The 72089-nt window shown below is 39.6% G+C and overlaps 2 protein-coding genes across 3 annotated transcripts; one reads left to right on the top strand and one right to left on the bottom strand.

Annotated features, from left to right (window-relative positions):
• On the top strand, positions 31541-32684 carry LOC109835608 (protein PHYTOCHROME KINASE SUBSTRATE 4). The gene has a single exon (XM_020403580.1). The coding sequence runs from the start codon at positions 31614-31616 to the stop codon at positions 32682-32684; it is 1071 nt and encodes a 356-aa protein (XP_020259169.1). The 5' UTR covers positions 31541-31613.
• Positions 34673-69101, bottom strand: LOC109835764 (random slug protein 5-like). 2 transcript variants are annotated; one of them, XM_020403778.1, is made up of 6 exons: positions 68723-69101; positions 58280-58380; positions 57954-58130; positions 57359-57457; positions 56738-56980; positions 34673-35323 (listed from the first exon to the last, which is right to left on the bottom strand). In XM_020403778.1, the coding sequence occupies exons 2-6, from the start codon at positions 58346-58348 to the stop codon at positions 34925-34927; spliced, it is 987 nt and encodes a 328-aa protein (XP_020259367.1). In that variant the 5' UTR covers positions 58349-58380; positions 68723-69101; the 3' UTR covers positions 34673-34924. The 2 variants fall into 2 exon arrangements, with proteins under 2 accessions (XP_020259367.1, XP_020259368.1); XM_020403779.1 differs by lacking the exon at positions 68723-69101 and having other exon boundaries at positions 57954-58093; positions 58280-58382.

Genomic DNA, 72089 nt, shown 5'->3' with positions numbered 1-72089 from the left:
GGCGTATAAAACTGCTTATAGGTCCCTTAACACAGCTCGGCATGGTAATTCGACAAACCAACGAACCATCGGGCGACATATCCAAGCATGATCGTTAGACCACAACACCGAAGCCAAGTGACACGCGACGAAGCGGATTAACGAGGCGACGAGGTTAACGAACCGCACGCAAACAACGAAATACATCCAATCGCGTGCGCAATCAAGCTAACGGGTCGATGAATCAACGAGTCATCCAACTGTAGAGTCCACCACATCAAACAACGATCGGGAGCGGACTCGAACTCAAAGGCAGATTTACTGCCAAATCAGGATCCAGACTGCCAAAACAGAGTCCAGATCAACAATGAAGCTCGGATAAACCGCGAAACCACAAAACTGAAAAACGGACAAAACGGTACCACACCCGGAGGGCTCGGCCAAAGCCGAGCCACCTAGGTGGCTCGGCCAAAGCCGAGCCACCTAGGGGTGGCTCGGCCATGGCCGAGCCACCTCCTGGTGGCTCGGTGGCCGGGCCACCAAGGTGGCCGAGCCACCAAGGTGGCCGACCCAGATCTGTGCCAAGGCACAGATCTGAGTGCCTATAAATAGGAGAGGTTGGCTCATTTGTTAAAAGGTTAGAACTTTTGACGGGGCCCAGATCTGAGCCCAGATCCGTTTTTAGATGCCTATAAATAGAGAGGTAGGCTCATTGTTTTGGAGGTTGGAACTTTTTGAGGCGAAACTCTGCTGGATTGAGAGCTCAACTTTGGAGTTTTGAAGCTTTGAAGACTTGGACATTTTCAGATCTGGTTCTTGGCGATCATCTACGTCAAACAAGACAGGAGTTCGAGGGAGATCAGATCTGAGATCCACACGGTTATCCTCCGGATCAAAACTTGGTTTTTGATCCCGAGAAGAGTATCGATTTCGCTTGGTCGATTTCGATTACTAAAGGCTATTATTTCCTTAGCGAAATAGTACCCCCGGCTGTTATTTCCTTCGTGAAATAGCACCCGTCATACCGTGTAGATCCGACCGGATCAAGATCGCGCGGTGGTCCACGGATTAACCCCAGCGCAGGCGAAGAACCCACACAAGCAAGAGACCACAAAACAGGATCTTGTGATTTGTTCGAAAGAAGGAAAGTTGTAATTTTCTCTTTTTCTTTGATTTTGTTGTAACCGGATCTTATAAAAAGATCGGATCTTTTGTAACTGATAAACTGTTGCTGAAGAGAACAATGACTTCAATGAAAACAACTTTCACCGCGAACACTTAGAGTTGAAGGATTCTAGATGCATGTGCATCGAAAAATTTGGAGAGAAACTTAGAGTGGGATCTTCACTCCAAGAATCAATTTTGAGTCATGCTACATGGCGTTGACTCAGGCGTTGACTCAGAAAATTTAACTCACATGAGCAAAAGGTGGAATTTGGATAACCCTAAACTGTCTGAAGGTTTGATTATCTAATTGGAAATAGTTCTCTCATTCATGGAAAGAATCGAGAGAGATTCTATCATTGGTCCTAACTGTCTGAAGGTTTGACCAAATGAGAGTTCGATATGACCTCAATTGTCTGAAGGTTTGATCGTTCAATTTGAATAATCCTCTCGTTCATGGAACTAATCGAGAGGGGATTTTGGTGTTGGTCCTAACTATCTGAAGGTTTGATCGGGTGAGAGTTTGAAGATAGTAGAAATAACAAGAATAGTGTTGATTATCAAGGTCACTTTGTCAATAAGTACATAGTGGGAGTTTTGGTGTTAAGTTCTCGATGGTATTTTCTTGCGAAAACCAGACACAAGGGGTTTGCTAATTGCTATGGATTAGCAATTAATGCAATGTAAGATATCGAATATTATGTCAGGATTTCAATAGTGGGAATATTAAATGCTTTGATATAGTGGGGGATATATAGGTTTAACCATGAAAGAAGGAAATAATGTATTTTATTATCTTTCACTTTATGAAGGAGTTCTAGTTATCAGGAAATACTGATAACCAAGGAGTTTATTTCAAGATAGATTTGAAAGAATTCAAAAGATTTGTTCTAATTGGATTGAAGCCAATGGAATGTGCTTCATCTCTAAAGGAACTTAGAATCACAGTAGGAGAATTTTAATCATCTTAATAATGATTAAGAAAAAAACTATTCAGACGGTTAGTTTTCATCTTAAATAGTTAATTGATGTCGGGTTATCCTTAAGAATATTACGTGTAATATTCTCTAGGAACTTCCCATCTAAGTGCATTGCCGCCATCATTGATACAGAGTGATATATATGAATATGTACAATATGTACAATAATTCAAATTACGTACATCACATAGGTTATCCTGAAAATACTAAGGGTAGTACTTCTTTAGGAACTTTCCATTAATTGGCATCATGATCTTATCACCATCTTGGATGATTAAGTGATATGCTCCATTTGAGTAGACCGTATCTATTACAAATGGTCCTTCGCATTTGGATTGGAACTTGCATTTCTTCTTTGAGTTGAGTATCATTGATCGTCGAACGATAATTACCAAGTCTCCCTCTTTAAAGACCCGTTGCCGGAACCTTTTTGTCAAAGGATTTGGAGATTCTAGCTTGGTATAACTCAATTTATTGTTGAGCTTCCAAGCGTTTCTCATCTAACATCTCAAGTTCTTCGAGACATTTTTGATATTACTCTTCCTTCGTCATCCCTGTTACAAGAGCGATGCGAATGGATGGAATCTAAATTTCTAAGGGTAGAACAGCCTCACACCCATACACTAGAGAATATAGAGTTGCTCCGGTAGGTGTGTGGACTGTGGCACGATAGGGCCTGAGAGCCTCACCAAGTTTGTCATCCTAATCTTGCTTGTTTGTTTTTACTGGATACATCAAGATTTTAATGATGGTCTCGTTGAAGGCTTCAGCTAAACCATTTGCAGAGGGATTGTAAGCTATTGACGAGATGTCTTGAATTTTGAATTTTCCATAGAATTTGATGAATGCGTTGCTGATAAACTGAGGGCCGTTTTCATGCATAATTTGTTTTGGAATACCATATCGGTAGATGATATGGTGTTTGATAAACTTAATGACGTAGCTCGTATTGGAACACTGTTGTTATGCATTATCATGTACGATTCGTCTTTGATGTTATGATGCCAGCATCAACCAAGGCTTGGATTCTGTTTTTAAGAAAAAAAACAAGTCTTGGTAGGGTGACTCTCTTGTGATATGTATAGTACTTTGGGTCCAAAATCTTATTAGCTTCTTCCTGATTTATAATTGGTGGAAACTTGATTTTGTTGTTATCAAGAAGGTACTTAAAGATGTCTAGAACCTTGTCATCTTTGAAGGTGTATACCCTCTGAAAATTTGAATCTGGAGTCTTTTATTACCTTTGAGGTTGCAGTTGTGATGTTTGATGAGCATCAACAGCAGTTACCGGTGTTTTTCCTCTGCCACGAGAAGCAAAACTAAGCTTCAGAGAATTAACCGTTGGTTGGCCTCTCTCAATCTTCTTTTTTTGAGAAAGCATTCGACTTGTTCTCCGTGTAGCTTCCACTCCTTCCAATTTTTTGATGGTACCACCCCCATGGCCTCCAACATATCAAGGGAAAGGTTATATGATATGTTTGGAGTATGAACTCTTCTACGACTGGATCTCTGTAATTCATAGCCCAGTTTCGGAAGCGTTTGACGAAATTGTCAATTGATTCCCCATCTTTCTGCTTCTCATCCAAAAGAGTTCCGATCAACACTTCAGTGTCATCATTAAAGAAATTGCTGAGGAACAATTTTTCATGTCATCCCAGCAGTTAATGCTCCCTAGCTTAAGATGTCGATACCAATCGAAGGCGACCCCACGAAGGATGCCCACAAATGACCGAATCATCAATGGTTTATTTTTAGAGATTATACCCAAATGAGATTTTAAGTAAATCAGATGTTGGGTTGGCGAGCCTCTCCCATTAAATAGTGTAAAGTTAATTAGATTAAACTTCAACGGAAACAGAATTAATTCTCATTCCCTTGGGTATGGACACAGGATGCCGGTCTTCTTTAGCTCTTGAGCAGACATCAAGGCATTGAATTTCCTTTCAAGCTCTTTCATCATTTTCTTATCTTCGCCCGTATTTTTCTTTGGATGATGATGGAGAGGATCAACTGGATTACCCCCACTTGTAGCATTATTGTTATTGGGAGGTGTATCAGTAACAATGACTTCATCCACTTCTGAGTCGTTGTCATCTGTATTGATTTGAGTGGGTGTGATAGGTGTAGTACGACGACTAGACTTAGTCCACTGACTGGACTCAGTCCACTGACTAGACTCAGGTTTTGGTGGTCTTTGAGCGTGCAACTCTCTCATTTATTTCATAGCCAACTCCATCTCCGTCTTCATCTCAGCTCTAATCTCTTCTCGTTGTTTAGCTAGAGCTTCTTGAAGTATTTGAGTCATGTGCTCAAGAGTGATCGTGAACACTTCTCTAGCTTGCTCTATGCTGGACATTATATCATCAGAAGTAATTGCGAAGCAAGCATCTGAGAGTTTATCATCTGAAGACATTCCTTCATGCATTTTCCTATAGTCCCTGTGTTTGGCAGCTCTCAACTAGAGCCGAGATATTCTTTGGGAGATTCTTGGGTCGACTCTTCCTCCTGGGGTAAAGTCAAGATGAGAGTCAGTCGAATGTCGTTTAGACTTTCCTTTTCCCTTGCCAGCCATGTTAATGGTTACTTTAGGTAACTCATCATCTTGAAAGGTGAGACTTCTCTTTCGGAAGTGTCTTGGCTTAGGCTTTGACACTTCGGTTGATGGTGTGGAAAGTATTTGGAACACTGAGACCCTTTGTGGAATGACTTTTTGCTTGGAGCAATTATATTCTGAAAGCACTGCTTTAATAAGTCTCTCACACGAACAATGAGAACTTGCTTCTTGAATAGTCCTCTTTCAAGTTGTGTTCACACCCTCAGTCTGATAGTACAACTCATCAGTATGATGACCTGAGCACCCCATCATTTGTTAGTGTGATTCCTCACGGGTTTTCCTTCCATCCCCAAGTATAACGTCACCTTTATTTGATAGAAATGTCTTCTTTTGGGGACATTGACTTGGATATAACATCTTGTTGATATTCTTAGGACAACTTGTTGTTACCTTTGAAGGATCCAAGGTCACGTCATGAGTCACACGTTTAAAACTACCCCCTTGCGAGTGTGGAGTCTTAACAGGCTCCTTGGCTTTGACACGAACCCCAAGGTGGGAGGTGATAGGAATTCTCCCAGAAAGGGAGGCCTCCTTGCCTCTCTTGTGCACGGCACATGAACAGGTACATTGAGGTGTCCTAGTTTGTTTAGAGGTGGCGGGAGACTTTTACGCAGCAATTAGCTTGGTAGGAGTCCATGTATGACCCCCAATCTGAAGAGCTCCATGGGTTTTGATCACTTGACCCAAGCACTCTTTTATTAGTGATTTGCCTCGATCTTTGTGTCGAGGACTAAGATAGTTGGCTATTGTAATTTTGAACTTTGATTGGATAAGGCTGACCCAATGCTTCACTGAAGGCATGGTGGAAGGAGCCAAAGATGAACCTAGAACGGAACTTGGAATAGAAGCCAAAGGAGAAGAAGTGGTCACGGAAGACTACCTTTGGGTGAGACAGTGAAAACTTTCTCGGACAAAGGCCCTTTGGGTGGGACAGTGGCGACTGTCTCGGCCAAAGGGGCAATTTCTGGCTGTCTCCGGATTTTGATTTCATGCAAGTTCGGACTTTAGAATCCAAACTTTTACGAGATATTGATGGTTCTTTGGCCACCTCTTTGCTCTTCAACTATTGTGCCTTTCACACAAGAGCATGAGTGTGCGCGGCACATGCATGACGCTTATGGATGCGTGTGAGTGGGGGTGGGGGCCACAACGAAAATTTACACGTGATTAACAGGCCAGGCCCCCCCGATTCCCATCTCACAATATAAATAATAATGTGAGGTCTTCCTAGGGTTTGGTGTAAAGGAATTTGGCTATGGTTTCTTTGGCTGTGCGAGCAAAAGAAAAAAACGACAAATTTCTTTTTTTGACTGTAGCAAAGTACAGAGGTGGCGGCTATTCTTTGGGTTTTTGGCGGCTGTTCTTATGAGAAGAAGAATAGAGAGCCTTTTTCAGATCAAGAGAAGAGGAATTGTGAGGCTAGTGACGACAATTCAGATACGGATTCTTTGACTGCCCAAAGTTGAAGGACAAAGCCAGGAAGAATAAAGAAAAAGTTGTACAAAATTCGGAAGTGAATGTTGTCAAGGCTAGTGACGACAATTCAGTTATGGATTCTTCAGGTTTTTCATGCTTAGTATTACCATTAGTTTGTTACGTTGACTCTACGGAGTGGATGACGGATTCTGGTGCTACATACCATATTTGCCTAGGAGGGATTGGTTCTCCAGCTTTGAGGAGCTGGAAAGAGGGGATGTTGTGCTTATGGGTAATGACCACGTATGCCCTATTGGTGGTATTGGTATAGTTCGGATCCTCATGTGTGACGTGGTGACTCAAGAGCTGAAGGAAGTAATGTTCGTACTGCAGTTGACGAAGAACATTATTTCACTTGGAACTTTGGAGGCAGCTGACTATCGGGTGATCTTGGAGAATGCAACTTTAAAGGTCAAAAAGCGGTCCATGGTGGTGATGCGAAGTGTCAAAAAAAACAACCTATACTAACTTAAAGGGCAAAACAATTACAGGGGGTCTGGCAGCTTTTATCACTACAGAGAAGGACACTACCGGTTTATGGCATATGTGTTTAGGATACACTGGTGATAAGTTCCTACATGCATTGGCGAAACAGGGGCTCTTGAAAGGTGTGAAGACCTACAAGATAGAGCTGTGTGAGCATTGTGTACTTGGAAAGAAGACGAGAGTGAAGTTTGGCACTACTATTCATAATACCCATGGTATATTGGACTATATTCACACAGATGTTTGAGGCTCTTCCAAGCACACATCACTTGGTGGGGCCAACTGTTTTATCACTTTTATTGACGATTATTTCAGGAGAAATTGGGTATACCCTATGAAGCATAAACATGAGGTCCTGGATATTTTTGTGGAGTGAAAGAAGAAAGTGGGGCTGCAGACAGGTAGAAATGTAAAGACTCTTCGTTCGGACAATGGAGGAGAGTATAAGAGTGATCTGTTTCTATAGTTTTGTCGGGATCACGATATTAGGTGACACTTTACAATTCGAGAGACACTGTAATAGAACAGGATGGCTGAGAGATTGAACCGTACCTTACTGGAGAAGGTGCAATGTATGATGACACAGTGGATTGTCAAGATCCTTTTGGGCCAAGGCGTTGGTTTATACGAGCCATCTCGTGAATAAGTTTCTGTGCACTGGGATACAGGAGAAGACTCCTATGGAGCGTTGGTCTGGTGTAGTGACTAGTGACTATGAGTCGCTTTGGATATTTGGGTGTCTAGCTTATTACCATATCAGTGATGATAAATTGAATCCGAGGGCAAAGAAAGCAGTCTTTGTAGGTTTTAGAGAAGGAGTAAAAGGCTTCAAATTATAGGATCCACAAGACAAGAAGATAGTTATTAGCAGAGATGTTATATTCGACGAGGCGTACATGATGAGGCCTAAAGTCCCTCAGCAGGTGGAGGGAGACTAGACAAGAGGGATATCATAACAGGTGGAGGATGATATGACTCCACCCACTTCAGATAGTATTTTATCCATTGAGGCTCCTACAAAGGTAACACTGAAAGGAGATGAGATGACAGTCGGGCATTTAGAGGATACAGTAAATGGTGAGACTTAGGAGCTGGGTCATGTTCAAGAGTCCATTGTAACAAACAGGCCCAAAAGAGTGATTCGTCGGCCAACTAGATATAATGATGTCATGATTGCATATGTCTTATCAGCAGAGATCGTTGATGATTTGGTTCCTTCTACATTCAAGGAGGCGGAGTTTAGCTCTGATTCGATTAGGTGGAGGGAAGCTATGGAGGAGGAAATGCGCTCTCTTCAGAAGAACGACACTTGAGAACTTCCAAAGCTACCAAAGGGTAAGAAGGCTATTGGATGCAAGTGGGTGTATACAAAGAAAGAGGGATCTTCAATTGGGGATATTCGGTACAAAGCCAGATTAGTTACCAAGGGTTATGCACAACTTAAGGATGTTAATTATAACGAGGTATTCTCACATGTTGTAAAGCATTCGTCGATTAGGATTCTGTTGGCATTGGTAGCACAACTAGATTTGAATTAGGACCGGATGGATGTTAAGACAGCCTTTCTATATAAAGATTTAGAAGAGGAGATCTACATGACACAACATATAGGGTTCAAAGCTACAGGAAAGGAAGAATTGGTGTGCAAGCTGAAGAAGTCTCTTTATCGATTGAAGCAATCGTCGCGATAATGATATAAGAGATTCGACAGCTTTATGATTGGCTGAGGGTACACAAGAAGCTCATATGACCCATGTGTTTATATGCACAAGTTACAGGATGGTGAGTACATCTATTTGTTATTATATGTTGATGATATGCTGATTGCCTTCAGAAATTCTTCGGCTATTCAAAAATTAAAAAAAGAGCTGTCATCCGAGTTTGAGATGAAGGATCTTGGAGAGGCGAAGAAGATATTGGGTATGGAGATCAAGAGAGATAGGGCGAAAGGGAGATTGAAGCTAACACAGAGGAGTTATCTACAGAAGATGTTGAAGAAATTCAGCTTTGATGGTAATGCAAAGGCAGTGAGCACTCCATTAGCTCCCTACTTTAAGCTTTTAGTTAAGATATCGTCTGTTTTAGTTGAGAATAGAGAATATATGTCAAATGTTTCATATCCTAGTGCGGTGGGTAGTTTGATGTATGCTATGGTGTGTACGAGACCAGATTTATCACAGGCCGTGAGCATGGTATCTAGGTACATGCACGACCCCGGGAAGGGTCATTGGGAGGCCGTGAAGTGGATTCTACAGTATATCAAAGGTACCATAGATGTTGGTTTGATTTTTCAAAAGGATGTGAAGACAGGGTAGGATTGTATTGGTTACGTAGATTCAGATTATGCGAGAGATCTTGACAAGTGTCGGTCTACTTCAGGATATGATTTTACATTGGCATGAGCATAGGTATGTTAGAGATGTACACTTCAGTCTACAGTGGCTGTCTCTACTATAGAAGCAGAGTATATGGCGGTGACTGAAGCTATAAAGGAGGCTTTATGGTTGCATAGATTGTTAGAGGACTTGGGAATATCACAGGAGACCATTCAGGTATATTGTGATAGTATTTCAGCTATCTATTTGGTGAAGAGCCAGGTCTATCATACAAGCATTAAGCACATTGATGTCAGATTCCACTTCGTTCGTGATGTCTTGGATAATGGAGATGTCATATTGGAGAAGATCCACATAAAGGACAACCATGTGGATATGTCCATATGGATATGTTGACTAAAGTTGTTTTAGGTGTCAAGTTTGGTCATTGTTTGGAGCTTTTGAACATTCTTCGGTGTTGAGGTCTTTGGAGGCTATTTGGGTGAACTACGTGAGGCTTGATTCCTTGGACAAGAGAATACATAGGTAGTCTTTACAATACAGCTGGTTTGGATTAATTGATTTTGATAGGGGTGAGATTGTTTGGATTCTCATTCGGGTTCCCAACTTATTATGGATTGAGTCCGTTATCATGAATTAACTTCATGGTCTACTGGACACAACAAGTGAGATATTTGGATGCTTTGGTGTTGGCTTAGTTTTGAAAGAAACTTCACCGAGGTGAAGAATTGTGAGTGGGGGTGGGGGCCACAGCGGAAATTTGCGCGTGATTAACAGGTCAGGCCCACCTGATTCCTATCTCACAATATTAATAATAATGTGAGGTCTTCCTAGGGTTTGGTGCAAAGAAATTTGGCTGTGATTTCTTTGGCTGTGCGAGCAAAAGAAAAAAAAATAGCAGATTTCTTTTTTCGGCTGTGGTAAAGTACAGAGGTGGCAGCTGTTCTTTCGGTTTTTGGCGACTGTTCTTTTGAGAAGAAGAATAGAGAGCATTTTTCAGATCAAGAGAAGAGGAATTGTGAGAGATTTGTAAAATTGTTTGAGGGTTTTATTTGTGAGAATTTGTGTGATTGTAAACCCTATTTGTATTCTCTTTCTCTCTAGTAGTAGATCCCCCCCCTTCTTGCCCTGTGGACATAAGCAACTTACCGAACCACGTAAAATAGTTTGTATTGCTATGATTTGTAATAGTTTGTTATGTTCCCTCGACAAGTCAGTCCTAGAACTAAAGAGAGGAAGAGTGTATATCCCACTTTGTTGAGATATATTACTTTTGATTCTTATTTTCTTTATGAAACAGAGATTTAGTTGTGATCTTACTCTCTTGTTATGCACCAGAAATGCTGCCGAAATTTCCACTGCACATAACAATACGCTCCTTCTTGGTTGAATGAGTCCTTTTGACGAGAACTCATTCTTCGGTCAACGGCTTGGGGGAAGTGTCAGTGATGTGCTGTTAAAGTGACTCGGTTACTTGACGCTTCCTTGACTCTAAGTCCACGTAGTAGCGAACTCCATCCACCTGTTCTAATGCCTTGGAAAACTGACGAGTCTGGCGCTAGCGTTGTCTTTGACGAACCCTCTTCGTCAGAGTTGGCAAACTTTCATTTTCATTGAATGACTCCTTAATTGGGGAGAAGCCGTTATGAGCAGAGTCTCTGGTCTTGTTGGTTGCCAGGATAACATTATGAGGGGAAGCCTCAATAACTTTTGGGTGAGAGTCGTCACCCTGAGTCTTCATTAGGGTGGAAGACTAGAAAACCTTCTTCGATGATGAGATCATCCTGCACTTGTGGGAAGAAGAGGACCTTGATGAAGATGAGGAAAGACACTCCTCGAACTTAGCTTGGTCGAACTCGTATTTGACCATCGAAATGACTTGAACGTTGCTAGGCTGTGACACGACAGTCACGACGTCGGGACTGATGGCTCTCACTGTGGTCGTCAGCGTGTTAGCCTCGGGAAAAAATTCTTTGTAGATTCTATTAAATCATTCAACAAAAACAAAAGAATAAGCCTTATACGTGTAATTCTCTTCTTTACAAAGAAACAAAACTATATTTCCTAGAAACACACACAAAAACTCCTACGTAGTAGCTTCTACTTACGTGGGATCTTTGCCTATGTCAGGGATACGTTATCCGTGGACCATCGAGTAACATTTCCAAGTCGGATATGAAGAAGGATTGAAGTTAATGTTTCGACAGGGAAACAATAACAAAAGTAAGTGTCTTAGCGAGGTAAGACAAGAACTCTTCTCAAGATCAAATCTAACTTTGAACTCAAGGAAACACCAAAGGATTCTTGAGAATGCTTGAAAATAAATGAAGAACTCTCTCTTGCTCTCAAAGTTCACCAAATGTCATCCTCTCTCTGCTTGATCACGCCTTGGTCCGCCTTGGTCCTTTGCACAAGTGTGTAGAGAGGTACTTATAGCAATTGTGAGCCATAACCGTCGAGTAGGAGGCAAATCACTTGATGGTCACTATCTCATGTGGGCGAGACAATGTCCACTATCTTGGCCAAAGGAGACAGTTTCAGGGACTTTGTAATCACCGCCCACTACCTTAAAGTACGTTAAATACCATATATTTTATGGGTAGTGGGTGTATTTTCAGGATGTAACTATCCCTCCATGTTAATGCACGTTTCGAAGCAGTTATGGAGCCAAATAGACGCCACAAAACTCAACAAAACCGTTAGAAGGCATGGGAGACTATCTTGCAGTTGGCGAGATAGCCATCACTATCTCACATGGCCGAGATAGTCTACCTTATCTCGGCTATGCGAGACAGTGGAGACTGTCTCACCAACAGTGAGATAGATCCAAGTCTTTTGAGTCGTTTTACGTTCTCATTTTCTTCCTTTCACTTTGACTAGTCTTCTCTGACTTAGATGATGATGTTCTTCATCTTCTCTCTGTCTTGAGCTATCTTTGGGACATATAGGCAACTTTTGATGCCTATATTGCTCTAATCAACTTGGCGGCCAGAAGTAATCGGGGCCGACAACTCTGCCGACCTGATAAGACGATACCCCTCAGTGTTGACACAAAAGGCAGTGTATGTCGACATGAAAGGCGTTGTCTGTCGTCCCCCTTCTATTGAAGAAAACTCGCCACGAGCCCACTCGACTACTTGTCAGACGCCTTGTAAAGTCGACTCAAAAGGCATTACTTCTTGGTAAAGTTAAAGGACTGTTTTCGTCACGAGCCTCTCCCTCTATGACAACGTGTCAACATCATATTTAATGCTTAGCAGGTGCCATAATGACTCTAGCCCAGATAGTCTTTATTACTCATCAAACCACGAGAGCCCTACCATGCCGTCAGTCTCTTCCCATTTAATGTCGAAGCGACCTTCCCTCCACTCATTAGCCGACACCTGTAAAGCAAGTGTCAATGTAGCTGCCAGCCCATATTTTGCCACCGCCTTTCTGCTCTCTGCCATGGTGAACAATTTACCCTTGCCACCATAGTATAAATGCATGTACTATTCTAACATAAAAAAAGGTTTATAAATCTGATCTGTTAACACAAATACTGCATATTAACAAGAACACACAGTTCTTTTTTTTCACTCAAGTTCATCAGTTAACTTGATCGTTTGAGGTACAACGGAGGAACAAAACCCCATCCTCTTGTGTAGATTCTTCAGATACCTAACTCAAGAACTAGGCATAAAGTTAGAGAAGAAAGCGGCCCTTTTCAACACTGAATAAATCAATCCTATCCTGGATTTAACTAACTGTGTGATCATATAAACCATCAACAGTTTGACACCCATAGTGGGGCCTTCTTTTCTTTTTTTGAGAAAAAATGTCAGGTTCTAAGCAAGGGTCTGATCGGTCTTACCCTGTAGAATAGCACTAGAGCTACGTTACCCAAGCTCAACTTGAGGAAACAACTCACAAGCTCTTCCAATCTTTCAAAGAGCAATTTACTATCTTTATGGATGAACTCCTCTGCCGGCTTCCACATCCACAGCAAGCCACTTCACTTCCCCCACCTTCTGAAGACCAATGATTAGAGACTCATGCTCCTACTGGAGCCCAGCGAGTAGCCCAGCCTCAGGCATCTCATGTTTCTGCCAAGCAAATGGAGGATCACATTGGGCGCATGTTGACCCCGCCTTGTCGACTAGCTCGTACTGACGAGTATCGCCGACAGCATCACCATCATCAAGAGGCCTCTGGTGAGAGTCCTGACCTAAGCCATCATGAGGGGCGTGTTAAGGGAGTAGTCTCCAAGGCCCCCCTTCTTTATGCCTCTCCAATTCCTTCAATTTCCATAAGAGCCTCTGTATATGACCGAGTGTACAAACCGGTCGCAGACGCCATAGGAGGGAATACCCCTCTCTCATATGACATCATGCATGCTCTATGTGAGAAGTTTAAGATGCCTTATGTGGAGAAGTACAAAGGTGAGGAGAGTCCCTCTGAGCATATTCAACACTACTGTGATGTGATAAGTATGCTCTAAGCTTTGAAAGCAGTTATTTGTCGAAGCTTCCCCATCACTCTCTCAGGGAGGGCCAAGCTCTGGTGGAATGCTCTCGAGAAGAAATCCATCAGCAGCTTTCAACAACTCAGATAGAAATTCATTCGTAATTTCCTGGATGACACCAAGCAGAAGCTCCCCCCTCATGTGTTGATCCAGATGAGGCACGGGCCTGATGAAAGCCTTTGAGTCTACTTCAAGAGGTTCCAGGCAAAGAGATTGGAGGTCAATGACCCAGGGAGCGTAGTTTCCATGTTTGCACTCATTGCCGGCCTGCATAGTAATGAGTTGGTCGACTAGCTTTCCAAGAAGCATGTTGCCAACTATGAGTAGCTGATGGCCAATGCACAAGGATACATGGATATGGAGGATGTTTGTGCCTATAAGGCATCGGCTAGGACTATGGAGACCTCTCCAGCCCCGGCTTCACCAACACCAGCAATCCCATCCACCCTGCTAACTCCTACAGCAGTACTGATGGTGACATCAGTACCTGAGCTGGATAAAGCCCCCCTACAAGACAGAAGTAGCCAAGAAATCCTTCGAGAGTCGACTCTCGTCCCAATCAGTCCAACAGGAAGGATCGAATGAAAGTTCCTGAGCCAAAGTTGGCTCTCATGATCTTCGACACCTCTCTCACTAATGCTCTCACTATGGTCCAAAAGGAGGGATACCTTAAGGAGCCTGCTCCTAAGATGAGGTCGAATCCTAAGAACAAGGACACCAGATAATTCTACTATTACCATTAGGATCATGACCATCTCACCAACGATTGCCAAATCCTGAAGAGGGATATGGAGGACTAGATTGAGAGAGGGTACTTGAGGAATATTGCCTCTCAGAGGGACCGTAGGGAAGCTTCTCTAACTAGAGATGATAGGAGATCCCGCTCACGATCACCTCGTCCTCGACCACAGAAAGACAGCCAACCCCCAGAAGCTAGCCACAAAGGGGTCATCAACACAATTAGTGAAGGTCCCACTATTGGAGGGTCATCCAACAACGCCCAGAAGAGATATGCTAAAAGGGTGTTGAGTGGATAGCTATCTTTTGGGCAAGTTTTCTTTAAATTCATAAAATCCTTGCACATTCTCCACTTACCGATCAATTTCTTGACTAGCACCACATTGGATAGCTACTCTAGATATTGAACTTCTCAGATGATGCCAAACTTGAGTAGTCGGTTGACTTCTTCTATAGCTGCATTCTATCTATCATGGCTGAGAGGCCATTTATTTTATCGAACCAGCTTACTATGTTGTTTGATTGAGAGCTCATGGTTAATCACTTCAGGTAGAATTTATGGTATGTCTTTGGGTCCCTAGGCAAAAACATTAGTTGTCATATAGGAATGTTACTACATCTCCTCGCTGTGACTCAATGAGTCCTGATCAGATCTTGACTTTTCTTAATTCATCATAGTCGATCAGTACTTCCTGCAATTCTTCTACAGGGGTCATTCGCTCCCATTCTTGATTGTGACTCAACGAGTCCCGATCCGATCTTGCCTTTTCTGATTCATTATGGTTGATCGGTACTTTCTGAATTCTTCTATAGGAGTAGTTTGCTCCCATTCTTGTCCTCTCTACACTTCAAGTAGGATCTTCTCGATTGACAGGGTCTCTGAAATTCCTTTTTCTTTCATTTGAGGGAAAATACCATGATCTAACCTTCCGCTAAAACTAACATTTCCTAAGGTCAGAAACTTCACCATCTAATGATAAGTGGACAGGACTGCTTGTAGGTTGTTCAAGGAAGTTCTGCTAAGAATAACACTGTAGGTGAATTTTACATCTATCATAATGAGTTGAGTTTGGACTGTAGCCTGGTGAGGATATTTGCTGACTACGAGGAGAAGTGTGATCCGTACCTTTGGTTTAACTGAGTGTCTTGAGAACCCAGTAAAGGGACTCAGACAAGGCTGCAAATCTAACTTATTGATCCCCATTTGGTTAAAGGGATCTGTAAATAGGATGTCGGCGGAGCTCCCAGTATCCGTTAAGATTCTTTTAACTCGAAAGTCATTAATCTCAGTTAATATAATGATAAGGTTATCATGAGGGGTCTTTATGCCTCTTAGATCAGCATCATTGAAAGAAATAGACCGATCTGTCCTTAGCTTCCTTTCATAGAGGTTTATTATCAATGCTTGTCGAAAATAATTTTTTCAAGAGTTATTTAACATTTCTTCTACTACTAGACCACCGCTGATGGTATTGATGACGCTGGACGACCTGTCTCTTTGGGCTGGTCATCTTGTTGTAGATCGTGATGGAACAATCTTGATGGAGACCTTCTTCTATCCAACTTCTCTAGGGCTGGTTCCCTTCTGTCTCACCAAGAGATGAGCTTCTTTAGCATCCCCTTCTATATCAGCTCTTCAATGTCTCCTTCGAGGACTCTACAACCATCGATGTGATGACCCTGAACAGTGATACCGATAATATTGCTTATGATCTCTAGGTCGAAGGTCCAATTTCATGCAGGAAGGAGTGTAGGGTGTAAAATTTGGGTCTCGATGCAAGATTTGTATTATCTCTGTGTTTGTTACAAATCAATAAAATCCAGGATTTACAACAGAAGCGGAGAGAAGGCTCTCCTTGTTTAACACAGATTCTTTGGTAGCGATAGGACGTCTCCCTTGGTGCTTGAGCTAAGTTTGCTTCCCTTGGATGATACGATCAAAGTTACAGTTGGAGCTTCAGTACAGAGTAGAAGGTCCAATGTGATTGGGTTCAAGTCTACCTGAGGCCAAACAAATTCTTGTGCTTGTAGGCCGAATACTTGACTATCGGAAGTCAACTACTCGAGCTTAAGAAATATCAAGGCCAGAAGCTTAGAGAGGGCTACAATGCAATAGTTTGTAGAGTTAATGAGCCTCAGATCTGATAGTTTAGATCGAGTCTACTTTAACAATCTAAGCTTACAGCCAAGAATGTTCTACCAAGCAAGCCAATGAAGGTCTCTATCAGAAGAGCTAAGCCTTTTCTTTGTGAAAATGCTAAGCTAACCAGCCACGAAGTTCAGCCCAACCAAATTCTAGCAAATTTGGTCTGATTCTAGCAGCCTATTTAACGTTGGTCCAAGGTGGCTTTAAATAGGTAAGGGATGGCATGGGTCATCCATTGATTTGTGGGATTTGACCACTAGTAGGGGTGAGGAGCACCAGCCGCCCTAGCTAAGGGATGTGACCACCTAGGGTGGGGAGTAGCATGCTCCCCTATAGCTATGGGATGTGACCACTATAAGAGGTCCTGTCAGCCGCCCTATCTTGTAACCATCAATGGCTATTTGTAGAGTAGGAGAGTTCTGGCCAATTCCGTGATGACCATGCCTAGGTGAGGAGCGCAATGCTCTCCCCCTTGAAATATGAGATATGACTATCGATGAGACTATTCCCATACCCTAAGTGGGCAGTTGACAAGCGTGCTGGTGAGGAGGTCAGGCGAGTCTGGCTCATGCAGGCAAGCTTGTAATTACTCAAATTGTAGAGGAAAGATTTGAACTTGATAGAATTGAGAAATCACTCAAATTAAACCTAGATAGGATTCCAACACAATTTGTCAACTACACGAGGAAGGCGAGATCTTCAATGGCAACTCCACAACGCTATCTCCATCGAAACCTAGATCTCCAAGATCCAAGCTTCCAACACCGAGTTTTCATTCACCCAAATCAAACCCTAGATCTAAAATCCGGCTCTGATACTACTTGTTGCGACCGGCGGAAGCGGACTCAATCCATGACTAGTCGGTAAACAACGTGAGAAGAACACCATGAGCACAATTCACAATGAGAACGACCAAAACCAATCATAAACATAGAGAATTTACGTGGTTCGGTAAATTGCCTATGTCCATGGGGAGAGGATGGGGAGATTTTACTGTATGAAGGAGAAGTACAATGTGTTGCAATTCTCACAAACAATCAAAATAACCTTAACCAACAAGATCTCACTCCCTCTCAATATCCCCCCTCTCAGTAATCTCCCTCTCAATGTGCTCAAAATAACCTCTTTTCTCTATTTAATCTCTCTCACAAAACCCTAAAAAACGTGCTTCTATTTATATAAACAACCTAAACCAAAACAGACTAGGAAGCAGATTCGGTCCAATACCCGCTATCGGTTGACAGATGCACCCCTATCGGTTGACCAATAGGTCTTCATCAGTCGACCGATAAGGGTGCATCGGTCGACTGTCTAGTGCGAGGTTTTCAGCTCCTATATGGTGCATGATATCGGTCGACTGATTTGAGATATCAGTCGACCGATCAGAGCTAGTTTGCCAACTTCAACTACGGTTTTCCCTCCAACAATAGAAGAATATATATATAGGGAAACCAAAACTCTATCTCTAGCCTAACTTCCTAATTAGAATAGGATTCAAACTCCTAATCATGATGAGACCTAATCTCCTAATCATGATAGATCTCTAACCCTATCTAATTCTCATGAAGTTATACAAACAATTAAAGACACAACCCCATCAGATTCTGTGTCTGCGTGATGTCGTTCATGTGGTGCGTTCATAGCTGAAACTAGGACTCTTTGTATATTTTCACTCATTAACAAATTCTTTTATATCCAGCCATGTTAAAAGTCAGATATTAACGTGAAAAGGTTGGTCTGAAATCTAAGTATATTATCACGACTAATCATAAGCAAGAACGTGTCAAAGTACAGACCACAACCCAATGATGATAAGGTACTAATACAGAAACACACACCCCTTCCATTCTAATTATGTCCTCTTCACATCAACGAGGGTGGTGCCCTACACTACAGACTCTTAAATGGTGTCAATCCTTTTCCTAAAGGCCAAAATTATACAGATAATTGTACATGTTGCTTAATAGATCATTGTGGTTTTCCTTTTGTTCTTCATGTCTCTGGGCAGAAACATGTATAAACCAAATAGGAGATCACATGAGATATTTATATAAAAAACAAGTCAGCCAACTAATAAGCTACTATTATTGCCTAATAAAAACAAAATACTGCACTGTTCAAAGTTTGAAGTTTTTTGCAGGGATTTTGCCTTCTTACCAAATATGATATTCGATTTTTCTTGGGATAAAGGGATGATTGGCTATCATGAAACTGATTATTAGCGTTTCAGCTTCAAGCAAAATATTGAAAACTTTCATGCAATTTTTAGCATTAGTTATTAGCAAAAACATAAGCCTCATACCTTAGTTTTTTTTTTCAAACAAATAATTTTTGTTTGGACATACTTTCTTATTTCTCAATTCATCTTTCAAATATAACCCAAATTGTGTTTATTAGTAGACGTTAGTTTTAATTAGAGAAGTTACCTTGTTTCCATTGAATATAACACAAGCTCACAATCTTGTAACTACGAAGTATTCGGTTTAGTGCCACAACCAATTACCTCAAATTCCAAACACTAACTATTGTTATTATCTTAGAATGGAACTAGTATAGAGCATGGACCAACACTGGGCATAAATGGGCAACCATAGGACCAAACAAGTGCCTTAAATCAAAAAGAGGAACCATCTTACTCAAAAAAAGGAATATACTATCAGCCTAAGGGACTTTTTAAGTGCTCATGACTGAGTTGCAATTAAACTGACCCCACAAAGTTTGGGGCTTTTTCAAAGAAGCAAAGCATGGACAGTTGAAATCTCCAAAACGCCCCTCCATCCAGCTCAGAACACCTAGCTCACATAGGTGTATTCTGATAATATTTGTATTCGTTGTTTATGGAGTAATCCCGCAAGTATTTAGGGGCTCAAATCCTCGTATAGGATTGTTAGATTATTTGGTCAAAACCGCTTTTTTAAAATGAGTTTTCAAACTATGTATTTATTAATTACTGGTATTTTTAGAAATCATTAGTAGTGTAGTGGAAAGTTAAAGTTTTGGTGTTTTAAAAAGTCATGTGTTTCGAGGCTTGCCAACGACAAGCCGAGAATTATTTTTATTCAATTAATCTCACATAAGTTCTAGTAGGCCGTAAGCCCGTGGGCCGGGGATCGGGGATAATCGGGCTGAGGCGCTAAGTGGCGCTTTGTAATGCGCACTTTGCATTTCGTACGGAGGCTAGGTGGCGCCACGCAGGCTGCTTCGCAACATGCAAACGAGCCTCACATTCATAGCTCGCGCGACCGTCGCGTTTGCAAGAGGGAACGCGACCCTCGCGTTCGCGCGAGGCTGGTAGCGACCCTCGCGTTCAGACATTTATTCATGCAGCAGTTACAGCAATTAAGTCATTTGTTATTATAATTATAATTATCATTATGATTTATATCAGTCAAATGACCCTTGAGCTGACCTTAGAGGCCTATAAATAGAGCCCCTTGGAGCAGCTCTAAATAGATGAAAAACACATTGAAGTGTTTAAACTGTTGTGTTGCTATTGCAGAGTTTGAAAGCGTGCAAGCTTTAGTCTGTGCCCGAAGGAACAAAACCCTGAACTGAAAGGTTATTACAGATCGAAAGATCTTTGTCTTAATCGAAAGAATTTTTGAACCAAAAGGTTTAACAGATCAAGGAGATATTTGCCTGAACCGAAAGGTTTTGAACCGTATGGTTTAACAGATCAATGAGATATTTCCTTGATCGAAAGGTCTTATAGATCAAGAAGATCTTGACAGTACTTGGTAGGTGCATACCGGTGTATTGTAATGTTATTTCTGAAAGTAGTTTGGCCTTAGGATCCTTGCACCGGAGTAGACCAAATATTACTTTAAACACGGTGTTTCATAAACACACAGTAGCTAAACTTGAAAATATTTTAAAATATAGCACTTCAGCTATCTAACAGATTTATCTGCTTTATTCCAGATTTAGCCACAGGCGCCAACAATCTTAAAGCAATATTTCTGATCTACAATGGATCTTGCAAGGACACTTGGAGTAGACTGTCTTAAGTTAGAGAACTTTGACGGATCCAACTTTAACGTATGGTATCGAAAAGTGATTTTCAGGATGTAACTCCTGAAAATCAACTATGTGGTTTTTGAGGAGAAACCCGACTCTGAAGAAGATTTTGAGTCTCAAGCCTCTTGGGCTAGAGATGATTACTTCTGTAGGAGTTATCTCCTTAACTGTCTTGTCGATCATTTAGCAGATGCTTACACCAACAATCTCTCTACAAATAAAATCTTGAATGCTTTGGAGGACTAGTACAAGAATGAGGAGAAGTTGTCTAAGTCTCACCTCATTGACAAGTTTCTGGACTTCAAATTCGAATATGACACTGAGGTTTTGCCTCAAGTTAAAGAGCTTGAAAAGCTTGTTATGAAGCTGAAGGATGAAAAGATACACTGAGGTTTTGCCTCAAGTTAAAGAGCTTGAAAAGCTTGTTATGAAGCTGAAGGATGAAAAGATCAATCTTTGTAAAGAGCTTGAAAAGCTTGTTATGAAGCTGAAGGATGAAAAGATCAATCTTTGTCAAACCTTCATTTCCGGTGCAATTGTTAACAAGCTTCCTCCATCTTGGATGTCATTCTTCACTGACATTCGGAGAAGAAAAAGACAGGTGACTCTGTCTAATTTGAAGAGGTTCGTTCGGATCGAGGATGAGATTTGAACTCGCACAAAGAATGAGCTCTTTGCTAAGCAGAAGGCATCTGCTAACATAGTGACTGCTAACTCTGAGAAGGGTACTAGTTCTTCTTCCAAGAAGAAGAAGCCATTTAACAAAAAGAAGAACCAAAACCCGAAGAATCTAAATGTTTAGAAGAAAGAGTTCAAGAAGAGTGGCAAATGCTTCAAATGTGGGGAGCAAGAACATTTTTTCAAGGAATGCAAAGCACCAAAGAAGGGAATAACACACAATGTTAATCAAGTTGACAATTATGTGATTATACTCTTTCAGGTGACAACTCCCAGTAACATCTCTGGTTGGTGGTTAGACACAGGTGCTACCTGTCATATCTGCTCCAACAGAGATTTGTTCTCTTCTTATGTTACTGTCAAAGAGAACGTATCAATGGCTGATCATTTTATAGTGCCTATTCTTAGATTTGGGATTGTGGTGCTGACTGTCTCTTCATGGAAGACTCTCACATTGAAGGATGTGAAATATGTTCCCTCAATTATCAAAAACTTAGTCTCTGAAAGCCTGCTATGTGACACAGGTATGAGGCTGGATTTCTGAGGAAATGCTTTGTTACCTTTTAAGAAAATGTATTTTAGAAATACATATCGTACTAATGGCATGTATAAGATCTGTACTATTATACCCAACTCAGTTATAAATAAAATATCCTCTTTTGTTTACCCCTCTGTGTTATGGCATTATAGACTGGGACATGTAAATTGTAGAAAATTGTCTAGTATAGAGAAGTTAGAATTACTTCCAAAATGTGGGGATAACAAACCTGTGAAGTGTGAAGTCTGCGTGCAAGAAAAACTTACAAGGAAGCCCTTTCCAAGTATCACAAGTATCACCAACCTATTGGATCTGATTCACTCAGATACTTATAACTTCAAGAGCTTTGTCACTCAAGGTAGCATGAAGTACTTTATCACTTTCATTGATGACCATTCTTGTTTCTGCCACATCTACCTGCTGAAAATCTAAAGATGAAGACTTCATCAAGTTTATCGAGTTTCAGACTCGTGTGAAGAAACAGCTTGGACTTCAGGTGAAAAGATTTAGGAGCGACAGAGGGGAGAGTACCGATCTAAAGAGTCAGAAGAATACTTCAAGGAGTATAGAATCATTGCTGAAACTACTGCTCTATATTCTCCGTAATCTAATGGGATTGCAGAAAGAAAGAATCGCACATCAACCAAGATGGTGAATTCAATGCTAATCATATCTGGTCTACCTACCTACTATTGGGGAGAGGCTATGCTGATGTCAAACTGGATTCTGAATAGAGCACCCTATTCTAAAACTGACAGTACTCCTCATCAATTATAGTTGGGATATCTAGATCCTTTGGATAGTCTCAAAGTGTGAGGGTGTCTCACATATGTTCGAGTTCCAGATATCAGAAGGCCTAAGCTCGGACCAAGGCAAACATATGTGTATTTCTTAGCTTTGCTAAAGATAGTGATGCTTACAGATTCCTGGACCTTGGAATCAACTCCGTCATTAAAGCTCAGGATGCAAAATTCTTTGAGAATAAGTTTATCAATGATAAATATTTATTGCTCAAAGATATACCATAGAATTCTAGTACATCAGATGCACCAGAGATCATTGAAGCTCGGGATGCAGAATAGTTGCTCAAAGATATACCAGAGAATGCTGGTACGTCAGAAGCATAAGAGGAGCTAGTTTACAGAGAAACTAAATATGTCAATGATGAAGGAGTTACTGAACCACCTTCCAAGCCTGTCAGGAGACAGAAAGATTTTGGAGATGACTTTATCACCTATAATGTGGAAGGAGATCCGCAACCTTTCCAAGAAGCAATGCAGTCAACTGACGTCCTTATGTGAAAAGAAGCTATAGATGATGAGATGGATTTATTGATCCAAAATCACACTTGGTAGCTGGTGGATGTACCTAAAGGTGCAAGACCTATCAACTGCAAGTAGATCTTCAAGAAGAAGTTTTGTCGTGGTGGTACTATTAAGACTGGTAGCAAAAGAATTCTCTCGGAGTGAAGGAATAGATTTCTTTGATATCCATGCACTAGTTTGCAGGACTACTTCCATCAGGGTGCTTATCGCATAGGTAGTGATAAAAAGGTTTGCCATATATCAGATATATGTGAAGACTTCCTTTCTCAATAGAGATCTCACAAAAGAGATCTACATGGAAAACCCATAAGGACTTGATGCTCCGGCTGGTAAAGTTTGTAAATTTGTTAAGTCTCTGTATGGACTTAAGTAGGCATCGAAACTCTGGCATGAGAAGTTCAATGGGGTTGTTCGCAACAATGGGTATCAAGTTAGTGAATCTGACAAGTGTCTATATATCAAGGTCACTGAAGGAAAGGTGGTGGTTATTTGCTTTTATGTGGACGATATACTCATCATTGGGAGTGATTTGGAGATAGTAATATCTATCAAGAAATTTCTTTCAGCACAGTTCAGCATGAAGGAAGGACCTTAGAACCGCGGACGTGATTCTCAGAATCAAAATCATATACTTTGAAGAGGGTGTTGGATTGTCTCAATCTCATTATGTTGAGAACATGCTAAGAAAGTATGGCTACTACGACCTGTCTGAACTGTTAGTGTTATATGATTACAACAAGAATCTACGCCAAAATACTGGAAGACCGGTAGAGCAGCTAATGTACTCAAAGATCATTAGGAGACTTATGTACGTGATGAGCTGCACAAGGCCAGACATAGCATTCGTTGTAGGAATGCTTAGTAGGTTCACAAGTAATCCTAAAAAGCTTTATTAGGATGTTGTTCAGAGATTGATGAGATACTTGAAAGGAGCTACAGGTCTGGGCCTATTCTATACTGGATCTCTGGCTGTAATCGAAGGCTATTCAGATGCTAGCTGGTGCTCAGAATCAAATGAGTGCAGATCTACTGGAGGTTTTGTCTTTATCATGGGTGGAGCTACCGTCTCATGAAAGTCTAAGAAGCAGACTATGATTGCACAGTCATCGATAGAATCTAAGTTCTTCATACTCTGTGCTACAGGAGATGAAACTAAGTGGCTCAGTATTTTTTCTCCGAGACCTTTCATTGATAGAATTGCAAGGCACAATTACTATCTATTGTGATAATCAGGCGGCGAGTGCTGTGACAGCGAACGTGATGTTCAATGAAAAGAAGCTGACCATTCGTCTGAAGCATGACTATTTGAGAGAACTCGTTTGTCAAGGAGTCATCTTTGTGATTGACGTCCGGTCTTCAGAAAATACGGTTGATCCTTAGACTAAGGGTCTGAAAAAGGACATAGTCGAAAGGACGTCTGTTGGAATGGGTCTCAAAGTTTTATGAGTCTTATAAATACTTACCATGTACATCAATTTATTAGTTTAAAGTATATGCTACTAATGATAAGATAATTGGTTCAAAAATCAAGTAAGATTTGTAACGTTTGGTGAGTCTTACAAATACTTACCATTTGCATCAAGTTATTAGTTCAAAGCTTAAGCTACCAATGATAAGATGATTGGTTTAAAAGTCAAGTAAGATTTACAATTAAAATCCTATCATGGTATAGAGGATAGTTGTTAAGCCTTAATGAGTCCAAAGAATTTCGGATGCGAGCTATTGGATAGGTAACATACCTAAAGGACTCACCGATGATCCTATCATGAATGGGATGGTTGTTAAGCCTTAATGAGTTTAAAGTATTTCGCATGCGGGATGTTAGATAGGAAACATATCTAAATGACTCACCTAGAATCCTATCATGAGAGAGGATGGTTCTTAAGCCTTAATGAGTTCAAAGCATCTCAGATGTGGGATGTTTGATAGAAAACATGTCTAAAGAACTCACCTATACCTGGGTGGAGATTCGGCCGCCTTCTTGGTGTCTTATGGAAAGATACCTAGAACCCTAGCAGAAACTAGGACATGCACAAGGCCATAAATATGCAATGCTAATGCTAAAGCAAAGACAAGTGTGGTTCAAAGTAAAAACTACCACAGATGAGTTTAATCTTGTATGATCGTTGAATTTTTAGACATGTATTGGTTCAAGTCTCTGTGATACTATGCATCTATCTTTTATTCAGTTGATCTAAAGGGGATTCAAGTCCTTACGACATCTACCTTAGGCACGATGATTGAAATAACGGCACCATTACACGACACTAGTTTAAAAACTTATGGGGGATTGTTGAATTTTTTGGTCAAAACCACTTTCTAAAAATAAGTTTTCAAACTATGTATTTATTAACTACTGGTATTTTTTAGAAATCCTTAGTAGCATAGTGAAAAGTTAAAGTTTTGATATTTCAAAAAGTCTTGTGTTCGAGGCTTGCTAACGACAAGTCGGGAATTATTTTATTTAATTAACCCCTCATAAGATTTAGTGGGTCGTGAGCTGTGGGTCCGTGGGCTCATGGGCCGTGGGCCGTAGGCCAATGGGCTGGGGATCGGGGCTAATCGGGCTGAGACGCTAAGTGGCACTTTGTAAGGCGTACTTTGCACTATGCACAGAGGCTAGGTGGTGCCAAGCTAGCTGCCACGCACGTTACCTCGCAGGCTGCTTCACAGCATACGGGCGAGCCTCGCGTTCATAGCTCGCGCGACCCTCGCGTTCGCAAGAGGGAACGCGACCCTCACGTTCGCATGAGGTAGCGACCCTCACGTTGCATAGTAACGTGACCCTCGCGTTCAGATATTTCTTCATGCAGCAATTAAAACTACATGCAGCAGTTACAACAATTAAGCCATTTATTGTTACAATCATAATTTTCATTATGATTTGTAACAGTCAAATGACAATTGAGCTAACATTATAGGCCTATAAATAGAGCCCCTTGGAGCAGCTCTAAAGATACGAAAAGAACATTGAAGTATTTAAGATGTTGTGCTGTTGCTGCAGAGTTTGAAAATGTGCAAGCTTTAGTCTGTGCCCGAAGGAACAAAGCCCTGAACTGAAAGGTTATTACAGATCAAAAGTTCCATGTCTTAACTGAAAGGTTTTTTTGAACCAAAAGGTTTAACAGATCAAGGAGACATTTACTTGAACCGAAAGGTTTTTAACCGTAAGGTTTAAAGTCGGGAATTATTTTATTTAATTAACCCCTCATAAGATTTAGTGGGTCGTGAGCTGTGGGTCCGTGGGCTCATGGGCCGTGGGCCGTAGGCCAATGGGCTGGGGATCGGGGCTAATCGGGCTGAGACGCTAAGTGGCACTTTGTAAGGCGTACTTTGCACTATGCACAGAGGCTAGGTGGTGCCAAGCTAGCTGCCACGCACGTTACCTCGCAGGCTGCTTCACAGCATACGGGCGAGCCTCGCGTTCATAGCTCGCGCGACCCTCGCGTTCGCAAGAGGGAACGCGACCCTCACGTTCGCATGAGGTAGCGACCCTCACGTTGCATAGTAACGTGACCCTCGCGTTCAGATATTTCTTCATGCAGCAATTAAAACTACATGCAGCAGTTACAACAATTAAGCCATTTATTGTTACAATCATAATTTTCATTATGATTTGTAACAGTCAAATGACAATTGAGCTAACATTATAGGCCTATAAATAGAGCCCCTTGGAGCAGCTCTAAATAGATGAAAAACACATTGAAGTGTTTAAGTTGTTGTGCTGCTGTTGTAGACTTTGAAAGCGTGCAAGCTTTAGTTTGTGCCCGAAGGAACAGAACCCTGAACTGAAAGGTTAGTACAGATCGAAAGATCTTTATCTTAACTGAAAGGTTTTTTGAACAAAAAGGTTTAACAGACCAATGAGATCTTTGTCTGAACCGAAAAATTTTAACCGAAAGGTTTTAACCGAAATGTTTTGAACCATAAGGTTTAACAGATCAAGGAGATTTTTGCCTTGATCAAAAGGTCTTATAGATCGAGGAGATCTTGACAGTACTTAGGCGGTACACACCAGTGTTTTGCCTTGATCGAAAGGTCTTATAGATCTAGGAGATCTTGACAGTACTTAGTCGGTACACACTAGTGTATTGTACTGCTATTCCTAGAAGCAGTTTGGTCTTTGGATCCTTGGACCGAAGTAGGTCAAATATTGCTTTAAGCACAGCGTTTCATAAACGTACAGCAGCTAAACTTAAAAAAGTTTTAAAATATAACACTTCAGCTATCTAACAGATTTATTTGCTTTATTCCAGATTTAGTCACAGGCGTCAACAAGGATCAATGTAGCTATGTTAGAACAAGTGCACAATCGAGCGGAAATAATTGCGAAGAAAAATTACAGGAATAAGAAACAAGTGATCGCAAACAGAGAGATTTCAATTCACCTAATTTGGACTACATCTACGGCAGAAGCGTCGGAGAATTCCTCTATACGAAAAAAAAAAAAAGAGTACAAGAACTCACAAAGCACAAAGGCCTCAATCCTCAAACTCTTAAGCCCTTTCCTTATTCTATTTTTTCCCCCTTCCTCTTAGAGGCAATGACGGCCTTTTGTAGGGTTGGAAAGTTCAACAGGTAACAAAGCCCTCTAATTAGCTCTCAACTTAGGCTAACCTTTCCCGTCCATTGGTTGGATGACAGGAGCTGCAACCAATCAATTCGAATCACTAATTGAATTGAAACCAAGCTTTACTAATTCCATATTGAATACGAATCCCACTAGAGACAAAAGTTGACTGTGACTCAAATAAAGGCATCACGTGCCAATATTTCAATGGCAAGCAGCTACCAAACTCGTGTTGTAGAAGAGTTCATAATCAAGAGGAATTATTAATAGGTTTTGAGGCATAATTTTAACAGTTTACTTCGAATCTTCCGTACAACCATTTTCAAAGTATGCATGTGGAAAGCTTGATACATGTTCAATCCCAGACATTACATGCTCATGTGTTCTTGATACTGACAGTGATAAATAAACATAAGACACAATTTTATACATTAATACATATGCGGTTATTTGAGTCAATATCAAGTAACCTTATTCAAAGAATTCAAGAAACAATTTAAAGAATACCGTCATGAAACTACACACACCCATGCTGATCAATTTTCATAAGAAGTGTATATTGAGATGATAACAGTCCCAAACGATATAAAATTGCGTAGAATTATAGTCCATAGACACAATTATCATCCAAAAGACCCAACAACTTGTTGTCCCAACAAATAATAGAGTGATGCATCTCGTAGCGTGTACTCTTGTACTACCATACGCTTGCCTTAGTGCATATAAGAGTAGAGTTCTGTATTCAACAAGCTCAGGATTTGGCTTTGCTGGCAGTGGCCTACAAAAGTATGGGAACTCTGAACAAAATCATCAAAACAAGAATCAAAAGCGACACTATAATTGTGCAAAGTAGGGGATGCTCTTGATACATAAATACTTCCATAGATGATGAAATCTAATTATGTGGATGTGGATATTTCAAGAGATCCGTCCTATAAAAGTGAGCAATCTGTTTGAATTTAATTCCACAGGTTTCCTTCGATGAACCGAGAAAAGAGATGAGGGATGAAAGGACCCATACCTGTTGCTCTCCTAAAAAGATTTCACCTCAGGGGAGAGATTGACATTTTTGGATATTGTTTTATATTCACAATTGTACTTTTTTTTAATTTCTTTTTCGTGTACTTTTAGTATATATCTTTTGGATTGAGAAAGCTAGATAGGCAACTAAGGCAAGGACCCATTTTGCTTAACCTTATATTTTTTTCCCCACAGGTATAAAGTGCAGAAGGACACATTATTGGGAAAAATCTTGCTTAGATTTATCACATTGTTATTGTCAGTGTGCTACATATACCACTAGAAATTTCTTGATGAACTAGTTATAAGTGTTTGGGTCAAAAATCGATGTTTTCATTGTGATTGAATCTATTACAACTTTAATTGTTTACAATAAACTCAAATAAAAAGTTGATCTTTTTATAAGATCTCATTATACAATGAAAATATAAAAGATACGACTCTTGTCAAACAGCGCAACGGACGTTTATCACCCACTGCTTGTGTGGGATCTTTGCCTGTGCCGGGGACGTTAATATCCGTAGACCGCCGCGGATCAGATCCGATTGACAGATTGATGATCAAAGCTCTTACTTCACGAAGGAAGTAATCGCTGCAGCGATGATCTCGACCAAGCGAGATCACGGCTCTTCTCGAGATTTAAGACTAAGCTTAAATCCGGAGGAATAGGGGACGGATCTCGAATCTCTCAAACTTCACTCTTTATGCAGAGGAGATCGCCAAGATCTGCTAATCCTTGCTATAAATTCGTGGATCCACTCTTCAATTCGGCAGCGTTTCACCCTCTTGATCTCCAGTCTAGAGAAATGAGCACCTGAGCTCGTATTATAAGCTTCGGAAGCGGGTATTTGGATAAGAACGAGGGATTCCTTCTTATCTTCAATTAAGAACTGATTAACCATAGTATCAGATCAGTTGGGACGCTCAGAAACCAACAAATCCCGAGAGAATCCGTGAAAACCGAAAAATCACACTTTTAGATTAAATCTGGCCGAAGCGTCACCCGGTGGCTCGGCCGCCGAGCCACCCTTGGTGACCTGGCTATGGGCTGAACCACTGGTTCGGCCGAGCCGTTTCGATGCGACTCGGCCGCCAGCGGCTTTCTTAGTCTTCCGGATTTTTATTTGTTGCGCCGTTACGCGTATTTCGTCGTTTCGTCTTGTACGCTGTTTTGGTGGCCGATGAGTACGCGGGTCACTTGGTTCGCCAATTTGGTGGCTGATGAACGTGCGGGCCACTTGATGGTGGTCGGTGAGCACGCGGGCCACTTGGTTCACCGATTTGGTGGCCGATGGGCGTGCGGGCCACTTGGTGGTGGCCGGTGAGCACGCGGGTCACTTGGAGCTGGCCGACGAGTGCACGGGCAACTTGGAGGTGGCCGGTGAGCGTACAGGCCATTCGGTTTGCCGTTTCGCTTCATGTGTTCGTTAGCATCGGAAAATCCTCTTAGACTTAGATAATGACGTTCATCACCTTCTCTCTGTCTCGAGCTGTATGTGGATACCTATAGGCATTTTTAGACGCCTATAATAAGGATTATGATTATTTTTCGTATATATTGCTGGGCTATTGTGCATAATTATATTAAACTTCTAGAATGTGCTTTTAGAATTGTTTGGTATTGGCCATACAAATGTCCAGTGAACTTATGCTGTTTCTACTTTTGACATTTCAATAAAAATTCTTGCATCTCACCAACTTTAATTGGCTTATAGATTTTAAAATTAAAAAAGACCCTGTGTTCTTTCTGGTTACTAACACATGATTTATTATAGATTGCAAGTTCCTACTGTCAATATTCCTCTTCTAGCTGGAGCATAAAGGCAACACACACAGATTTTCTTGTGTTTGTCAAAATTTATGAGCCATGACTGGATCTAATCTTTGTTGTTGAAATTTGAGACAGTTGGAGGAAGACTGGATTTTGGATGATCAGGATATTACTTGAGTCATAAAATAATGATATCCTTAACTCTCATTTAAATTTCAGGCTTTTAGTGTAACAGAAGGGATTTTAAGATAGTATCAGAGTGAGTTGGATTTAAATCTCATCTGGCACGAATGTGCGTTAAGGATTGTGATTTTATGGCACAAAGAATTACCTAATCATCATGAATCCCATTTTCCTCTAGCTATCTCTAATTTCACGATCTGCATAGTGATGTTCGAGTATGAAACAATATAAATAATAATTCTTGAAAATGGCTACCATGTAACATATTGAAATTGAACATAAACCAGGGATCACAAATGACACATTAGGATTCAAGATATCCTAGCAATAACTATACTGTTAAGTATCATACTAGTTTTATATTACAAGACACAAATCTCTTGTTTCCTTATAAAATAATAATAATCTCTCGTATAATTCGTTAAGAAGAAACCGATATTCTTGTATTTTATAATATGAAATGTAGTATAGAATTTATTGGGAGTTATCGTTACTCTTGCATTTAACTATATTAAAATGTTAAGGAAACATGTCAAGCTCCCAATTATCCCAATCACAAACAACAGCAATCACATACATGCATAACTACTCATCTATGCAAAACTTCTACCACTGAGGCTGGAGTTGGGAGGAAGGCCTTTGATAGGAGGTTTTTAGAGGGTAAGTTAAAGAGTGAGGGAAGAGGAGGGGAGGAAGGGGACGCTACAAAATGAACTAAAAAGTTAGAAAGAGAAGAATCCCTTCAAATTGGGAGGGAGGATTCAAGAGTAGAAAGAAAATAACCACCCCCTCGCTCCTACCAAACATAAAAATTTAAAAGGATGTACTTCCCTCCACCTCATTTGCAACTTCCGTGATCACCTTACCAAATCAAGCCTAAAGTGAAAAGGAAAAGGAGACCAAAAGGACCCACGTGAATAATACAACACTGTAAACGCCCTGCAGAATTTCTACAACCGTCCAGTAGATCACGCAACCAGATATCCAACCGGGGGAAAAAAAGTGAAGTTAAAAATTCTACATACATATATATATGTATATATATACCCTCATTGTCGTTGATCACTTCCAAAAAAAACACGCTGACAATGGAGAGATACAGACTCAGAGCAAACTTCAACCCCAATCTCTCTCAAACACTCTCCATTCAAACGAACCCCCCATCTCATATCTCTCTCCCTCCAAAAACTCCAATCACCCGCCGAGTCTCCGCCGCTGACGATGCAGATATCTGCGTCTTCGATGCCGAGCGATACTTCAAAGAGACCTGCGATCCATTGACCAACCCGCGAGACTCTTCGGTCTCGTCGGTGGACGGATATGCGAAAAGTTATCGGTCATTTCGATCGGCAACAACTCCGACTCTGTCATCAGAGGCGAGCTGGAACAGTCAGTCAGGGCTTTTGAAGAACCCCCCTCGTTCTGTTAATGTTAGTGTGAGAGCTTTTCCTTTGAATGAGAAGAGAAAGAATGGGTTGTGCCGGAGATTTTTCGGCCGAAACTGTCCCTGTTACGGGAAAAAATCGGTTGACGTTGAGGAGAAAAGTGCGGAATCTAAGAGTACTCTTCGAGTCGGTGCGGATAAAGTGAGTACTGATGGAAGTACTTTGGGCAGTAAAGATTCAGTTGAGGGAGTGGCAAAGTTGAAATTATCAGCTGGAATTTGGGCAAAAGACTCTAAATGTCTCTCGCCCAAGGTCGGTCCCCGGATAGTGAACTCCGCGCCGACGTTCACCGAGTCTGCTGGATTCTCCTTCCCGATACTCGCCCCGCCGCTGCTTCCGCCGCCGGAAACGGAACCGGCGATGATGATCCGCCCCGCGCCTCGCTCGAGTGTTCCGGCCGGCAATGAGACGGCGAAGATCAGAGGTCGGGCCGAGTTTCTCCGAAGGCCGCCTCCGTTTCGCCGGAGCGATGACGTGGCGAGTGACACAAGCTCGGACCTGTTCGAGATCGACAGCTTCTCGACGAACTCCGGAGCTCCGTCGCCGGGACTCGCTCGACGAGTTTCCGAGGATGACGGGGACCCCGTCAGAGATCCCTCGGGGTGGGGAGCTGGACTGACGACCGAGGCGTCGGTTGCACCGATGAGTGCTATCCGCGAGCGAGGTGAGCGTCGTGTGGAGCGTGACGGACAGCTGACGGAGGGTTCGATCTGACGACGCGTGGCGAATTTCTCGAGCTCGGCGTCAGATTGCGGTGACGTGAGGTCATTCAGACCGAGGACGAATGGCTGAGGGGCGGGAAACAGTGGAGGGAGCAGGAGGAAGGCGGCCGGAGGGCTGTTGAGCTGCCGGAGTGAGAACTCCGTAAATGTTGGTCCGAATCCGGTTCGGGTCGGGTTGGAACAGCGACCAGCCGAACCAGACCGGAGACCAGGGACGTCGAGGTTCGGATTAGAGAAGACCGATTTGGACGGGCCGAGCTCAGGTCGGATGAACCGGACGGTTCAGATAAGATAGGTCATAGTGCTTTGATACCTTTATATGGTGCAAGTTGTGTTTGCTTATTGGATATGTCACTCATTTTTTTTGTTGAAGTTGTATGTATTTTCTTTGGTAATTCGTAAGGCTCTGTTTGTTTGGCAACAGGTTAATGAAAAGATTAAGAGGGTTTAAACCCTTATTAAACATCTAAATACTAAATTTTTCTCAAAGGGTTTGTTAACTCGCATGTGAGACATAACAGCAAGTTAACCCCTCGGATGACGGGTTAACAACTCCGCCTGAGAAGGCGGAATAATTTACTCCGCCTACTAACATATTGGGGTCAGAAGTGTAATTATGAAAAAGAAAAGATGACGGTGGTTGATAGCTTTTTATCCTATCTTTGGACTTGTAAAGTAACATTTATAAATAATTGGAGGTGTTCGAGCACATCGCGAATAACCCGAACAGTTAAGAGTTTCTAATATGACTCCCACCGACCACCGTCTTAGATTTGATTCCATTATAAAAGAACATAGTTGGAGGTGTTTAAGGCAATAAGGTATGCCATGAAAGATATCCATAATAAGAATGAAGTTGTACACGGACACAGTTACATGCACAAATTATAAAATTATGTGCTCAGGCATATGACTAATTTGCAGAGGACAAGGCTCAAAAGTCACGTGTGATGGATAGTGTTGAGTCTAGATTTCTGGTACTAAGTCTTAACTTGATGCATTATATATTCAAATATTATACTAATCAAACACACTCACTTTGTTGGTAAGCGAATCTCCTACTCTTAACTAACAGAATCCAAAACCAATGCATGTATCTCTCTCTTAATGCAAAATTTTGACATGCAACCTCTCTCACTTCTATCAACAACACCTAATATTCATTTGATCCAAATCTCCTGGTTCCTTTTCTAATCCTTCATGATCTTTTTAAGACCTAAAACGTTATGAATATTGATCGAATTGTTACTCGAAAGTACGGGCCAATACGTGGTCTTAAATCTGTATAAACCAAAGATTGAACCAATACAAACAGCATAAGAAATCAATGTGATCATCATAGAGAGGGCCCTCCATAGTTTTTTTCCCCCTTCTTTTTGGTGTTTTAAGATTTAAGGTAATAAAGAGGCATGTGGATGGGGCTCCCTTGCCTTAAGCTTTTGATTGGCAAAGTAATGCCATCAGATTTGCAAAGAGACATAAGGCTAACTCTCTGTCTCACTGGATAAAGACTCCCTATGAGCATGACTAGACCCATCTCTGTATGTCTACATAGATGACTAGAGTTCATGCATCATACATGTGAATGATCTGTCTAGGGCCTACTGTTTGTTAACCAATCTGGCTAATAAGAAAGCATGGAGTTGAGTGCTTCTGGAGTCTTATCTGTAGAAAAGTGCATGAAATAAAATGAAGTACAACTTTAAAACCTTTACGCATTCAATTTACAGCCGGTTCATAAAGTTGATTGCACCTAGATCAATAGTGGACTCAACAAGTAAATCATAAAGCCAAAAAATTCAGAATCATGACTAGTTGACAATAACTATCACCCACTTCATCAAACATGATAATTTTGGCATCAGTCATGTATCATAATATTGCCACATACTACTAGTAAAACTAGTCAGAAAATTATGCCATATACTTAGCAGTTGTTGTACTGACATTTAGTGCTTCACTCCTTTCAGGCTTACTACATCACAAAACAGACCAATTTAAAGACACCTCAGAGATTCATAGACTGAAATCAACTTGAGTTCAGAGTTACAAGTTACGGTACAGATGGTTAAAAAGCCAAAGTCATAAACTTGCAGATCACAGAGAATACACTAGAAACATGGACAATGTATCAAATGGCTTAGAGCTCAATTACACAGGGAACAAAATGTGGAGTTAGATTAAACAATTGTATTGATAATATCAGTGAAATAATGCCTCCATTTATCACTCTCAAACAGACTCACTAATTTGAATCACATCTGGTTTGTTCTCTGTTTTTGTAGCAACATTAGTCTTGCAGCTAAGCTTCTCTTTCAACTCATTGCCAGAGGAAGAGCTCTCAGATAAGGCTTCCTCTGATTGAGGTTCAGCTACCAACGACTCTGATCTTTGGTGAACAGACTTGAGGAAGGTGCCTGATGTTAAAAATGCTGACATTTTCTTGTCGTCCTCTTTCATCCGTTCAGCATATTGGTTAATGTCGAAGCCTACTGGATTACGGCCCCCAAAGGCTAATTCCAGCTTGTCCATGTCAAAGTTATCGGTTATTACCTTCTGGCTCTCGATGTCATCAGAGTATACAAACTTCACTTTCTTGTATGTCTTGTGCTCTAGAAAGGGCTTCACAATCTGCAAGCGGGAGGAAGAAAATGAAATATCTTGTCATAGAAACCAGGAGTACAGTTATTTTTCAATTTAGTAAAGGAATAATAAATTGATTAGTTGATTATGCTCGATGTAGGAGTACCGTGAAGTTTTGATAAGCAAGACAGACTGATGGGTGGACAAACAAATAGAATATCCAGTACATTTATTGTGATCTAATAAGAATGAGACTGATGTCTAGACATGGAGACACAACTATATATGTATATCGCTTGAACATATGTACATTTGACTGATAAATGTGAATTTGTTGCTATAGAACCTAGCTTTATTAAAACGGCGTATAAAATCATTATATTTTGCCAAAAGAGACCCAACAACCTCCATCATATATATAATTTTGTTGGTAAATAGCACTATAAATTAAGTTTTGGATACAATACACAGAGAATGGGATTGTAAAATTATTGCAACTCCTTGGATGCTCTGGAAGAGAAAAGTCGAGTTTTAAACATGAAGATGAAGTGTTTGATAGCATCAACATCATATACTATTCATCATTCTGCTCAGCTTGCAGAATCTTGGGGCTCCCATGTCCATCCTGAGAATCCTCACGCTTCTAACTGATATATTTTCTTCATTGTAGTGATGTAAACAATTAACATACGCCATTTTCATAAACTATTTCTACTTGAAACTGCATCTTTTGTTAGTCTAAGGTGTAGACCCAAAGTTCGAGACAAGAGCTGGAATCAAAAAGATAGAAAATCGAGCAGACAGATCTGCGGTCGACCGGGTCGGTCGACCGCGAACGTGCACAGGGGGCTGGGAGAGCCTGGATCAGGTCGCGGTCGACCGACCCGGTCGACCGCCAAAACCCTGTAGCTTTTTGACTGCAAAGAGAGAGAATCTCAGAGAGATTAATCCCTTGTTTGAGAGCTTGTATTTTCTTCTTCAATTAATAAAGAGATTGTGTGGTGTGGCTCCCGAGGACGTAGGCACGTTGCCGAACCTCGTTAAATCTGTGTTCTTCTCCTTTACTGTTTTTGCAAGGTTAGATCTTTATTTGTGGTTTTATTCCTACTTTCCTACTTTCAACACAATGTCCGAAAGGGCAAGGGTTCGATTGATTGTTTCGAATCCCCAACAACTGATATCAGAGCTTTGTTCAGCAATTTGTGTGAAAGCCATGGCAGAGGAAAGCAAATCAAAGATCGAGAAGTTTGACGGTTCAGACTTCGCCTACTGGAAGTCGCAGATGGAGGACTATCTGTACCAGAAGGACTTGTATCGTCCGTTGATGGGTAAGGAAAAGGGAAAGAAGAAAGAGGAGTCAGATGGTGATTGGGAGGTACTGGATAGGAAGGCTCTAGGGAAAATCCGGTTGTCGCTCGTCAAATCAGTAGCCCATAATATTCTGAAGGAGAAGACGACGGTGGGGCTTATGGAAGCGCTCACGAAGATGTACGAGCAACCGTCGGCAGTAAACAAGGTGCCTCTAGTCAAAACTCTTTTCAACCTCAAGATGACAGAAGGACGGTCCTTTACGATGCACCTCAGCGAGTTCAACACGATTGTTGATCAACTTATCTTCGTGGACATCACGTTCGATGACGAAGTGCAGGCCATTCTACTACTATCGTAGTTGCCGGATAGTTAGGCAGGTTGTGTGACGGCAATCAGCAATTCGGCGGAGAAAGAGAAGTTGAAGCTGAATGAGGTTGTTAGCATGATTCTATCCGAGGAGGTTAGAAAAAAATCGTCTGAATCAGAAGGTTCAGGTTCAGCCCTAAGTTTCGAGCAGAGAGGCAGAAGGCAGAAGAAGGGAAAGCAGAACAGGAATCGGTCGAAATCAGTGAAGAAGAGGCCGAACTCGAAGGTTAGGTCTATCAAAGGGAAGTGTTGGAACTGCGACCAGGAAGGTCATATGTCTTCGGTCTGTAAAGCACCAAAGAAGGATGCGGGTGAGCAGGAGGCTCATATCGTGCAGGATGCCTTGATCCTTGCTATGGATAGCGATTCTGATTCTTGGGTCATCGACTCAGGAGCTTCTTTCCACGCCACTGCTAATAGGAAACTACTTCAGAACTATGTAGCAGGGGACTTTGGTAAAGTATATTTGGGGGATAATGAACCTTGTAATATTGTTGGAAAGAGCGACATTCAGATACAGATAAATGACTCTAAGTGGAATTTGAAGAACGTGAGACACGTGCCGAAGCTGAAGAGGAATCTTGTTTTGGTGGGACAGCTTGGAGCAGAAGGCTACGTTTCGACATTCACCGGGGATTCGTGGAGAATCTCCAACGGTACGATGGTTGTTGCCCGAGGCAATAAAACAGGAACTCTCTACCTCACTTCACATGTGAGTGACACCCTCGCAATTCCAGCTGGCAAGGAGAGTACAGATCTGTGGCACAACAGACTAGGACACATGAGCGAGAAGTGGATGAAAATTCTACATTCACAAGGAAAGCTAACCGGGATCCACACCTTGAAAGTCGGGGTTTGTGAAGACTGCATCTTTGGGAAGCAGAATAGGGTTAATTTCCAGAAGGGTGGAAGGCTACCTAAGGCTCAGAAGCTAGAGTTGATTCATACAGATGTATGAGGCTCAGCCAGTGTGTCTTCTTTTGGCGGTTCGAGATACTACGTCACCTTTATCGACGATCACTCGAGGAAGGTGTGGGTTTACTTCATGAAGCACAAGTCAGAGGTGTTCAAAATCTTCAAGAAGTGGAAGGCCATGGTCGAGAACGAGACAGAACTGAAGGTGAAGTGCTTGAGATCAGATAATGGTGGAGAATACGAGTTGGAGGAGTTCAAGAGGTTCTGTGCTACGAATGGGATTCGCTTAGAGAGGACTACTCCAGGGACGCCGCAGCAGAACGGCATTGCAGAGAGGATGAACAGGACCTTGACAGAGCGTGCGCGGAGCATGCGATTACATGCAGGTCTGCCTAAGACATTTTGGGCGGATGCGGTGCATACGGCAGCATACCTTATTAATCACGGGCCATCAGTTCCATTAGACTTTGAGATTCCAGAGGAGGTTTGGAGTGGAAAGAAGATAAATCTCTCACACTTGCGGGTATTTGGTTGTGTGGCTTATGTTCATATCAGTGACCATATCAGGGACAAGCTAGAAGCTAAGTCACAGAAGTGCACATTCATTGGATACGACATTGATGAGTTCGGGTATCACCTTTGGGATGAAAAGAACAGGAAGATCATCAGGAACCGGGATGTGATATTCAATGAGGAGGTGATGTACAAGGACAGGGATAATGCCAAGGATAGCCAAAGCAGTGGGAGCACTACGGATACAGATGGATCCGAGTACATGGATTTGGAGGAACTTCCAGATGGGGGCGACGATGTCAGTTCTGACCGTAGAACGGAGGAGACTACAGGTGCAGAAGCTACTACCCAGGGCGTGGAGCTTTGGAGGTCATCCAGGGTACCCAAATAAAATCCCAAATACCTCTCGTCACTTGATTAACTACTCTTAACAGATAACGGAGAGCCGGAGTGTTATGAAGAGGCAGTGCAAGTGAGTGAATCTCAACAGTGGGAGCATGCGATGCAGGAGGAGATGGATTCTCTACTCACTAATGAGACATGGGAGTTAGCCCAGCTACCTGCACAGAAGAAAACCTTGCACGATAAATGGATCTACCGGGTCAAGCAGAAGAGTGATGGAAGCAAGAGATTCAAGGCCAGATTAGTCGTGAAGGGGTTTCAACAGCGGGAAGGAGTAGACTACACGGAGATATTTTCCCCTGTTGTGAAACTCACAACCATCAGAGTGGTGTTGAGTTTGGTAGCTGCAGAAGACCTCTTCCTTGAGCAGTTAGATGTGAAGACTGTCTTTCTTCATGGTGATTTGGATGAAGAAATCCATATGAAGCAGCCTGTTGACTTCATTGAAGAAGGAAAGGAAGAGATGGTGTGCAAGCTCAAGAAGAGCTTATATGGTTTGAAACAGGCTCCGAGACAGTGGTATAAGAAGTTTGATAACTTCATGAAGAACAATGGCTACAGAAGATACATTTCGGATCATTGCTGTTATTTCAAAAGGTTCGAATCCAACTTTATTATTTTGTTATTATATGTTGATGATATGTTGGTAGCAAGACCGTGTTTAGAAGAGATAAACAGTTTGAAGAGGTAGCTAGCAAAGGAATTTGTAATGAAGGATCTGGGTGCAGCGAAGCAGATTCTAAGGGTGCGAATCAGTAGGGATGAAACTGAAGGGACATTGAGATTGAGCCAAGCTGAATACATTGAGAAGGTACTTCAGAGGTTTAATATGCAGAATGCTAAAGTTGTTAGCACACCTCTTGGAAGTCAGTTCAAACTATCTGAGGAGCAATCGCCTAAGACAGATGCAGATAGAGAGCATATGAGCAGGGTGCCATATTCTTTGGCCATTGGGAGTCTCATGTACGCGATGGTTTGCACGAGGCCGGACATCGCCCATGCAGTGGGAGTTGTGAACAGATTTGCAAGCAATCCAGGAAAGCAGCATTGGGAGGCCGTGAAGTGGATAATATGATACTTGAGGGGAACAACGAATAAGCTACTATGTTTCAGGAGGAAGGAGTTGGTGCTGTAGGGATACGTGGATGCGGACTTCGCCGGTGATCATGATACGAGACGAAGCACCACGGGGTATGTTTATACCTTAGCATCGACAGCAGTGAGCTGGGTCTCACGTCTGCAGAAGATCGTGACTTTGTCTACAACCGAGGCTGAGTATGTCGCGGTGACTGAAGCAAGCAAGGAGATGATCTGGTTGAACGGGTGCTTGGAAGAGTTGGATCTGAAGCAAGGAAGAGGAGTTCTTTATTGTGATAGCCAGAGCGCTATACATCTTACCAAGAATCCAGTATATCATACCAGAACAAAGCACATCGACGTCAAATACCATTTTATACGCTCGTTGATCGAGGACGAAAAGTTACATTTAATAAAGATTTTGGGGAGTCAAAATCCGACGGACATGTTGACGAAGACAGTCACCATTGAGAAACTGGAGTTGTGCGCAACTTCAGTTGGTCTTCACGCGTAGAAGATGAAGACGGAGCCACACTACGAGGATCGGCGAGATCACCGGGATATTGTTAATTGAAGGAAGAATTTTTTTGGGGAAAAGATACATGCGAAGAAGGGGAGAGTTCGGGGGAACTCATTGTAGGTACTTTGGTCTCCAAGTGGAAGATTGTTAGTCTAAGGTGTAGACCCAAAGTTCGAGACAAGAGCTGGAATCAAAAAGATAGAAAATCGAGCAGACAGATCTGCGGTCGACCAGGTCGGTCGACCGCGAATGTGCACAGGGGGCTGGGAGAGCCTGGATCAGGTCGCGGTCGACCGACCCGGTCGACTGCCAAAACCCTGTAGGAAAACTGCTCTCGGGTTTTGCCATCGGTCGATCGCGCCGGTCGACCGCCAAACTCTCTGGAATCTGATCGGTCGACCGGGCCGGTCGACCGCGAGTATTTTTAACAGTTTCCTGTTTCTTTTGAGATTCTGTTTCAACCAGGATTCTATATATACCCCAAACGATTTTAGGGTTTGTACAACATCAAAAGAAGAGCTTTTTGACTGTAAAAAGAGAGAATCTCAGAGAGATTAATCCCTTGTTTGAGAGAGAATCTCAGAGAGATTAATCCCTTGTTTGAGAGCTTGTATTTTCTTCTTTAATTAATAAAGAAATTGTGTGGTGTGGCTCCCGAGAACGTAGGCACGTTGCCGAACCTCGTTAAATCTGTGTGTTCTTCTCCTTTACTGTTTTTGCAAGGTTAGATCTTTATTTGTGGTTTTATTCCTACTTTCCTACTTTCAACACAAGGTCCGGAAGGGCAAGTGTTCGATTGATTGTTTCGAATCCCCAACATCTTTTACGTACAATAAACAAGCTAAGGCCCTTATTTCTAAAAAAGTGAGTGCTCGATACGATGATACGCATGTCTTGTCCATGTGTGCTGGATGCACAAATTTTTTGTTGGGGGAATGTTCCTACATATCATATGAAAAATAACTCGAGACAGAAATCAAAATCTGCAAATTCTAAGACATTGAGAGCATAAATCTCAGCATCTTCAATTAGTCTACACATGAAATTGTTCACTCTACTTGACTGAAAGTTCCTGCTAAAGGAATGGTAAATAGGGAGATGAAGAGAAAGCATAGATCTTTTATAGGACTTCTTTTTGTATACATTATTATTTCAATTTAACTTCGAGGTGTATAAGCAAGAAACTTCCTAAAAGTTCGATATTTGTGCACTTTAGATGTCAAAGATTGAAGTAAGTGTCAATTTTGGTTAATATGACTTAAGAGCCATTTGCACTTAAATACCCCAAAGTTCACCTCATTTTTAACTTTGATACCCCAAAGTTTTTTGGCCCAGAAATTACCTGAGTTCAATAAAACTGAACCCTGATGTCCCATTAATAGATATAATCGAAGGAGACTACAAAGAGCATTTTTGGCAATTGATATAATCAAAAGAGAGTATACAGAGAATTTTTGGCAACTTAAGATTTTTCCAACATTCTAGAAGTAAGGGAGAAACCTATCATCACAATGCTTGAGGTAATGAGGAGGCTTGATTTGAATAGATTCCAGACCAAAAAAATTGTTGCTAGCAAGTGGAATGAAGGTTTACGTCCTAACATAAAAGCTAAGCTACAAGAGTTGGAAGCAAAATTTCTCTTTGCAGTCTCCTTCGGTTATATCGATTAACCGGTTACCCAAGTTAAATTTTGTTAAACTTTGGGTTATTTTTGGGCAAATTTTGTTTAAGGGTATCAGAGTTAAGAATGGGGTAAAGTTTTGGATAGTCAAGAGCAAATAAACCCATGGCTTAAATTTTAACTAAGAAGCTATGTAATATGGGCACTTTTTTCCTAGAGCTGTTAGAATACATCAGGAGAAACTTCCTTTTTGCCATTGCAATTTACATGTACATTAGGAATTGTTGTATGTTATTTGTCCATGTATTTGTATCTATCCTTTTCTGCTGAAATAATTTGCACACAAATTTTACGAAGCTTTAATTCTTCAAGGAAGCTACTAATTTCCTTCATCCACAAGTTTCTGTAGCATAGTAACTGACATCAAAAAGAAAACTATTTATAATTGTCATATAACAAATTTTGACATTGGTCATATTGGGGATGGTGAGTCTCTTCAATCCTAGTAACATTAAGTTCAACCGTAACTATACAAGATAAACAGAAAAACTAAGAGAAGTAACATTAAGTAAATGAGGTAGAGAATATCGTTTCAGTCTACTCCACAAGACACCAACATGATAGATCCACACTAATAAAGCTGAACAATATTAACACTTTTTCCCAGATCTGTAATCCCCTCATCATTATCTTATTTCAGACATCTCAATCCAAGTATGTGAGAACAGTCTGAATCACCTCTTTCTCACCTTATATTGCACAGGTACGGGTGCGGGTGTGGATACAGGCATATATAGGACACAATAAATTCGTAAAAGGTAGGACACAAGGTATCAAGGATACTCATTAATCTCATATATATATATATATATATATATATATATAGAGAGAGAGAGAGAGAGAGAGAGAGGGACACACACACACATACTCACACACACACATATACAGACATACATACATATATATATACACATACATATATACATACATACGTATATACATACATATATACATACATACATACATACATATACGTACACACACATACATACATACATGTATATACATACATATATATACATACATACATATACATACATACATACACATATATATATATACATACATACAGACACGCGCGCACATGCACACGCACGCACACACATATTCACACGCACACGCACACGCACACACACACAGATATATCTACTTCTTTATTACTAAAGGAGAACTGTTTGTTGGAAAATTTGTAATAAGAAAATAAAAGAATTGAATTTGATTATTCTTTCTAACTGCTTAGAAAAAGAATATTTACAACTCTCTCAATCTCTAACTGATTACAATTTGAATTTTCAATTATAAAAGAGAAGAAGATCGGCGGAAATCTTCCCTTTTATTTAATTCTGGGTTCTTCACGGTGGCGATGAGATGCCTCCCTCGACGTTCGTATCGAGTTTACTTCTCGTTAACTATCCGACCGTCTTGTTTCACTAGAACACAGTTGATTCCTCTTTATTAATATCGAGGATAACTTGCGTGGCAAGTTTGAAACTCTGAAAGAGTTGATAACTCAGAGCGAGTTTAAACTCTTGAAAAAGAGTTGATTTGAACCAAAAACCGGTTAATAGCCAAGGTTGAAAGCTCCCTGTTATTGAACGTCGCTGAAGGATGAACGTCGATCTCCCCCTTTACGATTTTATGCCAGAAGCCGCTCCATGGCCTCCGATCTTGATCTGCCCAAAAAAGATCATCCCGAACTCTTCTGAGTTTTGAGGTATTTATAGGGGATTAAGGGGTGTAATCATCCCCTTAATTCACTCCTAAGTGGGCTTGTAATCCCCTCAAATCGTGAGAAACGGTTTTGGAACCGTTTAGCTCGTGTTTGAACGAGTCAAACGCCGAAAATAACGTTCTAGGCCCGAACTCTGCGTTTTAGAACTAAAACGTAGAGTTGGGCATGCTTTAGCGGCTGAGAACGCACAGGTCGCTCTGCATTTTGAATTTGAGACGCATGAATGAACTATGCATTTGGATCTGGAACACAGAGTTGGGTTCTGCGTTTTAGGCTGAAAACGCAACAATGAAGTCTGCGTTTGGATGTTGCAACACAGTGAGGACCTCTGCGTTTTATTATGTTGTAACGCAGGGAGGACCTCTGCGTTTTGATGTTAAAACGCAGGCCTGACCTCTGTTTTGATGTGAAGAGACCATCAATTTGTGGTATTCTTTGCTAGAGCATTGTAAAGATTATCATCTTGTAATATTCTTCTTGGCTCCTTAAAAATATGAGAGTCGTCAGATTGTAACTCCCGATATTAATTGTGAAGGTTGTTGATTAGAGCTTTCATCAATTATTACGAAGGTCATCAGATTATAACATTTATCGATCTACGTAAAAGTCTTCAAATTATAGCCTTCTGAAAGCCGTTAAATTATAACCACTGTTATAAATAGCGGTAAATAGCCTCGTAATAGTGATGTTAATAGCGTTAGCGGTCCTTTTTCGCGACGCTATCGCCCACTACGCTATCGCGCAATAACGGTGACATATTACGGAATATGTCTGTTCGTAAAAGCGATTAATAGTGTGTCATAACGGTAAATAGTGAGTGATTGCATTCGAAAGTTGCTTTTTGACTACTATTTAAAAGCGATTTAAGGCTTATTTTTTTAAAATTAAACTCAGCCCTTGACCATTGCATTCCACCGTCTCCTATGATTTTCAGCATACTCCCACCACCTCTCATAGTCTCTGATACCTACCTTGATACTTTCTCTCACCTCCTTCACCGTGAGCTTCTCTTAGGGCAGTCCTATCATCGTTAAGCTCTTCTTCTCGAAGACGTCGACTTTTTGACTTCTCCAGTCATCTTCGGTAATACGTGATGGTTACATATCTATTTCATGTTTAGGATCTTTTTAAATCATCCAATATGTACTTTTAGATTTTTTAGATTTTTCTTTAATTTTTATTTTTTTAGTATTTATACATATCTAAATTAGATCGCTATTTGACTTTATGCTTTTTATCACTATTTTGCCGTAATAGCCTGAAATAGCCTTAGCGATGCCTCACCGCTACGTGACGCTATTCGCTATCGATAACCTTGATTGTAACTTTCATTATTGGTGTTTGATGGGGGATTAGCTATCTATGATTTTTAGATAACCTACAAGAACAACAAAAAAATTCTGATGAATTGTAAAATAACCACCTAAAAAATATACCCACGTTTTTTCATAACTACACCCAGTACTCTCCTCTCTAACATCCCATTATAATAACTTCCCCCACCTAAAATACTCCACGTTTTTTCATGGTATAACGTTAAGGCTCGGTCTTCTTCGCCCACATCAAACTCCCCTCTTTCTCTCTTTATTTCTCTTTCTTCTCCAAAATCAAAATCAAAATCAATCTTGCGTCAAAATTAGGGTGTTTTCCTAGGGTTTTAGTACCGGGGAGCGGAGATCTCTCGCGGCATGGACACTCGCCCCTCTCCTCTCCTGTGCCTCGCTCTCCTCTTCCTCGTCGCCGCTGCTACGGCTGATGACGTTTCGCGCGACGAAGACGAAGACACCCCCAAAATCCCCGACTGCAGCAACAATATCCAGTTGGTAAGTCCAATTTGAGAACTAAAGAAGTCTGATGCTTATTGGATTTTGAAATCAAGCACTAACCCTAATCCTAGACCGCCGGGAATTGTCTCAGTCCTCCTTTTCTGTAGTTGGCTCTTTGATCAACCACCATGCGCTAATTATAGTTTTATTGTAGGGATGAGCTGGCTATGATCAGGCATTGTCGTCGAGAAAATCAAGATGTGATGACTACTATAGGTAGCCTTTTAGTTTTTTCATATCTAAAGATTTCCTCTTAAAGTTGTGATATGTTGATTTGTTGAGATTTTATTTTAGATTTAGGGAAATCATATTGATGTGGTTATATGATTTGATTCAATCAGACCGTACAAACGAGAAAAACTTGCTAGCGATAAGATTTGAACCCCATGCGGTCAGATACTTTTCTAGGGCTTATTTTTGTTGTTCATGTTTGATTTAGATCAATTTTTTTCTATTCATGTTTGATTTTGATCAGTGTTTGATTCGTCATTTAAGGATTTCGACTATAATTTTTTTATTGGGCCTCTTTATCTTTATACTTTTTTGCTAGCTATTTCTTGGTTTTCAAACTTACCAGTGTATTATGATTACTTCTCCTTTAATTAATTCTTAAATGACTATATATTTATAGTTTAATTTTATTAAATATAGCTCTTTGGTTCATTGATTAGTGATTAGATTGTGGAATTGCATTTAGGTAGCTGATTTGAGCAAAATAAATTTTATGTAGTTTAGTAAAAATATAAAGCCCTTTGTAGGTCATAATACAAATTTTATATGGTTTAATATAAATTAGATTGGTGATGTAAATTTCTTTTAAGAGCCAAAGTTGAAGGATTATTATCATGATAATGTTGAAGAGAATTTGAAATAAGTGAGTCCATGTGAGAGTAAAAGAGTCCATATGAGATTTTGTAATTTTTAATTTATAGTACATCTTTTAGATAGTATAGTTGTGTTCAGTACTACGCAGAAACGGATATGATTCTATCCAGTTTGGTGGAGGTATGTTTCTTCTCTGCGGGTAGCTCTTAATGATGCTCATGTTTAGAGTAAGTGTTTCCTCTTTTATGGTGACTATAAGGATGATTATCTAAACCGAGCTCAATATGGCTGCTTTTGCCCAATTTTGGTGTGTTGAATTCCATGCTTCTAATATATAGTTGATTTCCAAGGGGATTTATGTGTTTTTATCTGGTTATTTTTTCCCTTCTACGGGATCTACAAGTTATGAATCTTTTTTTATTAATAAAAGCCATTATTTAATACTATTACATGGAACAATTAATTTGAGTCAAAACATATTGGATAATATCACAAAGAGCCCTTGGTTAATATCAATGGCTACAATCAAGTTGTGAAAACCTTTTAGAAATTGTGCTTTGCACGGGTCTAAATACTATATATATACATCAAGTTGTGAAAATCTCTTTAAGATGCTTCTCTTGGATTCTTTCTTATGCTTTGAATGCTAATTATTGTTTCTAATTCAATCAAATATGCTATCCAAGATGCATCATGCAACATGTTGGTTTTTTCTTTATTTCATTTCAACTGATTCGTAATCCATTTTATTTCTAATGTCAGTGCATGTTACTATTACAGATAACTCCTCTGCCTGTTTGGCATGGCAAAAGTTACCGTTCTCTTGGTTTTCGGTTTGGTAAAATATGCTATATTAGGTAATTCAATTATCGACCTCTATTGTACCAATTTATTTTATGCAACATTATTGTCTGGCTGAATGTATTCATCTATGCAGTGATGTTAGTGATATACCAGAAGAAACTTATGTGCTCCTCAAAGATTGTGAACTCTTTATAATGGTGCTCTAAGCTTTTTGCTTCAGAAGTTTGATTCAAGGGATGGTATTAGATATACATGCATTTAGTTTTTCTGTTAATACTTACAGTGCTTATTATCTTAAAATATCTTCAGGTCGCACTGCGACCTAATCGTTCTTCATCAACACATTTTGGACTCCCACGGGTTAATCCCTTTACTATTTGTATTTTCTTGCTCAATTGATTGAATATAATTAAAAAATTTCCATTGTCATTCTTTTCTCTATCAGACTTTGGAGGATGTTCGTAAAATTCAACCAAGGACAACACTTTTTACTGATATATATTTTGTCATATAGATATACGAACAATTTTCAACGTGGAATATCTGCTTTCTGAGTTTGTTTTTAGGAACATAGTTTCATCTCTGTTATTGAAGGAAGTCATTAATTTGATGAAGGTGGTTTTTATTTCAGTGGATATATTAATGATCTTCATGCATAGTATATTAGAAATTTCCCTTCTTGAAATCCTATTATCAGTAGAAACTCTCAATGTAGAAACTAATATTAGATGGAAAGTAAGACAAAAAAATTTGTTAATATCTCAACTATTTCTGATTGCTAGGTATGATGCATCTAATGGACCATGATAAAGTGAACGAGGATCTTTCTAAGTTGAAGGAAACATATGGTCTTGATATCCAATTGAGCTATGCTTGCATTAATGTACCAGTGAGCCTAAAGATGTCATTTACATTCCTGAGTTTTGACAATTATTTTTTCTCTCAAGATTCATGTTCATAAATCTCAAGCACGAGATACAAACACCTTACATTTGTGGGTATGGACTGAGCATCCTATCTCTGCTATTTTTTACGATACTACAACAGATACATTGGGGGAAAAGAATCCGTTTTTAGGCGTGCACCATATTCTGAAAGTTAATGCATGAGAAGAATTATATGGTATTATGTGTTTGTTCTTCTGGCTCTGTTTGATTTATAAATACGTAAAGTTTTGATATTGAAAGTCTTTCACAGACTTATGGGAGATTATTTAAAGAATTAATTGCACATAGAATACTAAAAATTATTTGTTTAGTGCTAAATAAACTATCGAAACAAACTTCTGCGAATATATGGACGAATAATAACTGAATTGTTTGTTAATTATTTGGTTCATTTCTACCCCTATACTTCATATCTAAAGTAGAATAATTTATTTTGGTAACATGTTCAATATTTGCAGAAAATATTTTAGAAACTGTGCTTTGCACGGGTCTAAATACTAGTATATATATATGAGAAAAATGTTCTCCATTAAACTTGATAGTGATATGGATTGATCTGGTCCCTACATCTATTTTCAAGTAGAAAAATGGTTGAGGTACTTTTGCAAAAAAAAAAAATATTTTTCTCATATGAACAAGCCTAGCCTACTATACTCTCTCTCCTCATCTCAATCTAAAAATCTCTCTCCTCTCTCTCCCCCAACCTCTCCCTTCCAAACCCGACCCAGTCTCTCATCATCTCATTTTGAAAATCTCTCTCCTCTCTCTCTCCTCCATCCTCTCCCTTCCAAACTTGGATCGTGATCGCCACCTTCTTCTCCTGTTCCAACCGCCACTGCGCGACAAATCCGTCACCCTCGCCTTCCAACCCAACCTCTCCTCATCTTAATCTGAAAATCTCTCTCCTCTCTCTCTCCCCCAGCCTCTCCCTTCCAACCCCGACTCAGCCTCCTTGACCGCGACCCCCGCCATCGCGACCACGCCTTGGCGACCAGGAGAGAGATTTTCAGATTGAGATGAGGAGAGAGAGTACAATAGGCCAGGCTTGTTCATATGAGGAAAAAAAGAGGTTTTTTTGCAAAAGTAGCTCAACCACTTTTCACCTACTCGAAAATAGATGTAGAAACCAGATCAGTCCATATCACTACCAAGTTCAATGGAGAAGCTTGGAATCAAGTTTCTCCATTTCTCTCTCTATATATATCTATGTGTGTGTGTGTATAAAGATACATACATACATACATATATGTGTGTGTGCGCACATATACAAACATACAAACACAAACACGCGCACGCACATATGTATGTATGTATATATGTATGTATGTATGTATTCGTAGCCCACACTAATTTATTATCCCCAAGTCAGATGGCCCAATTCCAACAAGGCTTTGTCGGAATCCAATAGATTATAACTCAGCACAAAATCCATCAACATGAAGCCAAACCAGGTGCTCAAGGGAGTGCAAGACACCATCCCAGTAAATCAGATATATTTCTCCTGCGGATCTAAAGGAAGTAAAGAGAAAGTAACCTGACGAAAACTATACAAATGGCATGTACTCTTCCTCTTTGTCATAAAAATGTGCCTAGAACCTGATATAACAACGGCTACTAGATTTCCTGCTAGTTCCATAAATATGGAGTGAAGAATATCATGTCGCGCTCCTAAATATCAACTTCTTCATGTATTCTTTGCTGTAATAACCATTATTTTAAGGATAAATTTTTCAAAACCACCCTAGAGCTTGAGGTATTTTGTACAAAATTCTCCCAAAGTTTACAGATGAGGGGAAACCCCCTTGACTTTGTCTTATTAAGTACAGCTACTGAAGATTGTTTAAGTTGTTATGTGCTCCATTCATGACATGTTTTGGATAGTTTTGCCCCATGACATTTTAATAATTTTACTGAAAGAGAGTTTTCAGCTTAGGGCAGGTAGATAGCAACACGGGTAGTTTAGGCTTGTTATTCTTCACAACAAAATTTTTAATGATAATCTTCAGTTGTTCAGGGGAATTTTCTATAATTTTGAAAGTGCGGGTGGGTGGTTTCCGTGATTTATAAAGTTTGGGGGGGTTTGTGCCAAATACCAAATGTTCAAGGTTCTTTCGTGAAATTTAACCTCATCTAATCACCCCAGACCTAGTAAAAAGTCACTATAATTCAGTGGTGAAATTTCTCTCCAGTGTATAGGGATGGCAATTCTGGTCCAAACCCAATAACCCACCTAGATCCATCCAATATAAAACCCATCCAAACCAACCCATTTAGCTAAATGGACTTAATTGGGTGGGTAACTATTTCTATAGTGGTTAAATGGGTATTAAATGGGCAGGTCTTGACCCACCCATAACCCACCCAAACTTAGCCAACAAAATAGAAATTTCCTATCCCCTCTCTCTGCGATTCTCTCTCTCCAAAACCTAAAGATCTCGGCTCCCCTCTCTCTGCGATTCGTCTCTCCGAGCTTCTACGGGATTTTCCCGGTGGCACCACCGCAGATCGGCGACCGAGGGCTGATCGACGACGAAGAAGAAGACGACGGCGGTGATCGGCGACGAAGACGACGAAGCCTTTGAGTACGTCGACGACGAAGTAGGTAGGTTTTGATTCTGCTTTTTGATCTAATTGTTTCTAAACGCGATTTAATGTTTGATAAGGAACGATTCCGGTGATTGATTGAGCGATTGTTAAGTTTATGGTTCGTTTTGGTTGATTAGGGTTCAGGATGAATTGGGAAATTAGGGTTTGTGTTGTTTTATGAAATTATGGTGTAATTGATAGTTTCTTTGAGATGGAATCACAATTTTTTCATAGGTTGCAATCTTATCTGCAAAAGTCTCATTTTTTTACATGGTTTATTTTTGCAGTAATATTTCTTTGCCCTGTCCTCTTTGATTGGTCTTGTAGTTGACACAACAAAGTATATGGATGCTAGGTTGTTCATGAGCTTTCTCTTTACATTTTCTCACAAAACCTTCCCTTAATGTTGTGCTCTAGCATAGTTCTCTTTTGAGTAATGATTTTTTCCTGTATGATCTAAAAGAAAGTCTCTCATCAACTGTAGTCCATTTTGAATGACATCTAAAGTGCATTTTCTTTGCCTTTTTTATTTAACGTGACAATTTATTCTCTGGTCAATTTGACCAGATTGTATTTTCTACTTTGCACATCCCTTTAAAGCTAAATGCTATCTTTTCTGGTCTAAGTTGTGAGCATTCACTCTTATAGAGCAAACTTTATCTGCTAACTTCTATCCTGAGTTTGAACCCCTAGTTTGATCAAATGCCATCTGTGATCTTACTATGATTATTCCCTATTATACTCAACGATAAACGAGAAAAAATATATAGTAACATTTCGAATAATGCCGCTTTAATATACGAATATTGTTGCAATTACTAAATTGTTCAATTGTAATCTCCTAAATTGTTGATTTCACTTTTGTTGGGTAGTGTTCTTTTCTTATTGTAGTTATTTAATATATATGAAGCTATTTTATTAACTTTTGACATTTGTTTTGATATTTAAAAGTTATTTTTCTTGTTTCAGCTACTATGTCTTTGAATGAATTTACTGCATGCGATGATGGTAGTGAAACTGGTAATGAAACTATATCTATACGTAAAAGAAGAGCAAAATCAAAAGCTTGGGAGTATTTTACTGAGTTGCCTGTTGATAGTGATGGGAAAGCTAAAGTTCAGTGCAAGAAATGTGACCAAGTTTATGTTAGTGGTTATGGTACCACAAATATGTTGAGGCATATTCATTCTTGCCCAAAACGAGATATAGATGAGGTTAATTCATCGTGGAAAACCATGCCATTAGATCAAGATAATTACAGAGAAATGTTGGCTAGGGTCATTGCATTGCATGGTTATTCATTCTGTTTTGTGGAACATCGAGGGATACGCAAATTACATACATTTTTAAATCCTGAAGTCAAGCATATCTCAAGGAACACCACTAAAGCTTGCTTAAGTTGTACCAGAAAGAAAAAAGAATTCTTAAACAAACTTTGAAGCTAGTTCCTAGCAGAATCAGTCTAACTACAGACTTGTGGACCTCTTCAACATCAGATTACTACATGTCTCTTACTGCACATTACATTGATGAGCAATGGATCTTGCAAAACAAAATATTAGCTTTGTCTCATGTTTCACCCCCATATAGTGGGGCAATTTTAGTAGAGAAGCTATTTCATTTACTGAAGGAGTGGGGCATCGAAAAAAGAATTTTCACTGTTACATTGGATAATGCATCATATAATGATGCTTTTATGAAGATTTTGAAAGACCATCCTGCTTTAAAGGAGCATTTTGTCTCCAATGGTGAATTTTTGCATGTACGATGTTGTGCTCACATTTTAAATCTTGTTGTACAAGATGGTTTAAAAATAATTGATAAATCTTTATCCAAGTTTAGAGAATGCATTAAATATGTAAAGAGTCCTCCTGGAAGGAAGAAAAAATTTGCAGAGTGTATCGAACAAACTTGTTCAGTTAGTGCAAAGAAAATTCAACAAGATGTGTCCAATAGATGGAATTCCACCTTTTTAATGTTGGAGAGCGTTTTACCTTTTCGTCGGGCATTTGAGCAATTGAAGGTAATCGATTCAAATTTTACATTTTGTCCATCAACTGAAGAATGGGTAAAGGCTGAAAAAATAGCAAAGTTCTTAAAACCTTTTTATGAAGTGTGCACTCTTTTTTCTGGAAGTAAATACCTAACTTCTAACTTGTATTTTGGTGGGGTTTGGAAGATACAAAAATGCATAAAGGAAGAGATGACAAGTGAAGATGAAGACATAAAATCTATGGCAAGTGATATGGAGAAAAAGTTTAATAAATATTGGAAGTGTTATAGCAAGATTTTGTCCTTTGCATGCATCTTAGACCCCCGTTATAAGGTGAAATATGTGGAGTTTTGTTTTCAAAAAGTGGGTATTGGTTCTACTCATGTGGTGACTCTCTTGGATAAGTTAAAGCTTCTTTACAAAGAATATGAGAGAGCATCAAATGATATATGCATGGCCGGTAGTAGTTCGGAAGAGGCCTTTGGAGATGTTCGTGATGATGAGATGCTTGAGTTTGAACAGTTTGAGAGCCAAGTAGTTTCAGCCAGTAGGACCAAGTCTGAATTAGAAGAGTATTTAGATGAAAAGATACTTTCTTGGAAGAAAAATGAGAAACCGAATGTTCTTGAATATTGGAAAGTAGAATCTAAGAAGCATCCTCAATTATCCATGATGGCTCGTGATATACTCAGTATCCCTATTACTTCAGTGGCCTCTGAATTTGCTTTCAGCATAGCTGGTCGTGTGTTTGATAAGTACCGCAATCGTCTTCTTCCGAAAAATGCCGAAGCTCAAATATGCCTTGGTTCTTGGTTAGAGGAGGTTCCTTGTAAGTTGCTTACTTTTTCTTGTTACCTTCTATAAATTTATGGTGTACATGTGTTATATTGCTTACTTTTTCTTGTTACCTTCTATAAATTTATGGTGTACATGTGTTATATTAGACTAACATAGTTGTGTCCTATGATCTAAATGCAGCTTTGGAAGATATTGAAGGACATCTGTTGGTGCATGATTTTAGTGATATTCAAAATTTTGAATCTGAAGGAGGGTGGTGAAGTGTGCATGATTTTAGTGATATTCAAAATTTTGAATCTGAAGGAGGGTGGTGAAGTGCTTGTTAGAAGATTTGTCATCTATTAAGGTATTAATCTTTATTGATGTTTAAGCATTGTACTACTATTGACCGCTGCTTTGTAGAGCTAGAGATGAGGTTTCTACGAATTTTTGTGTGCATACCTCTCCATTTTGGTAGTGCACTTGATTTGCATATATGTTGCATTTCCATTTCCTATTGCCGAAGCTCAAAGCTTTGTTGTCAATCAGTCAGATTTCACTGTTCAAAATAAAATTGACAAGCTGAACATAGATTTGAATAATGAAATTGACAAGCTGAACATAGATTTGTAGAGCTACAGATTTTCTGTCCTTTGCAAAGACAATAAATGTGGAAGAGGTTTACCTTCCATCTGATGTTCAAAATGAAATTGACAAGCTGAACATAGATTTGAATAATGCGGCTAATACCCTATCAGACAAAACAAATGAAAGTTCAGAAAAGATTAGAAGTGTTATTGATACAGTGTATGGCTCTATACCTTGTTATTTTTTGATCTGGCTTTGTTCTGTCATTGCACTAATGACTTTGTCTACTTATATAGGAGGTGTGTGTTGATTGTGGTAGCAACAGTGATGCTTATACTTGCAGTAATTGGTTTTGGTATGTATTCTGTGCTCCTTGTGCATTGCCTTACTGCTTATGTTCTCTATTTTTGACCAACTATCTTTCATATTCTGTTTGCAGTACTCGCCGTTCTTTGCCTGCAACAAGAGCGAAGAGATGACATCAAACTACTTTTGGATCATGTACATGAGTTTGAGAACGATCGGTAGTTTAAGAAAAGTCTAAGATCAACCGCCTCTTTCACTCTCATCCAGTTTTAACTTATCTTGTAGTGGTTATTGTTTGATACATTGTAGTAGCACCTTGGACGATTACAAATCATCATTTAACTTATCTTGTAGTGGTTATTGTTTGATAGACAATGGACTAAAAAGACCAATCTCTTTCAGCATATGTTGATCTATATAATGTTTACTAGTCGTAATGTTGTGTATAAAACTTGGGATCTTAGTACTTCACATTTTGATTTTCGTTATATGTAGAACGTCTTTTTTTAAACTGTGGAAGCTTTTGAGGTTGATGTTTTTCCGTTGATAATTTGTCTGCCTGTGCTTCCGCCTGTGAAATTGGGTTTCAGGTTGGAAAAGTATTATCTACCGAGTATTGTTAGCGATTTAAAAGTTGGTGATTGTGCTGGTACGATAGTTATTTTATTAGCAATATTAATACTGATTTTTAGCGATTTAAAAGTTGGTGATTGTGCTGGTACGATAGTTATTTTATTAGCAATATTAATACTGATTTTACTGTTGGTGAAAGTTTACCAAAAAACCCCTGCAAGTTTGTAGAACACCCTTGAAAGTTTATAGAACCCCCCCTAAAAATTTACCAAAAATCCCCTGCAAGTTTACAGAAAACCCTCTGAAAGTTTGTAAGTAGATACCTAAAATTTACATATATATAAAAGTATCGTAACTAAATGGGTTATTGGGTCACCCATGAACCACCCATTTAGTAAATGGGTGGTTGAGAACCGACCCATTTAGCAAATGTTTGCTAAATGGGTCATAAATGGTTAAGTGGTCATAAATATGACCACCCATTTATGACCCAACCAAACCCAACCAAAACCACCCATTTGACATCCCTACCAGTGTACCTTCATGTCTGCACCAGTCCACAGCCTCTTTAGTCTTCAGAAAGAGAGAAAGACAAAAGAAAAAATCACTTTCATTTGGTACAAACAAGGTCGTACAAATATACTAAACAAATATGTTCTTTTCTGTCCCATGTGTGACAAAAATCTGTCACAGCCAATTTAATAATTATTTGCCTTAGTTTTTCCCCCATCCTTTTTGCCCCAATTGCCAAACTTTGTAATAAACAAATGATTATAATAATCTTCCTCTTTCTAATTTGATGTTCAACAATTCTGAACTATTTCAAAGTTGAGCTTAGTAAATTTGGAATATAGGATATATTACAAGGAAATGAAGAAACAAATCCTTTGTCTACACCTATGTAGAAAGAACAAGACAAGAAAGAGAAATAAAGACTGAAAAAAAACTCAAGTGCATGGCTTTACATAATTATGAGGTTGAAGGGTATGCTTGTCCTTCAATTTTGAAGGACGACTTACTTGCCAAATAAAATATAATAAAGCAGTCAGAAACTCAGAATCAATAATTACATGCTACTAGAACAAATCAAAAAATTCGAAGTCACGTTGCAGATATAAGACTATAGAAATAACGTAAGAATAAATATGCAATAACGAAAAACAACATGGTCATACTGTTGTCTTCTATGCTAATTGTTTTCTGAAGGAAAAACTGCACTACAGTTCTTGAAAAGTACAACATTCATAAACATCCTCATAAAGATTTTTACATATATTAAAACTTTAATGTTTATTTTTCTTCTTTTTCTTGGAGAATGTTAGAATATAAAACTATAACTCTCAACCCTCACTGTAGGTTTGGAGTTTGGAAGGGACCTTCTAAAGGTATCAAAGTAACTCATGTCCAAATCCCACTAGCCACACATTTAAAAGTTAATTAGAAAAAGGATACCATTAGTGACCCTAGATTTTTGACCCCATAAATAAGGAAGCTCAATTTGCAAACTACACCCCTCAACCCCCACCAAAACTTCGGAGTTTCGGTGTTAGTGGAAGGAACTTTAAAAGAACAATTTTAGCCATCAAAAGGAATGCCAGAGATATATGTGCCTTAAATGTTGTCATAATATTCAGAGTTGTATCCAATTTATCAAAATAAAAACATCAAAACATTTTCACTAATACGCATGACAACAACGAAAGAGGAGCTTTCTTCATACCTTCCAGAAGGATTCAAAGATCCTAGGAGGGTTATAGAGGATTCCCAGTGCAAGCCTTTCAGGGTAATAGTCCTGCAAAACATGAGCGGTCTCACGAGTCGCCTTCACTGAAACACTACCCATCGTCCAACCTTGGAAGTCAATGAGCCAAACCATCTGCTCCTGATCTGCTGCCAAATTTAAAATTGCATTTTCCATACAATAAACCAAGTATTTTATTTGCCCTTTCGTTGAGTTGGTATTCTGATCGCAGTGTAAATAGTGAAATAAATAGTTAGAACCATGACTCAGACTCCCCAGGATTCTATATTATTGTAGGGTTATTTAAATATTAGTCCCTCAAATATTCAACAATTCCATATTAGTCCTTCAAATCTTTGAAATTGCTGATACTCAAAACCTAAGGGGTCTTCAATTTGGTCTCTCAATTACCAAAATACCCCTTATTTTATGTTTTCTCCTTGTGTTGAAAAAAAACAGTAGCTGAGCGTATTTTGGTCATTGAGGGACCAAATTGCAACGCTTTACGTATGAGCAATTTCAAAGATTTGGGAGGCTACTATGGAATTATTGAAGATTTGAGGGACTAATATCAAAATAACTCAATGTTGTAACGCTAACCTGGAATCCTGGCCTCATAACAAGAACAGTTCTTCCATACTTGTCACAGTAATCCGCCCTATAAATCTTTCCAGTCTCCGCTTCATGAACAATATCTTCCTAGTGGTTCAATTATTTAGTCAGGACCACATATAGATTTAATGATACAGAGAAAACACGAAAACGCTTGAAATCATGAATAAAGCATCATATTGCCAAAAGATACGCAAATTTGCAAAGATATAGGTTCTTTTTTGTAGCTTCTTCATAATCTCGACCAATGCAGCAAAGATGATATATTCTAGTGACTCAGTAAAGATATTTATTTTTTGTGCCAAAGCAGGCAATGAGAATATTATGAGAATTTGTCTTAGCATTTTACAAGATCAAGTTGTTAAAGAATTAAATGCATATAACATATATAAATTTAGATAAGTTTTTAAAATTTAGCCTCTATGTAGCTCTTCTGGATTAAATTACAATTACAAAACATAGACGAAATATTCTTCTATTTATATGTTTTACCAAAATCTTTTCCTTTTTCTCCCTTTTGATCTTTTTCTCATGAGTTGTTCCTAACTTGATATTAGTCAAATAAGAATGTACAGGGACATACCCAACAAATTGCTTCTGGTTTGTATTCCAGCCTCCATTTCAGGGCTTCCTTCAACATCTTGCTTGCTTTTTCACTATTCCAATTTCTTGCTTGTAGAAATCTTGATATTAAAGCATCTGTGCAGAAGTTTGGCAGCTTATCTGACAATGGAGTTATGAGATTTCGGACTTCATTTATCTGAGAGGAAAGGAGTAACCCTAAACTTCCAAGATAAAGGACATAATTCACCATTTTTAGGTGAGTAATTACATGCAAACACAATACATATAACTTCAAGCATATATCATTCAAAGATGAATGGTCTAAATTGGCATCACTAAGCTTACCTTCGCTTGCTCTTCTTCCAGGGACATGGTCTTATCAGTATGATTAGACTTTGATTTCCTTAGAGACATCCCAGATTGAGTCAATAAGCTCCCAAAAATATCTGGAAATGAAAGTTTGAAAGGGAAAAGGTGCGTTAAGTCACACATGGTTACTGCAAATTGAATATTGATCTACTAGGAAGCTAAAGCAAGAAAATATAACATATGAAGTGAACTTTAGATCTCTAGAGTTCTAATTCCTTGACTATAATAGTGACTATGACAACCAACAGGGACCTACATCGTCAGTCACTAAATCTTCTCCAATATCAGAGAGCCACTAATGGAACAACTTCGAAAATAAAATTATAACCCTCAATTCTCACCACAATTTCGGAGTTCTGGTGTTGTGGCAGTGACTTTTGACATGGTATCAAAGCAACCCAGTTCTAATTCCTACACTTGGCCAGGAGCGTGAGACCAGTATTCAGCCCATAAAAAGGACACTCAACATGTGGGGCATGTTAGAATATAAAATTATAACCCCAAACACAACTTTGGACTCTCGATTCAGTGGCAGGGACTTCACGGAATAAAGCTCTCAAATCAAAATAAACAATGCGTATAAGACGTTTATGACTGATTCTTGATGAATCTTGGTTAATTTCTCTATGCCAGGGAACAATATGATAATAAAAAGGCTTGTTATAAAATGCAGTCAAACAGTCAACACCTTAATCACGTAGTTTTTGAAATGTGTTCAGGAAAAAGAATGTCTCACATATCGTAAGAAAGATGGCATTGTATGCGAATAAACTCATCATTGAAATACAACACTTAGATAACATAAAACGAATTTGTTGTGATTCTCTCAAGTGACAGTGAGAAAGTGACAAGTAACATCAAGATGCCCTACCACTGATACACAGGGAATTCTCCGAGCTGCCTCTTTGCAGGTTCCTTCTTTCTAGACTAGGCTTTCTTTGATAAACTGAATTCAATGTTGTGCTCAGCGAAAATTTCGACAGCACCTCGGCGCAACAAGAGAGTAAGATCACAATAGGAATTCTCGTTTCACCAAGGAAATAAAAACCAAAAGCAAAATATCTCAACAAAGTGGGATATCAGCTCTTCCTCTCATTAATTCTAGGAATATCTCAACAAAGTGGGATATCAGCTCTTCCTCTCATTAATTCTAGGACTGACCTGTCGAGGGAACCTAAAATAAGCTATTACAAATCACACAAACAACGAGACAAACGAATTTTACGTGGTTCGACAAATTGCCTACGTCTACGGGGCAAGGAGGTGGGAGATCTACTATTAGAGAGAGAGAATACAAATAGGGTTTACAATCACACAAATTAAACCCTCAAACAAGCTCTCAAATCCCTCACAAAATTCTCCACCAATGAATGCTCAAAAACCTAAAAAATGACTGCTCAAACTCTAAAAGGACGACCGACTTTCTCCCCTTCCTTCTGCGTTTTTCTCCCACACAGCCGCCAAAACCTGCTTTCTCCCCTTGTTTTGCACCGAAAAACCGAGAGAACTAGGTTCCTATTTATAGGGGGAGAGAATTCTCGGTGTGGCCCCCAATAAAAACCGCGTGAACAGACACACGTTCTCAATTGCTCCGCATATGTGGTCCCCACACGACGAAAACCGCGTGAACGACTTGGGTGTGGCCACGTTCTCAATTGCAGCGAATGTGGCCCCCACATGCTTTATCTGCTTACAATTCTCCACATCGGCGAAGTTTTTCCAAAACTGAACCGATACCAAAGCAACCAAATGTCCCACTTGTTGTGTCCAGTACGAAGTGAAACAATTCACGACAACGAACTCAATCCATAACAAGTCAGAAACCCAAATGAGAATGCGAACAAACTACAAACGTCGGTATCTACTCACCAAATCAGCTACATCATAAATGACAGCCTACGTATCCTCTTACTCAAGGAATCAAACCTTCACGTAGTTCACCCAAATGGCCGCTAATGACCTCAACAATCACGAATGTGCAACAAGTCTTTATAATGATCTTCACTACCTGCGATATCTCCTCTATCGGGATTCGGATCGCTCTCCACCTGATTAGAACTGAGAAGTTTTAAGATAGAAATCTCATCGAATGTGACGTCCCTACTCAGCATAATCTTTCTATTAACCGGATCCCATAGCTTGTATCTTTTGATACCACGCTTGAATCCTACAAATATGGTCTTCCTAGCTCGAGGTTTCAATTTATCTGTTCTCACATGATAATCACTTCTCCATAGGGGTTTTTCCCTTAATCGCAGATGAAGGCAGCATGTTAATGAGGTGGCTCGCATATGAAAGTGCATCAGCCCAAAAATCTTCTCCAAACCATTATACGCTGACAAACATCGGATCTTATCCAACAAAGACTAATTTAACCTCACTATCACCCTATTTTGCTACGGTGTATGACTAACTATGAAGTATCTCTCTATGCCTTTGTCTCGACATAGCTGCTGAAAATGGTCTGATGTATATTCACCACCGTTGTCGGATCGTAACGTCTTGATCTTTCTCTTAGTCTGCAGTTCCAATCTCTTCTTTCACTCCACAAACAAATCTAGGAATTCATTCTTATGCTTCATAATGTACACCCAACAACGTCTAGAATAGTCATCTACGAACGTGACGAACCAATGTCGACCATCAAGTGATGCAGTTTTAGTGGGACCCTAAACGTCTGTGTGCACGTAGTCTAGGATGCCCCTCATCCTATGAATGATTATTCCGAACTTCACCTTCATCTTTTTGCAAGTACACAGTGCTCACAGAACTCCACTTTACCATTCTTGGTTCTCTTTAATAGCTCCTGCATGCACAACATCTGCAGTGACTTTTCGCCTGTGTGCCCTAACCTATAATGATAAAGCATGTTCATGTCCGCCTCTGAAATAGTTAAAGCAACCTGGCCAATCTCGGTGCCCCTTCAAATAGTTTAAATTTCGACTATGGACTCCCTTCATCACCACCAAAGATCCCGTAGTAACCTTCGCTGCAGCATTTTCAAATGTCACATTGAATCCCTTTGCCTCCAAAGCTCCAACTGAGATAAGATTCTTCTTCAGCGGAGGAACAAATCTCACCTCTTTTAATTCACGAACTACTCTATCATACATCCGGATCCGCACAGTACTTATCCACAAATACCACAGGACTGATCATTTCCCATGACTAACTCGCCCATCGAGCTTCTCAAAATATGCAAACCAATCTCACCTAGAGGTCACATGATAGGTAGCACCGGAATTAAGCATCCAATCTGATACATCCAAGTGGTTCATCTCCGGAATAATCAATAGAGAAAAGCTCGAATCATCGGAATCATCGTCTTTCGTAATATTCACCTCATTGGCCTTTGGGCCCTTTTTCTTGTCATTCTTCTTCTCCTTGAGCTTCAGACAGTCTCTCTTCTAATGTCTCTGCTCCTTACAGAATACGCATTGATTCTTTGCTAATTGGTGACGGCTTCTTGACTTTGACCTCCCTTTATTATCACCTTTCGGATATGAGTTTCTACCTCTCGTCGACAAAGCCTCACCTGAAGTACTAGCACGAGAAATCTTATTGTCTTTCCTCCTCAAATCATAATTCGTCAATGCATTAGTAACTTTACTATAGCTGATAGAAGATCTCTCGTTGAACAAAATGAGCACAAAGGTGTTATACTCCTCATCCAGTAAGGAGCCCAATAAGATAATAACATTGTACTCATCCGAAATCTTCTCATTAATATTCGCTAAGTCCGACAACAACTTCGTATAGTTGTTCACATGAACCGTAAGCGAGGTGCCTCTGGACATCTGAAATCTGAATAACGTACACAGCAACAATAACCGGTTCTCAACACTCTTCGTAAGGTACTTATTGTTGAGAATTTCTCACATCTTCATTGCAGACGTCACCCTAATCACATCATACTTCAGCTCCTGTTCCAAACAGGACCTGATCACCCCACAAGCATTCTTATTCATCTTTTCTCATATCGCCTCTTTATATTTTGGTGGTCTCTCATGGACCATGATGGTCTTCTCCAAGTTCTGAGCGCTGAGCGAATCCTGTACGTCGCTCATCCACAAACAAAAATTGATTTTACCGCATACTTTACCATACTAATTTTGGTGTTTTGAAAACCAACTTAAACTGTACTCGTCATCTTCTTACTGCTTTCACATTCTCTCATTACAAACTAACTCCAAGTTATAGAGAAAGAATCAAACTTTGATAGAAATTAAGAATTACCCAACTGAACCCTAGATCGGATTCCAAATAGATCTCCTGTCCACACGAGGAAAGCGAAATCTCTAACGACAACTCCCAATACTATCTCAATCGAAGTCTAGAACTCTAAGAACCAAGCTTCACACAAGAATCTCCCTCCATCTAATTCCAAAACTCTAGATCTAAAATCCGGGCTCTGATACCACTTGTTGTGCTCAGCAAAAATTTCGTCAGCACCTCAACAGCACCTCGACGTAACAAGAGAGTAAGATCACAATAGGAATTTCCGTTTCACTAAGGAAACAAGAACTTAAAGTAAAATATCTCAATAAAGTGGCATATCAGCTTTTTCTCTCATCTGTTCTAGGACTGACCTGTCAAGAGAACCTAAATAAGCTATTATAAATCACACAAACAGCGAGACAAACGAATTTTACGTGGTTCGACATTATCTACGTCCACGGGGTAAGGAGGGGAGAGATCTAGTATTATAGAGAGAGAATACAAATAGGGTTTATAATCACACAAATTAAACCCTCAAACAAGCTCTCAAATCCCTCATAAAATTCTCCACCAATAGATGCTCAAAACCCTAAAAAAAGACTGCTCAAACTCTAAAAGGACGACCGACTTTCTCCCCTTCCTTCTGCGTTTTTCTCCCGCACAGCCGTCAAACCTGCTTTCTCCCCCTGTTTTGCACCAAAAAACCGAGGAGAGAACTAGGTTCCTATTTATAGGGGGGAGAATTCCCGCGTGAACGACACACGTTCTCAATTGCTCCGCATATGTGGTCCCCACGCAACGAAAACCGCGTGAACGGCTTGAGTGTGTTGTCACGTTCTTAATTGCAGCGTATGTGGCCCCCACATGCTTTATCTCCTCACATTCAACAGAGAGAGAAGGTACGGATGTTTATATGACTGAATTATACAATCTCAAACACCAAATTCAAGCGCAAATAAGAGGAGGCACATTATTTTGGATACCGTTGGTTATTGATCATCCATTAAAAATCAAAGGGACCAAACTACTAGGAATCCTGTTCATGAATGCAATCCTGAGGGTTATATACTTCAATGCATATTTACAAATAGTATTTTTCACATGGAATCCCAATCAAATGATTTTTCTTTAGACCTCATTTTGGATGTTGTCACACGGTTATAAATAAATATAACTAAGCTTGCTTGCTAGTGGTTTCCAAACAAGAATAACGAATCCACAACCCGATAAAAAGACTATTATCTTCTCTACATTAATAAAACCCATTTCAATCGCTTTTTTATAATAACAAATCTTTATAAATCAAATCTGATTGGTCTTATATAAGAGATTAAGGACGGTTAATGACGATTGAGCAAACCACTATATTTCCCAAAATAACAAAAGAGAATGATATTGTTTCCATAGCTTCATGGGGGCTTCACCACAAATCATATAAATCCTTGTTTTTGTGAACGAATGATGCGTTCTTGAAAGCGTGTGGGGGCCACAAGTGTGAACGTGGAGAGGTTTCGTTTTTGCCCGCGTGAGAAGTAACGACGTGGGGTCCACCTACCCACATGAACATTTGTTAGTTCGTGGGTGCGGATGCGGTGCGGCCACGAACTACAACCTATAAATACCCATGCCTAGGGTTTTGTGCAGTAGTGTGCAAGAGCAGAGGGTGAAGAAAAATTATGGCAGTCTCTTTATTGGCTTCGTGCAAAGGCAGGACAGCGTGCAACAGGGGAAACGTAGAGAAGCAGGCGGCTGTGCAAGGGTTCTGTTCAGTCCTTTGTGCTGTTTTAAGAGGGTTTTTGGCATCCCCTTTGTGAGAGATTTGAGAGTTTTGTTTGAGGGTTTAAGTTGTGTGATTGTAAACCCTATTTGTACTCTGTCCCTCTAATAGTAGATCTCTCCTCTCCTTGCCCCGTGGACGTAGATAACTTGTCGAACCACGTTAAAATTAATTATTCGTGCTGTGATTTGTAATAGAGAATTTAGGTTCTCTCGAAAAGTCAGTCCTAGAACTAATGAGAGAAAAAGCTGATATCTCATTTTATTGAGATATTTTGATTTCTATTCTTGTTTCCTTTGTGAAACAGGGATTTAATTGAGATCTACTTTCTAGTCGAGCACCAGAGGTGCTGTCAAAATTTTCGCTGCGCATAACAAGTGGTATCAGAGCTCGGGCTACGTTTGGGCAATTTGGAGGAGTAGATCGCTTTGAAAGCTCGTCTAGGGTTTTAATTGGAGTTAAATGTGGGATCTTTTTTATAAAAGCTCTATCTTTCTCAAGTTTGGATCTATTCTTCAGTTTGTTCCGCATTGGTTGGTGTGTTGAGGAATATGGCCAGAAAAAAAGGTGTTGAGGGTGGTGCTTCTGGTGTGAAGACCATTTAAAGTTTGAATATCGACTCTATAAAAATAGATATGAAGAAATTTAATGACACGAATAATTTTGGACTTTGGCGATGCGATGTTTTGAATACGCTGAACGCGTAAAATTTGAAAGACATTTTAGAGTTGGATGGCAATCCAGATGATATTAAAGAGAATGTTTGGAAGAAGATGAATCGAACGGCGTGTGGTGTTATTAGATCTTGTTTAACACAAGATTTGAAGTATGATATGATGAATGAGACTTCTGCAAAGAAGATTTGGGAGACCCTTGAGAGCAAGTATTTGACCAAGAGTATGACAAATCGCTTGCATTTGAAGAGGTTTTATCGCTTCCAATTAAAGAAGGGAACCTCCATTAGTGATCACATGAATCACTACACGAAACTTCTTACGGATTTAACGAATGTGGATGTTATGATTGAAGATGAAGATAAGACGTTGCTGTCGTTGAGTTCCTTACCTGATGAAGAATACGAGATCTTTGTTCTTACCCTAATTAATGGGAAGACGTCCCTTTCGTATAGTGAGATCACCGCTGTACTTGTAAACTATCAGTTTTGAAAGAAGGATAAGGAGGCTTCAGTTGAGCCGGTAGCGGAGGTATTGGTCGTAAGAGGAAAGAATCCAAACCGAAAAAATTAGAAGTCACAGTCTAGAGTAGGGCATCCTACAGTTAAAAAAGATCAGTATGCTTGGTGTAAGAAGACTGGTCATTAGAAGAAAGAATATCCAAAGCTCGACGAATGGATAAAGAATAAGTAGAAGGGAAAGGGAAGCAACCATCATCAAAAACAAACATCATTATATCGGATGGTAATATTTCTGATACTTTTATTTATTCGCTTTCTATCAGTCCTAAGGGTAGCTATTCGGAGGAATCCGAGTGGATGTTGGATAGTGATGCGAGCTATCATGTGTGTCCTAGAAGGGAATGATTCTCCAGTTTTGAGAAACTAGATAGTGGTGTGGTGTACATGGGAGACAACCGTGCATGTCAGATCCTTAGAATAGAAAGAATTCGTATCAAGATGTTTGACAGGATTGTTAGAGAGTTATATGATGTGAGATATGTTCCTTTCTTGAGGAAGAACTTGATCTTAATTGGAGCTTTGGTTGGAGAGGGTCTGAAGGTTCGTGTTGAGGATATGGTTCTCGAAATCGTAAAAGACTCTTTGATTGTGATGAAGAGCATCAGGAGGAATAACATGTACTATTTGATTGGAGATACAGTGACAGGTAGAGGACTGGCAACTTCTGTTGATTCGACTAGACTGTGATATTTGGGGCTTGATCATTCCTTTTTTGATTTGAAGATGGGTGCATCGACCTGCAATTTAAAATCCAGTAAACACTTTGATGTGAGCAAAAAGATCGAGGTAAAATTTGGCACCTCTATTCACCGCACGGAGGGTCTTTCACATGGGGTTCATGTGGAAATTTGGGGCCTTCCAAGGAGGCATCGTTGGGAGGAAATAGATGTTTGGTTTTCTTTGTTGGTAGTTGTTCTAAGCGTGTTTGGGTTACAACAAAATCCCCTTTGGATAAAATCCTATTAGTCTCTAACAGATTAAAGAAGTGTGTGATAGACAAAAAGGTGAAGGTACTTTATTTTGATTTTGGTGGGAGGTACAAGATGAACATGTTTCTGTATTAGAGCCAAGCTCACGGCATTTCAAGATACTTTGCTGGAAAGAAAATCTTGGGACAACTAGATAGAGTGATAAATTTTAAGAATCGTGCCTTACTGGAGGAGGGTTGGTGTTTGTTATCAAACAATGGTTTGCAGAAGAGTTTCTGGACTGAGGCTTTAACATATTTGGGTCATCTTATTAAAGAGTTATCAACTGCTGTGATTGAAGGTAAAACTCAATTGGATATTTAGTCTGGTAATGTCACATTAGATGAGCCTTCGATGAGGGAGCCTATTGACTCTTAACAGGTGAAGTCTTGGACAGATCATAGAGGTATCACAGCAGGTGGAGAGTGATGCTACTTCACATTGGGTGGAGACTACTCCACATACTCCAGATCATTTTGTATTGATTGGGATTCTAGCTGAAGTGACACGGTTTGGGGATCAATTGGTTTTGGATACAGATGATAAGTTAGGTTTTGATTCGAATACAGCTGATAGATATAGTTTGAATATGGCTATTGATTCACCTCAGGTGGAGGTGTTTGATTCATTACACTTTGAGATCATTACAGGTGCTATCAGCCGCAGAGTTGATGATATTAGAGGAGGGTTGCGAACTCTTCTATTGGATTGAGGACATTTGGAGGTCATTGGGTAAACTATGTGAAGACTTGATTCCTTAAGCAAAAAGATATGTAGGCAGTCTTTATGATGCAGCCGATTTAATGGGTTGATACCGACATTTAGAGAGTACTTGCATTCTTATTTGTGTTCTCGACTTGTTGTGGATTGAGTCCGTTATCGTAAATTGTTTCACTTCGTACTAGACGTAACAAGTAAGACATTTGGTATGGTTGGTGTTGGCTCAGTTTTGGGAAAACTTCACCGAGGTAGAGAATTGCGAACGAATGACACGTTCTTGAAAGCGTGTGGGGGCCACAAGTGTAAACGCGGAGAGGTTTCGTTTCCACCCGCGTGAGAAGCAACGACGTGAGGTCCACCTACCCACGTGAACATTTGTTCGTTCGTGGGTGCGGATGCGGTGCGGCCCATGAACTGCAACCTATAAATACTCATGCCTAGGGTTTTGTGCAGTAGTGTGCAAGAGCAAAGGGTGATGAAAAATTACGGTTGTCTCTTCATTGGCTTCGTGCAAAGGCAGAGTGACGTGCAACAGGGGAAACGTAAAGAAGCAGGCGGCTGTGCAAGGGTTATGTGCAGTCCTGTGTGCTGTTTTGAGAGGGTTTTTTTGGCATCCCTTTTGTGAGAGATTTGAGAGTTTTGTTTGAAGGTTTAAGTTGTGTGATTGTAAACTCTATTTGTACTCTCTCTCTAATAGTAGATCTCCTCCCTCCTTGCCCTGTGGACATAGACAACTTGCCGAACCACGTTAAAATTGATTGTTCGTGTTGTGATTTGTAATAGAGAGTTTAGATTCCCTCGACAAGTTAGTCCTAGAACTGATGAGAGGAAGAGCTGATATTTCACTTTGTTAAGATATTTTACTTTTGGTTCTTGTTTCCTTTGTGAAACAAGGATTTAGTTGAGATATACTCTCTAGTCGAGCACCAGAGGAGCTGCCGAAATTTCCGCTGCGCACAACAGTTTTCTGTTCTTGTTCACTACTTTCCTTGTGATTAAGTTTGCAGATATTGTGCACTTCATGAATCAGCTCACCACTATCAAATCCTGTGGGAGCGGGAAAAAAATCTCATCTTTTTTCATGGACAGGTCGTATTCCAAATTCCATTGTCATGTTCAGTAATATGCTTTTAGGACCTCAATATTATCTTCAATACTGCCATATTACAAGTGTCACAATCCACAAACTCCTCTACGAAAACAGAAAATCAAATTGAACCAAAACAGGCATTTCCACAAACAAGTTGTGAGCAAAAAACCAATAAGAAAACACTGCACCCAAGATGATCTCCATTTGCCACGTTATGGTCACCCAATCACTGCAATCGCCTCAACAGGACCAAATAACTTTCTTTTTCGACAAAAGATCATTACCCACAAACCCATCAGCTTAAATTATGCAACTACTCTATTCAACAATAACCAACCATAACATGCACAATAATCAACAAATAGAACAAACCCAGATAGAAATTTTACTAAATATATACAAAAAAAAGAAAAAGAGAAAAGATTTGGGCAAATGAAGGGAAAGGAAGTACCTTTATTGATGAAACGGGAGGGGAGAGGTGATGGAAATTGAGGGTCGAGCTCCAAAGAAGAGAGAAAATGGATTCAAAGAGGGGGAAAAGGAGCAGTTGGCTATAGAGGAGACTTAGGGGGAAAAGGGAGGCCATGGGCATCTGAACTCTGACCAGCAGGCAATTGGGCGGTTTGTTTGACTAATTCTGACAGTTAAGCCCCCTTGACGGTTATAATATGTTTCTAGAATACACCTTTTATTGGCACCCTGATGACAGGGACCCAAAGTCTCACGCCAATGGACAAGTGGGACCATGATCCTCAGCTGTCGGTTTCATGGTAGAATGTTTATTGAAGGACCGAATTGTCATCGGAGATAATCTTGAAACTGTTCTACCGGCTTCGTCGCGGAGGCATGTGAGCATTGGTTCGGTTTTAGCTTGATTGGAGGCTCTTGGTGTCCTGCTGGAGACACTAATAAGGGAAAACAAAGACGATAAAAGGGTCATACTGAGTCTGATGCACTGGAGGTTACTAAGTTAGAAGGCGATATCGTCAAATCTAACTCACGATGGCTTGATGGTCCAGAATATATGTAGTTTTCTTATATACTCGACGAGATGGCAATATTAGGGTTGTCCATTTCGGGCCAAGACCCAGGCCCTGACCGGTGTCCGAACCAGACCCGGCCAGGCCCAAGCCAAACCCACGAGCCTGGGCCCAAACTCGGAAGGGATGCCAACAATCACGAATGTGATCGTTTGACCAAAATACCCCAAAACAGTCAAAAAACGACCAAATTTTGAGGGTATTTTAGTCATTTGGCTAGGGGACTGCCTCTATAAATAGAGCGAGTTTTCACTTGTTTTTCTCATCAAAAACCCATCTACTTCTCTCTAATACTCTCCAATACTTTCTTATTCTCGCTTTTGCTCTCTAATTCTTCAATCAAATGGCTTCCTTCTCTGATTATGAAAGGCAAATCCCAACTCCCGATGTTGAAACGAGTCCTAATACTCCTACTACAAGAGCTACAGGTACTCCTCCTACTCCTACCGATGTTGATCACGAATCCGGTGGCGATGATTCTGCACCTAGAGCTCCTAAAAGGCCGAGATTCGATGTGTGGAACTTCTTCGAGAAGATAGAAATCACAAGGATCAACACAGTAGGCTTCTCACCCAGAAAGCTAAGTGTGCGTTGTGTGGCCATATTTTCCAAGCTCGTCATAAAAGCAACACCAACCACCTCAAACGCCATTTAGAAAAGCACAACATAGGTCAGGCAATGCTCAATGTGATATCCGACAATATTTACTCTCACAATCATCATCCTTCGGTAGTCTCGGTAGTTAAAACTATGATGCAATTAGAGCTAGGAAATACATCATCAGGTTTATTATTCTTAAAAACCTTCCTTTTAAATCAGTAGAAGATGATGAATTTGAAGATATGTTTACAGATGGTTTTCATCCCGCATTTAAAAAAAATTCTCGTCAATCTTGTTAATGTGACATTTTAAAATATTATCATGGGGAACAAGCAAAAATAATTTCTTATTTTCAAAGTTTAAACTATAAATTTGCTTTAACTTCTGATATTTGGATATTTAGAGCACAAACTAATTATTTATGTATCATAGCACATTGGATTGATGATAATTAGCAAATGTTTAAAAGAGATATTTCTTTTATTGCATTTGAAGATTCACATAGTGGTATTAATATTACAAATTTAATAATAGAAGAACTTATAAAATTAGAAATTTTAGAAAAATATTTTCTCTTTCACTAGAAATTAATGCAAGTAATAATAATGTAGTTGTTGATCATATCAAATCATTTTTACTATTTTCATGTCATGGTAATATTTTTCATATTAGATGTATGTGTCATATTTTAAATTTAATTGTTCAAAGTGCATTTGATGAAATTAAATCCATGATAGAACAGATTAGGACAATAGCTTATACTCATAATGCTTCTAAACAAAGATTTAAAAGATAAAAACAATTATGTAAAAGAAAAAAATTTAAACCTAGATTAATTCTAAAATATGTTGACCATAGGTAAAATTCTACTTATGTAATGTTAAATGTAGCAATAGAGTAAAAAATTTATAAATGATTTTATTGTTTTATATACTTCTAGTTCTAGCTCTGGTAATATGTTTGGAATAACTAAGGATGAATGGTTAGTTATATATAGTGTAAAAGAGATGTTATAAATTTTTTTATGATGCTACTATATTATTATCTGGTTGTTATTATCCACCTATTATTCAAGATGCTTTACAAGTTTTAAATATTCAAACTTTATCCCTAGTACATTCAGGATAACTCATTTACCGGGAAGTTCCTTGAAGAATATTACACTTAATATTCTAGAGGATAACCCAAAATCATTTTCACCACCAAAATCCCTCACTGATCAATTTCAATTGACAGTGAGTCCACCAAAAGTGTCTTTCTGGCCCGCTTGACTCTTTCCATGAGCAACAAGTCCACCTTCAGTTCGGAGTCCCCTTTCGATAAACGAAAGAACTCTATTCTTTTTCTCTTTGTTTAAGCCAGATGTATGTGTCATATTTTAAATTTAATTGTTCAAAGTGCATTTGATGAAATTAAATCCATGATAGAACAGATTAGGACAATAGCTTATACTCATAATGCTTCTAAACAAAGATTTAAAAGATAAAAACAATTATGTAAAAGAAAAAAATTTAAACCTAGATTAATTCTAAAATATGTTGACCATAGGTAAAATTCTACTTATGTAATGTTAAATGTAGCAATAGAGTAAAAAATTTATAAATGATTTTATTGTTTTATATACTTCTAGTTCTAGCTCTGGTAATATGTTTGGAATAACTAAGGATGAATGGTTAGTTATATATAGTGTAAAAGAGATGTTATAAATTTTTTTATGATGCTACTATATTATTATCTGGTTGTTATTATCCACCTATTATTCAAGATGCTTTACAAGTTTTAAATATTCAAACTTTTTTAATAATTATTGTATAGATAATTATTTTAGAAATATGATTTTTCAAATAAAAAGTAAATTTAATAAGTATTTTAGGCATATTCCTATTATTTTTGGTTTGGAGTTCTTATTGAATTACGTTTGAAGGATGTTGACCTCCAAAATTTGTTAAATTCTTTGTATGGTAAGATGATAATAGACACTAATGATGGTCAAACTATTATTTCTCTTACTCATCATAATACTATTAGAACTTATTTTCAATGATTATATGATGAGTATGCAGCTAGGTATTGTGTAAGTACATATCAGCCTACAGCTTCTGCTTCTACGAGTTTAAGTCGAGGCAAAGGTAAGAGTTTTGATAAAAAAATTATTGATAGCTCAACTAATTGGTGGAT

The sequence above is a fragment of the Asparagus officinalis genome, chromosome 3, assembly GCF_001876935.1.
Source record: "Asparagus officinalis chromosome 3, Aspof.V1, whole genome shotgun sequence".
NCBI lineage: Eukaryota > Viridiplantae > Streptophyta > Magnoliopsida > Asparagales > Asparagaceae > Asparagus > Asparagus officinalis.
This window is presented reverse-complemented; position numbering and strand designations above follow the sequence as displayed.

What these genes read in the sequence shown, in the direction of transcription:
- LOC109835608 (XM_020403580.1), top strand. Translation starts at nt 31,614, where the DNA reads ATGGAGAGATACAGACTCAGAGCAAACTTCAACCCCAATCTCTCTCAA.
- LOC109835764 (XM_020403778.1), bottom strand. Translation starts at nt 58,348, where the DNA reads ATGTCTCTAAGGAAATCAAAGTCTAATCATACTGATAAGACCATGTCC. An exon ending in AACCAGAAGCAATTTGTTGG is followed by an intron (nt 57,458 to 57,953) that starts GTATGTCCCTGT and finishes TTGAACCACTAG; the next exon opens with GAAGATATTGTTCATGAAGC. An exon ending in TCTTTGAATCCTTCTGGAAG is followed by an intron (nt 35,324 to 56,737) that starts GTATGAAGAAAG and finishes TCCCGCTTGCAG; the next exon opens with ATTGTGAAGCCCTTTCTAGA.